The 69,164-nt window shown below is 45.0% G+C and overlaps 3 protein-coding genes and 2 long non-coding RNA genes across 9 annotated transcripts in view; 3 read left to right on the top strand and 2 right to left on the bottom strand.

Annotated features, from left to right (window-relative positions):
* The window catches only part of LOC146423781 (branched-chain alpha-ketoacid dehydrogenase kinase-like), a 29,825-nt gene extending 22,055 nt beyond the window's left edge, over positions 1 to 7,770 (bottom strand). Inside the window, exons 1-3 of the mRNA XM_085044485.1 lie at positions 7,687 to 7,770; positions 3,322 to 3,519; positions 44 to 112 (exon numbers count right to left, since the gene is read on the bottom strand). Of these exons, the coding sequence (XP_084900611.1) occupies positions 44 to 112; positions 3,322 to 3,516 (264 nt within the window). The 5' untranslated portion in view covers positions 3,517 to 3,519; positions 7,687 to 7,770. The remainder of the gene's footprint in view (positions 1 to 43; positions 113 to 3,321; positions 3,520 to 7,686) is intronic.
* Positions 7,771 to 8,960: 1,190 nt separating this feature from the next.
* On the bottom strand, positions 8,961 to 15,263 carry NOP10 (NOP10 ribonucleoprotein). 4 transcript variants are annotated; one of them, XM_085044539.1, is made up of 3 exons: positions 15,011 to 15,263; positions 9,978 to 10,148; positions 8,961 to 9,006 (listed from the first exon to the last, which is right to left on the bottom strand). In XM_085044539.1, exons 1-2 carry the CDS (start codon positions 15,107 to 15,109, stop codon positions 10,008 to 10,010), a joined length of 240 nt encoding a protein of 79 aa, XP_084900665.1. In that variant the 5' UTR covers positions 15,110 to 15,263; the 3' UTR covers positions 8,961 to 9,006; positions 9,978 to 10,007. The 4 variants fall into 4 exon arrangements, with proteins under 4 accessions (XP_084900665.1, XP_084900663.1, XP_084900664.1 ...); XM_085044537.1 differs by lacking the exon at positions 8,961 to 9,006 and adding an exon at positions 9,207 to 9,698; XM_085044538.1 differs by lacking the exon at positions 8,961 to 9,006 and adding an exon at positions 9,207 to 9,531.
* A 9,302-nt stretch (positions 15,264 to 24,565) lies between these two features.
* On the top strand, positions 24,566 to 67,131 carry LOC146423777 (sarcoplasmic/endoplasmic reticulum calcium ATPase 1). Its single transcript, XM_085044541.1, has 22 exons — positions 24,566 to 24,730; positions 26,544 to 26,561; positions 27,976 to 28,058; positions 31,181 to 31,285; positions 32,171 to 32,309; positions 33,726 to 33,806; positions 35,436 to 35,521; positions 36,961 to 37,258; positions 40,167 to 40,333; positions 42,049 to 42,137; positions 45,769 to 45,871; positions 47,563 to 47,694; positions 49,809 to 49,934; positions 51,745 to 51,963; positions 54,144 to 54,479; positions 58,321 to 58,541; positions 60,408 to 60,610; positions 61,395 to 61,480; positions 62,254 to 62,387; positions 63,377 to 63,494; positions 64,972 to 65,089; positions 67,062 to 67,131. Exons 1-22 carry the CDS (start codon positions 24,613 to 24,615, stop codon positions 67,064 to 67,066), a joined length of 2,985 nt encoding a protein of 994 aa, XP_084900667.1. The 5' UTR covers positions 24,566 to 24,612; the 3' UTR covers positions 67,067 to 67,131.
* Positions 55,388 to 57,452, top strand: LOC146423779 (uncharacterized). 2 transcript variants are annotated; one of them, XR_014847307.1, is made up of 3 exons: positions 55,388 to 56,036; positions 56,160 to 56,614; positions 56,771 to 57,452. It is a non-coding gene; the product is annotated as an uncharacterized LOC146423779 (long non-coding RNA). The 2 variants fall into 2 exon arrangements; XR_014847308.1 differs by lacking the exon at positions 55,388 to 56,036 and adding an exon at positions 56,050 to 56,127.
* Positions 59,060 to 60,385, top strand: LOC146423778 (uncharacterized). Its single transcript, XR_014847315.1, has 4 exons — positions 59,060 to 59,149; positions 59,326 to 59,457; positions 59,533 to 59,790; positions 60,262 to 60,385. It is a non-coding gene; the product is annotated as an uncharacterized LOC146423778 (long non-coding RNA).
* Positions 67,132 to 69,164: the final 2,033 nt, after the last annotated feature.

Raw genomic sequence — 69,164 nt, 5'->3', positions numbered from 1 at the left:
CCTCCAAAATTCCCCAAAATCCCCCCAAAATTTGGATTCTCACCAGGATGTGACTCCCGTCCTGCGACCTCCCCGAGTACAGCATGGTGGTTGGGGTGAGACGAACCGAGGGCTGGAATTGGGGAAAAAACGGGAATTTTGGGGATTTTCCCAAATTTTGGGAAGTTTGGGATTCTCAGGATTTTGGGATTCACTCAAAATTTGGGGATTTTCCGCAGAATTTTGGGATTTTCCCACATTAAAAGCTGCAAAATCCCAAAATTTTGTAGATTTCCCTACAGAATTTTGGGATTTTTCCGAAATTTTGAGATTTTTCCCAAATTTTGGGATCATTTCGGGAAGTTTGGGATTTCCAGGATTTGGGGATTCACTCAAAATTTGGGGAATTTCCGCAGATTTTTGGGATTTTCCCACATTAAAAGCTCCGAAATCCTCAAATTTTGTGGATTTTCACCCAAAATTTTGGGTTTTCCGGGAGATTTTGGGATTTTTCCCAAATTTTGGGAAGTTTGGGATTCCCAGGATTTGGGGATTTCACAGGGATTTGGGGAATTTCCACAGAATTTTGGGATTTTCCCACATTAAAAGCTGCAAAATCCCCAAATTTTGTGGATTTTCACCCAGAATTTTGGGTTTTTTCGGAAATTTTGGGATAATTTCTGGGATTTTGGGATCATTTTGGGAAGTTTGGGATTCCCAGGATTTTGGGATTCACTCAAAATTTGGGGATTTTCCGCAGAATTTTGGGATTTTCCCACATTAAAAGCTCCAAAATCCCTGAATTTTGTGGATTTTCACCCAGAATTTTGGGATTTTTCTGAAATTTTGGGATAATTTCTGGGATTTTGGGATCATTTGGGGAAGTTTGGGATTCCCAGGATTTTGGGATTCACTCAGAATTTTGGGATTTTCCCACATTAAAAACTCTAAAATCCCCAAATTTTGTGGATTTTCCTAAAGAATTTTGGATTTTCCTAAAGAATTTTGGGATTTTTCTGGGATTTTGGGATCAATTTGGGAAGTTTGGGATTCCCAGGATTTTGGGATTCACTCAAAATTTGGGGAATTTCCGCAGAATTTTGGGATTTTCCCACATTAAAAGCTCCGAAATCCTCAAATTTTGTGGATTTTCACCCAAATTTTTGGGGTTTCCGGGAGATTTTGGGATTTTTCCCAAATTTTGGGAAGTTTGGGATTCCCAGGATTTGGGGATTCACTCAAAATTTGGGGAATTTCCGCAGAATTTTGGGATTTTCCCACATTAAAAGCTGCAAAATCCCCGAATTTTGTGGATTTTCACCCAGAATTTTGGGTTTTCCTGGAGATTTTGGGATTTTTCCCAAATTTTGGGAAGTTTGGGATTCTCAGGATTTGGGGATTCACTCAAAATTTGGGGATTTTCCGCAGAATTTTGGGATTTTCCCACATTAAAAGCTGCAAAATCCCAAAATTTTGTAGATTTCCCTACAGAATTTTGGGATTTTTCCGAAATTTTGAGATTTTTCCCAAATTTTGGGATCATTTCGGGAAGTTTGGGATTTCCAGGATTTGGGGATTCACTCAAAATTTGGGGAATTTCCGCAGATTTTTGGGATTTTCCCACATTAAAAGCTCCGAAATCCTCGAATTTTGTGGATTTTCCCCCAGAATTTTGGGTTTTCACTGAGATTTTGGGATTTTTCCCAAATTTTGGGATCATTTCGGGAAGTTTGGGATTCCCAGGATTTTGGGATTTCACAGGGATTTTGGGAATTTCCACAGAATTTTGGGATTTTCCCACATTAAAAGCTCCAAAATCCTCAAATTTTGTGGATTTTCACCCAGAATTTTGGGTTTTCATTGAGATTTTGGGATTTTTCCCGAATTTTGGGATCATTTCGGGAAGTTTGGGATTCCCAGGATTTTGGGGATTTCACAGGGATTTTGGGATTTTCTCAGGATTTTGGGATTTTCCGCAGAATTTTGGGATTTTCCCACATTAAAAGCTGCAAAATCCTCACATTTTGGGAATTTCCCTACAGAATTTTGGGATTTTTCCAAAATTTTGGGATAATTTCTGGAAGTTTGGGATTCCCAGGATTTGGGGATTCACTCAAAATTTTGGGAATTTCCCCAGAATTTTGGGATTTTCCCACATTAAAAGCTGCAAAATCCCCAAATTTTGTGGATTTTCACCCAGAATTTTGGGATTTTTCTGGGATTTTGGGAAGTTTGGGATTCCCAGGATTTTGGGAATTTCCACAGAATTTTGGGAATTCCCACATTAAAAGCTCCAAAATCCCCAAATCTCATGGATTTCTCCCAGAATTTCGCGATTCCCTCCAGAATTTTCCAGAATTTTCTGGAATTCTCCAGAATTTTTGGGAATTTTCTGGAATTTTCTGGAACTTTCCAGCTCCCCAACTTCTCAACCAGGTGGAATTCACTCCAATAACAAAGGGAAATCCCCAAATTTCACAGATTTTCCCCAGAATTTCGTCGATTTCGCCCAGAATTTCGTGATTCCCGCCAGAATTTTCCGGAATTTTCTGGAATTTTCTGGAATTTTCCAGAATTCTCCGGAATTCTCCGAACTTTCCATCTCCCCACCTTCTCAACCAGGTGGGATTCACTCCAACAACAAAGGGAAATCCCCAAATTTTTGCCAATTTTGCCCAGAATTTCACTATTCCCTCCAGAATTTTCCAGAATTTTCCGGAATTTTCTGGAACTTTCCGGAACTTTCTGGAATTTGGCTGATTTCTCCCCAAATTTTTTGCCAATTTTGCCCAGAATTTCACCGATTTCTCCCAAAATTTCGCTATTCCCCCCAGAATTTTCCGGATTTTTCTGGAATTTTCCAGAATTTTCCGGGATTTTCCGGAATTTTCCGGAATTTTCCTGGATCCTCATGCGCAGAACAAGGTGAGATTGAACCCAACAGTAACACAAAATCCCCAAAATTTTGCCGATTTCTCCCAGAATTTCGTGATTCCCTCCAGAATTTTCCAGAATTTTCGGGAATTTTCTGGAACTTTCCAGCTCCCCACCTTCTCAACCACGTGGGATTCACTCCAATAACACAGGGAAATCCCAGAATTTTGCCAATTTCGCCCAGAATTTCACTATTTCCTCCAGAATTTTCCGGAATTTTCCGGAACTTTCCGGAACTTTCTGGAATTTGGCTGATTTCTCCCCAAATTTTTTGCCAATTTTGCCCAGAATTTCACCGATTTCTCCCAAAATTTCGCGATTTCCCCCCAGAATTTTCCAGAATTTTCCGGATTTTTCCAGAATTTTCCGGGATTTTCCGGAACTTTCCGGAATTTTCCATTTCCCCACCTTCTCGGCGGCGGCGTCGATGGCGGGCTGGTGGTAGAAGGAGGTGACAGCCTTGGATCTCTCCCTGGCCAGGTCGGGCGGCGTTTGGTCGGCGGCGGCGCGGGAGGGGGGATGGGAGGGGGGGAGGGGCGGGGGGAGGGGCGGGGCTGCCCCTCCCCCACCCCGCCGGGAGAGCGCCGCGAGGTGCCGCAGCATCGCCTGCAAAGGGGGAGGGGAGGGGTTAATGGGGATTAGCCAAAAAAATCCTAAAAAATATCCTAAAAAAATCCTAAAAAAATCCTAAAAAAATCCTAAAATCTATAGGGGATTGGCTGAGAAAAGCCCAAAATCTATAGGGAATTGCCTGGAAAAAAACCCAAAAAAATCCCAAAATCCACATGGAATGCCCTAAAAAAACCCCAAAAATGTAGAGGAAATTTTCCCCCAAAAAACCCAAATCTATAGGGAATTCACCCCTAAAAGACCCCAAAATCTATAGGGAATTCCCTGAAAAAAATTCCCAAAAAAATCCCAAAATCTATAGGGAATTCCCTAAAAAAAAACCCCAAAAAATCCCCAAAAATCTATAGGGGATTGGCTGAGAAAACCCAAAAATCTATAGGGAATTCCTTGAAAAAAACCCCAAAATCTATAGGGAATTCCCTACAAAAACCCCAAAAATACCCCAAAAATCGATAGGGAATTCACCCCTAAAAGACCCCAAAATCTACAGGGAATTCCCTAAAAAAACCCCAAAAATACCCCAAAAATCAATAGGGAATTTCCCCCAAAAAACTACAGGGAATTCCCTAAAAAAACCCAAAAAAATCCCAAAATCTATACGGAATTGCATAAGAAAACCCAAAATCTATAGGGAATTGCTGGGAAAAAAACCCAAAAAAATCCCCAAAAATCTATAGGGAATTGCCTGAAAAAAACCCCAAAATCTATAGGGAATTGCCTGAAAAAAACCCAAAAAAATCCTAAAAAAGTCTATAGGTGATTGGCTGAGGAAAGCCTGAAATATGTAGGGAATTGCCTGAAAAAAAACCCCAAAATCTATAGGGGATTGCCTGAAAAACCAAAAAAAAATCCCAAAATCTATAGGGGATTGGCTAAGAAAACCCCAAAATTTATAGGGAATTCCCTAAAAAAAACCCAAAAAATCCCAAAATCTATGGGGATTGGCTGAGGAAACTCCAAATCTATTGCCTAAAAAAACCCCAAAATTTATAGCGAATTCCTTGAAAAAAAACAAAAAAAACCCTCAAAATCTATAGAGAATTCCCTAAAAATACCCCAAAAAACACCCCAAAATGTATAGCGAATTGCCTGAAAAAAAACAAAAAAAAATCCCAACAATCTATAGGGAATTCCCTAAAAAAGTCCAAAACGTATAGGGAATTGCCTGAAAAAAACCAAAAAAATCCCCCAAAAATCTATAGGGGATTGGCTGAGAAAAGCCCGAAATCTATAGGGAATTCCCTAAAAAAACAAAAAAAAAAACCAAACCCAAAATCTATAGAGAATTCCCTAAAAAAACCCAAAACCACCCCAAAAATCTACAGGGAATTCCTTAAAAAAATCCCAAAATCTATAGGGAATTCCCTAAAAAAAAATGCCAAAAACACCCCAAAATCTATAGGGAATTGCCTGAAAAAAACCTTTTAAAAATCCCCCAAAAATCTATAGGGGATTGGCTAAGAAAAGCCCAAAATCTATAGGGAATTCCATCCTAAAACACCCCAAAATCTCCCCCAAAATCTATAGGGAATTCCCTAAAAAAACCCAAAAACATCCCAAAAATCTATAGGGAATTCTCTAAAAAAATCCCAAAATCTATAGGGAATTGCCTAAGAAAACCCCAAAATCTATAGGGAATTTCCCTAAAAAACCCCAAAATGTATGGGAATTCTCTGAAAAAGAAACCAAGAAAACCTCAAAATGTATAGAGAATTCCCTAAAAAAACCCAAAAAACACCCAAAATCTATAGGGAATTCCCCTAAAAAAACCCAAAATGTATGGGAATTCCCTAAAAAAAACCCTAACCCCCCCAAAAATCTATAGGGAATTCCCTAAAAAAAACCCCAAATCTATAAATAATTCACCCCAAAACCTCCCAAAAATTGCCCTCAATTTCTCCCCAAAAAACCAAAATTCAGAGCTCCAGAAATCCCTTTTTCCCTCAGATTTTCCCCAAAATAGAAACTCAGAAAATCCAGAATTCCCAAAAAAGGTGATTTTAGTGTCGAAAATTCCTTTTTTCCCCTCAGAATTTCCCGAAAATAGAAACTCAGGAGATCCAGGATGCAAAAAAATTGGATTTAAATATCCGGAATCTCATTTTCCCCTCAGAATTTCCAAAAAAAAGCTATTTTTCCCCTCAGATTTCCCCCCAAAAACCTCTCCGGAATCCTCTTTCCCTCAGAATTTCCCCAAAATAGAAACTCAGGAGATCCAAGATCCCAAAAAAAGGGAATTAAAGTGTCCAAAATCCCATTTTCCCCTCAGAATTTCTCCTAAATTACTCCAGAGCCTCTTTTTCACCTCAGAATTTCCAAAAAAACCACCTTTTTCCCTCAGTTTTCCCTCCAAAACTACTCCAGGATCATTTTTTTCCCTCAGAATTTCCTGAAAATAGAAACTCAGGAGATCCAGGATCCCAAAAAAACGGAATTAAAGTGTCCAAAAACTCTTTTTCCCCCTCAGAATTTCCAAAAAAAACCTCTTTTTCCCCTCAGTTTTCCCTCCAAAACAACTCCAGGATCATTTTTTCCCTCAGAATTTCCCAAAAATAGAAACTCAGAACGTCCAGGATGCAAAAAAATTGGATTTAAATATGCGGAACCTCATTTTTCCCTCAGAATTTCCCTAAAAACCTCATTTTTCCCTCAGTTTTCCCTCCAAAACAACTCCGGAATCTCTTTTTCCCTCAGAATTTCCTGAAAATAGAAACTCAGAAATCCATGATGCCAAAAAAAAGGGATTTAAGTGTCCAAAATCCCTTTTCCCCCTCAGAATTTCCCAAAAAAACTCCTTTTTCCCCTCAGTTTTCCCTCCAAAACAACTCCAGAATAATTTTTTTCTCTCAGAATTTCCCCAAAATAGAAACTCAGGAGAGTCAAGATCCCAAAAAATGGAATTTAAGGGTCCAGAAACTCATTTTTCCCCTCAGAATTTCCAAAAAACCTCCTTTTTCCCCTCAGTTTTCCCTCCAAATACCTCTCCGGAATCTCTTTTTTCCCCTCAGAATTTCCCAAAAATAGAAACCGACAAACTCCAAGACTCCCAAAAAACGCAATTTAACTGTTCAAAATCCCTTTTTCCTCTCAGATTTCCCTCCAAAACAGCTCTAGAACTCCTTTTTCCCCTCACAATTTCCTCAAAATCCTCTCCGGAACTGTTTTTTTCCCTCAGAATTTTCCCAAAATAGAAACCGACAAAGTCCAAGACTCCCAAAAAAGGTGATTTAAGTGTCCAAAATCCCTTTTCCCCTCAGAATTTCTCCTAAATTGCTCCAGAGCCTCTTTTTTCCCCTCAGAATCTCCTTAAAACCTCTCCGGAACTCTTTTTCCCCTCAGAATTTCACAAAAATAGAAACCGACAAAGTCCAAGATCCCCAAAAAGAGAATTTAAATGTCCGGAATCCCTTTTTCCCCTCAGATTTCCCTCCAAAACAGCTCTACAACTCCTTTTTCCCCTCAGAATTTCCTCAAAAACCTCTCCGGAACTCCTTTTCCCCTCAGAATTTCCCAAAAATAGAAACAAACAAAGTCCAAGATCTCCAAAAAAACGGAATTTAAGTGTCCGGAATCCATTTTCCCCTCAGATTTCCCTCCAAAACAGCTCTACAACTCCTTTTTCCCCTCAGAATTTCCTCCAAAACCTCTCCGGAACTCTTTTTCCCCTCAGAATTTCCCAAAAATAGAAACCGACAAAGTCCAAGTTCCCCAAAAAACGGAATTTAAGTGTCCGGAATCCTTTTTCCCCTCAGATTTCCCTCCAAAACAGCTCTAGAACTCCTTTTTCCCCTCAGAATTTCCCCAAAACAACTCCAGCACACTTTCTCCCCTCAGAATTTCCCAAAAATAGAAACCGACAAAGTCCAAGACTCCCAAAAACCGGAATTTAGGTGTCCAGAATCTCATTTTCCCCTCAGATTTTCCCCCAAAACAGCTCCAGAACTTATTTCTCCCCTCAGAATTTCCCCAAAAACCCCTTTTTTCCCCTCACGTTTCCCCTCCATTCCCACCTCTCCGCCCTCCCTTCTCCCCAAACACAACCCCGCCGTCCTCACTCCCCTTTCCCCCTCAATTTCCCCCAAAAAACCCTCCAAAAAACCCCTAAAATAACCCAAAAATAACCCCAAAAAACTCCTCTCTCACCACCCAGCGGCCCCGGGGCCTCCCCGACTCCTCCCCGGCCGGGTTTGCAATGGACTCTCCCTCTCCCGGCTCCCCCCGCGGCTCCTCTCGGTGGTACGATCCGGACGCACCGCGCAGGCGCGAAGCTCTGAGGGGAGATTGGCGGGAAAACGGCGCCCCCTGGCGGATGGGAGGTCTGGAGTGTGAGGGGAAAAATGGGAATTTTGGGGAAAAATGGGAATTCTGAGGGGAAAAATGGGAATTTTGGGCGGAAAAAATGGGAATTTTGGGGGAAAATGTGAGATTTGGAACCTCTAGGACCTTTTTTTGGGGGTCCTGGAGCCATTTTTGGGGTTGAAAATTGGGATTTTTGGGGCTAAAAATGAGGATTTTGAGGCCTAAAAATTGGGATTTTTGGGGTGAAAAATTGGGATTTTGGGGCCTGAAAATTGGGGAGTAAAAATTGGGGAGTTTGGGGTTGAAAATTTGGGGGTTTTGGGGCTAAAAATTGGGATTTTGGGAGAAAAATGGGGAAATTTGGGATTTTTTGACCTGAAAATTGGGGGGTAAAAATTGGGCAGTTTTTGGGCTAAAAATTGGGATTTTTGGGTTAAAAACTGGGATTTTGAGGAGATAAATTTTGGAATTTTGTGCTTAAAAATTGGGATTTTTGGGCTTGAAATTTGGGATTTTTGGCCTGAAAATGAGGAGATTTGGCCTGAAAAATTGGGATTTTTGGGGCTAAAAACATTGGGATTTTGGGGCTAAAAATTGGGATTTTGGAGCTAAAAAATGGGAGATTTTGGCCTGAAAAATTGGGATTTTTGAGATTGAAAATTGGGATTTTTGTGCCTAAAAATGAGGATTTTGGGACCTAAAAATTGGGATTTTGAGGAGATAAATTCTGGGATTTTGGGGTTGAAAATTGGGATTTTTGGGGCTAAAAATGGGGATTTTGGGACCTAAAAATTGGGATTTTGGGTTCAAAAAAGGGAAGTTTCATTTCAACTCATTAAAAACATTTTAATTTCTTCCAATTGAATTTTATTTCCAAATAATTTTATTTCCTTTCATTAAAATTTCCAGTTTTTAAATTTTTTCTTTTTTTTTCTTTTTCTTCTTTTTTCTCCTTTTTTCTCCTTTTTCTTCCTTTTCTTCTTTTTTCCTTTTTCTTCTTTTTCTTCTTCTCTTCATGGGATTCTTGAGGTTCTTTTTGGGATTTTTTCAGGAATTTTTGGGGTTTTTTCCAGGATTCTTTTTGGGTCTTTTTGGGATTTGTTTTGCTTCTTCTTGAATTTTCTCAAATCACCAAAAATTCCAAAAATTTCTTCATCATTCTGAGTTTTTTTTAGGATTTTTTGGGTCTTTTTTTGGGTCTTTTTAGGATTTTTTGGGTCCTTTTTTGGATTTTTTTGGGATTTTTTTTTCTTCTGAAGTTTCTCAAATCAGCAAAAATTCCAAAAATTTCAGCATTTTTTTAGGATTTTTTTTGGTCTTTTTTTTTTGGGTCTTTTTTGGCTTCTTTTTTGCTTCTTCTTGAATTTTCTCAAATCACCAAAAATTCCAAAATTCTCTTCATCATTCCAAGGATTTTTTAGGATTTTTTGGGTCTTTTTTTGGGTCTTTTTAGGATATTTTTTTCTTCTCTTTTGCTTCTTTTCGAATTTTCTCAAACCACCAAAAATTCCAAAATTCTCTTCATCATTCCAAATATCTTTTAGGATTTTTTTTCTGATTTTTTGGGATTTTTTTTCACAACAAAATTCGACTTTTTTGGGTCTTTTTAGGATTTTTTGGTTCTTTTTTTCTTCTTTTCCAATTTTCTCAAACCACCAAAAATTCCAAAATTCTCTTCATCATTCCAAAGTTTTTTTTTAGGATTTTTTTGGGTCTTTTTAGGATTTTTTTTAGATTTTTTTTCACAACAAAACTCGACTTTTTTGGGTCTTTTTAGCATTTTTTTGGGTTTTTTTTCCTTTTTTCGAATTTTCTCAAATCACCAAAAATTCCAAAATTCTCTTCATCATTCCAAGGTTTTTTTAGGATTTTTTGGGTCTTTTTAGGATTTTTTTTGGCTTTTTTTTTCTTCTTTTCCAATTTTCTCAAACCACCAAAAATTCCAAAATTCTCTTCATCATCCCAAATATTTTTTTAGGATTTTTTTGGGATTTTTTTCCCAATTTTCTCACAACAAAACTCGACTTTTTTGGGTCTTTTTAGCATTTTTTTTGGGTCTTTTTTGCTTCTTCTTGAATTTTCTCAAACCACCAAAAATTCCAAAATTCTCTTCATCATTCCAAATATTTTTTTAGGATTTTTTTTGGATTTTTTTCCCAATTTTCTCACAACAAAACTCGACTTTTTTGGGTCAACAAAACCCCAAATCTCCTCTTGAGAGCCAAACGATGTCTGGAGAATTTATCATCCGGAGAGAAGCGAGCTGGGTGAGCTGAGCGGGTGGGGATTCCCTCTGGGGACACTTTCTGGGGGAAAAAATACAAAAAATTTAAATTATTTCCATCAAATTCCCCAAATTTTAAAAAAAATTCTCATTATTTGCACCAAAATTCCCATTATTTCCATTGAACTCCAAAAAAAATCACATTATTTCCACCAAAATTCTAATTATTTCCATCAAAATTCTCATTATTTCCATCAAAATTCCCCAAATTTCCCAGAATTCCCTTTAGTTTCCCCAAAAATTCTCATTATTTCCCCCAAAAAATCACTTTATTTCCACCAAAATTCTCATTATTTCCACCAAAATTCCAAAAAAATTCATTTTATTTCCACCAAAAATTCCCACATTTCAAAAAAAATTCCCATTATTTCCCCAAAATTCCCTAAAATTCCCATTATTTCACCCAAAATTTCCCCCAAATTTAAAAAGAAAATTCCCTTTATTTCACCCAAAATTCCCTAAAATTCCCTTTATTTTCCCCATAATTCTCATTATTTCCACCAAAAATTCCCCTTTTTCCCCAAAATTCCCTTTATTTCCCCAAAAATTCCCTTTTTTTCCCAAAGTTCCCTTTATTTCCACAAAAATTCCCCAAATTTCCACCAAAACTCTCATTATTTCCCAAAAATTCCATTTATTTCTCCCAAAATTTCCTTTTATTTGCACCAAAATTCCCCAAAAATTCCCCTTTTTTCCCCAAAATTCTCATTATTTCCACCAAAAATTCCCCTTTTTTCCCAAAATTTCGCCCAAAATTCCATTTTTTCCCAAAAATTCTCATCATTTTCCCCAAAATTCCAAAAAAAATCCCATTATTTCCACCAAAATTCTCATTATTTCCTCAAAAAACTACAATAATTCACATTATTTCCCAAAAATTCTCATTATTTCCACCAAAATTCTCATTCTTTTCCCCCAAAATTCGAAAAAATTCACATTATTTCCCCAAAATTCCCCTTTTTTCCCAAAAATTCTCCTTTTTCACCCAAAAATTCCCATTTTTTCCCCAAAATTCCCCAAAAACCCCCTGAGCTGGGTGAGCTGAGCGGGTTGGGATCCCTTCTGGGGACACTTTCTGGGGAAAAAATATAAAATTTTAGCCCAAAATTTCATGTGGAATTTGATTTGGGAAATTTGAAACCCAAAAACATGCAGAAAAAGCTAAAATTCCCTTTATTTCCCCCCAAAAAATCACTTTTTTGCCCCAAAATTCTCATTATTTCGACCAAAATTCTCATTATTTCCACCAAAATTCTCATTATTTTGACCAAAATTCTCATTATTTTCATCAAAATTCTCATTATTTCCATCAAAATTCCCCAAATTTCCCAGAATTCCCTTTAGTTTCCCCAAAAATTCTCATTATTTCCCCCAAAAAATCACTTTATTTCCACCAAAATTCTCATTATTTCCACCAAAATTCCAAAAAAATTCATTTTATTTCCACCAAAAATTCCCACATTTCAAAAAAAATTCCCATTATTTCCCCAAAATTCCCTAAAATTCCCATTATTTTCCCCATAATTCTCATTATTTCCACCAAAAATTCCCCTTTTTCCCAAAAATTCTCATTATTTCCACCAAAATTCCCTTTTTTTTCCCAAAGTTCCCTTTATTTCCACAAAAATTCCCCAAATTTCCAGCAAAATTCTCATTATTTCCCAAAAGTTCCATTTATTTGTCCCAAATTTTCCTTTATTTGCACCAAAATTCAAAAAAAATTCCCCTTTTTTCCCCAAAATTCCCACTATTTCCACCAAAAATTCCCCTTTTTTCCCAAAATTTCGCCCAAAATTCCATTTTTTCCCAAAAATTCTCATTATTTTCCCCAAAATTCCAAAAAAATCCCATTATTTCCACCAAAATTCTCATTATTTCCTCAAAAAACTACAATAATTCACATTATTTCCCAAAAATTCTCATTATTTCCACCAAAATTCTCATTCTTTTCCCCCAAAATTCGAAAAAATTCACATTATTTCCCCAAAATTCCCCAAAATTCCCCAAAATTCCCAAAAATTCTCCTTTTTCACCCAAAAATTCCCATTTTTCCCCAAAAATTCCCCGAAAACCCCCAGAGCTGGGTGAGCTGAGCGGGTGGGAATTCCCTCTGGGGACACTTTCTGGGGAAAAAATATAAAATTTTAGCCCAAAATTTAAATTTGGGATTTGATTTGGGAAATTTGCCATCGAGAAATGTACAAAAAAAGCTAAAATTCCCCAAAATTCCTATTATTTTCCCCCAAAATTGCAAAAAAATTCCCCTTTTTTCCCCAAAATTCCTATTATTTTCCACCGAAATTCCCCAAAATTGAACAAAAAATTCACATTATTTCCCCCAAAATTTCCCCAAAACTCCTTTTTTCCCCCCAATTTCCGTTTATTGGCACCAAAATTCCCTTTATTTCCCCAAAATCCCCCAATTTTCCCCCAAATTTCCCCAAAGTTCCCAATTTTTCCCACAAAAATCCCCCAAAATCCCTCAAATTTCCCCAAAAATGCCCAAATTCACCCCAAAATCCCCAAATTTCACCAAAAAAATCCCCAAAATTCCAAAAAAAATCCCCAATTTTTCCCTCAACATCCCCAAAGCTCACAAAAAATCCCCAAAATCACCCGAAAAATCACCCAAAAAATCCCCAAATTTCCCCAAAATTCCCTAAATCCCCAATTTTCCCCAAATTCCCTAAATCCCCAAATTCTCCCCAAATTCCCCCAAATTCCCCCAAAATCCCCAAATTTTATCCCAAATTCTCCCAAAATCCCCAAATTTTTCCAAATTTTTCCCAAAATGTCCCAAATTTCCCCAAATCCCCAAATTTCCCCAAATTTCCCCAAATTTCCCCAAATTTCCCCAAATTCTCCAAATTTCCCCAAATTTCCCCAAATCCCCCAAAATCCCCCAATTTTCCCAAATTTTCCCCAAAATCCCCAAATTTCCCCAAATCCCCAAAAATTCCCCAAAATCCCTAAATTCCAAAAATCTCCAAAATCCCCCAAAATTCACCCAAAATCCCCCAAAATACCAAATTTCCCCTCCTAAAATTGCCCAATTTTTTCCCCAAAATCCCCAAATTCCCCCAAAATCCCAAAATTCCCAAAATTCCCCCCAAAATCCCCAATTTTCAAAAAAATCTCAAAAAATCCCCAAAATCTCCCAATTCCCCAAATTTCTAAAAATCCCAATTTTCCCCAAAATCACCAATTTTCCCACTTTTTTCCCCAAATTTCCCCAAAATCCCTCCACCCACCTAAAATTCCCCAAATTCCCCAAATTCCCACAATTTTTTTGAATTCCCAAAAAAACCCAAAATTCTCCCAAATTTCCCCAAAATCCCCAAATTTTCTCCCCAAAACCCCAAATTCCCCAAAAACCCAAAATTCCCCAAAAATCCCCAAATTTCCCCATAAATCCCCAAAATTCCCCAATTTTCCCTCAAAAAACCCCAAAATTCAAAAAAAATCCCCAAAAAATTCCCAAAAATCCCCAAAAATCCGCAAAATTCCCAAATTTTTTCCTCAAATTTCCCCCAAATCCCCAAATTTTCCCTCAAAATCCCTAAAATTCACCAAAAAATCCCCAAAATTCACCGAAAAATCCCCAAAATTCACAATAAAATCACCAAAATTCCCCAAAAATCCCCCAAATTCCCCCAAATTCCCCAAAATTCACCAAAATCCCCCAAATTCCCCAATTTTTCCCTGAAAAATCCCTAAAATTCACAATTTTTTCCCTCAAAAATCCCCAAAATTCACCGAAAAATCCCCAAAATCCCAAAAAAATCCCCAAAAATCCACAAAATTCTCAAATTTTTCCTTCAAATTTCCCCCAAATTTCCCCCAAACTCCCCAAATTTCCCAAAATCCACGAATTTTTCCCTCAAAACCCCCAAATTTTCCCGAAAAATCCCCAAAATTCACAATAAAATCACCAAAATTCCCCCAAAAATCCCCAAATTCACAAAAAACCCCAAAATCCCCCAAAATCCCCCAAATTCCCCAATTTTTCCCCCAAAATTCCCAAAATTCCCCAATTTTTCCCTGAAAATCCCCAAAATTCACAATTTTTTCCCTCAAAAATCCCCAAAATTCACCGAAAAATCCCCAAAAATCCCCAAAATTCCCCCAAAAATCTCCAAATTCCCTCAAAATCCCCTAATTCCCCAAATCCCCCAAAAATCCTCCAATTCCCAAAACTCCCAAAAGTCCCCAATTTTCCCTCAAAATCCCCAAAATTCACCAAAAATCCCAAACCCAAAATCCCCCAAATTCCCAAATTTTTTCCTCAAATCCCCCTAATTTCCCCCAAACTCCCCAAATTTCCCAAAATCCCCAATTTTTCCCTCAAAATCCCTAAAATTCACCGAAAAATCCCCAAAATTCACAATAAAATCACCCAAATTCCCCAAAAATCCCCCAAATTCCCCAATTTTTCCCTGAAAATCCCCAAAATTCACAATTTTTTCCCTCAAAAATCCCCAAAATTCACCGAAAAATCCAAAAAAAATCCCCAAAATTCACCCGAAAAATCCTCAAAATTCGCAAAAAAATCACCAAAAAATCCCCAAATTTCCCCCAAATCTCCCCAAATTCACCTCAAAATCCCCCAAAATTCCCCAAATTTCCCCAAAAACTCCCAAAATCCCCCAATTTTTCCCTGAAAATCCCCAAAATTCACAATTTTTTCCCTCAAAAATCCCCAAATTCACCCGAAAAATCCCAATTTTTCCCACAAAAATCCCCAAAATTCGCAAAAAAATCCCAAAAAATCCCCAAAAAATCCCCAAAAATCCCCAAAATTCCCCCAAACTCCCCAAAATTCCCCCAAACTCCCCAAAATCCCCCAAAAATCCCCAAAAATCCCCAAATTTCCCCAAATTTCACCTTTAGTGTATAAATTCTCTCTCCGCGCTCGTTCTCGTAGCACTGCAGGAACATGGCGGCGCCCACTGAGCACGTGACCGGAAACCGCCTCGCTTTCATACCCCCCGGAAGGAAGTGGGCGTGGTTTGGAGCGGAAACAGCCGCGGGGGATGATGGGAGTTGTAGTACAGGAAGAGATGGCGGTGTAAAGCGGAAGTGGGCGGGGTTTGGGCAGGAAGTGAGCGCGGGGGGTGATGGGAAATGTAGTTCCGGGTGGGAGGGGAGAGGGGAGAGAAGGATTGGGGAAAAAATGGGAATTTTGGGGTTAAAAAAGGGGAATTTTTGGGGAAAAAAGGAGATTTTAAAAAAAATTTTGGGGTGCAAAAAGGGAAATTTCGGGTAAAAATTGGAAATTTCGGGTAAAAAATGGGAAATTTTGGGGGAAAAAATGGGAATTTTGGGGAATTTTGGGGAAAAAAAAGGAGATTTTTTAAATTTTTGGGGTGGAAAAGGGAAATTTGGGGTAAAAATGGGAATTTTTGGGGAAAAAATGGGGATTTGGGGGAAAATTTGGGGTGAAAATGTGAAATTTTGGGGTCAAAATTGGGAATTTTTGGGGTAAAAAAGAGAAATTAGGGAGAAAAAATGGGAAATTTTGGGGTGAAATTGGGAATTTTGGGTGAAAAAAGGGAATTTTTAGGGTAAAAAAAGGATTTTTTGGGGTAAAATTGGAAATTTCGGGTAAAAAATGGGAAATTTGGGTGAAAAAATGGGAATTTTTGGGAATTTTGGGGAAAAAAAGGAGATTTTTTTTTAATTTGGGGTGGAAAAGGGAAATTTGGGGTAAAAATTGAGTATTTTGGGGTAAAAAATGGGAAATTTTGGGTAAAAAATGGGAATTTTGGGGTGAAAATGTGAAATTTTGGGGTCAAAATTGGGAATTTTTAGGGTAAAAAAGAGAAATTAGGGAGGAAAAATGGGAAATTTTGGGGTAAAAAAAGGAAATTTTTGGGTAAAAAAAGGGAATTTTGGGGTGAAAAATGGGAATTTTTTGGGGGAAAAAGGGAATTTGGGGGTAAAAAATGTGAAATTTTGGGGTAAAAAATGGAATTTTTTGGGGTAAAATTGGAAATTTTTGGGGAAAAATGGGAATTTTTGGGGAAAAAAGGGAATTTTTGAGGAATTTTGGGGTGAAAAAGATAAATTTTGGGGAAAAAATGGGAAGTTTTGGTGGGAAAAATGGGAATTTTTCCCCAATTTTCCCCAATTTTTCCCCAATTTTTCCCCAATTTTCCCCCAATTTTCCCCCAATTTTCCCCAATTTTTTCCCAATTTTTTTTCCAATTTTCCCCAATTTTTCCCCAATTTTTCCCCAATTTTTCCCCAATTTTTCCCCAATTTTTCCCCATTTTTTTTCCAATTTTCCCCAATTTTTTTTCCAATTTTTCCCCATTTTTTTCCAATTTTTACCAAATTTTTCCCCAATTTTTTTCCAATTTTTCCTCCAATTTTTCCCCAATTTTTTTGCCAATTTTTCCCCAATTTTTCCCCATTTTTCCCCAATTTTTCCCCATTTTTCCCCAATTTTTCCCCAATTTCTCCCCAATTTTTTCCCCATTTTTTTCCCAATTTTTCCCCAATTTTCCCCAATTTTTCTCCAATTTTTCCCCAATTTTTTTCCAATTTTTTCCAATTTTCCCCCAATTTTTCCCCAATTTTTCCCAATTTTTCCCCAATTTTTCCCCAATTTTTCCCCAATTTTCCCCAATTTTTTTCCAATTTTTCCCCAATTTTTCCCCAATTTTCCCCAATTTTCCCCCAATTTTTCCCCAATTTTTTCCCAATTTTTCCCAATTTTTCCCCAATTTTTTTCCAATTTTTCCCCCAATTTTTCCCCAATTTTTCCCCAATTTTCCCCCAATTTTTCCCCAATTTTTCCACAAATTTTCCCCAATTTTTTCCAATTTTTCCCCAATTTTTTTCAATTTTTCCCCAATTTTTCCCCATTTTTCAATTTTTCTCCAATTTTTTTTCCAATTTTTTTCGCCAATTTTTTTTCCAATTTTTTTCCAATTTTTCCCCAATTTTTCCCCAATTTTTCCCCAATTTTTCCCCAATTTTTCCCCCATTTTTTTTAATTTTTCCCCATTTTTTTTCCAATTTTTCCCCAATTTTTCCCCATTTTTTTCCCAAATTTTTCCCCATTTTTTCCCAATTTTTCCCCATTTTTTCCCCAATTTTTCCCCAATTTTTCCCCAATTTTTCCCAATTTTCCCCAATTTTCCCCAATTTTTCCCAATTTTTCCCCAATTTTTCCCCAATTTTCCCCCAATTTTCCCCCAATTTTCCGCCAATTTTTCGCCCATTTTTTGCCAATTTTTCCCCAATTTTTCCCCAATTTTCTTCAATTTTTCCCCAATTTTTCCCACAATTTTTTCTCCAATTTTTCCCCAATTTTTCCCCATTTTTCTCCCATTTTTTCCCATTTTTTCCCCAATTTTTCCCCAATTTTTCCAATTTTTTCCCCAAATTTTCCCCCAATTTTTCCCCAATTTTCCCCCAATTTTCCCCCAATTTTCCCCCAATTTTTCCCCAATTTTCCCCCAATTTTCCCCCAATTTTCCCCCAATTTTCCCCCAATTTTCCCCCAATTTTCCCCCAATTTTTCCCCAATTTTTCCCCAATTTTTTTTCCAATTTTTCGGCAAATTTTCGATCATTTTTGGAGAATTTTTGGAGAATTTTTCGAGAATTTTTGGAGAATTTTTCGAGAATTTTTCGAGACTTTTTCCCCGATTTTTCCCCAATTTTCCCCCAATTTTTCCCCAATTTTTCGCCCAATTTTTAAATTTTTCGCCCATTTTTTTTCCAATTTTTCCCCAATTTTTCGCCCATTTTTTTAAATTTTTCGCCCATTTTTTTCCAATTTTCCGCCATTTTTTCCCCAATTTTTCCCCAATTTTTCCCCAATTTTTCCCTCCCCTCCCCTGCCCCTCCCCCCTCCCCTCCCCCACCCTCTCGCGCCACCTGCCGGGGGTGGGGGAGGGGCGAATTCCCAAAAAAAAAAATCTCCTCCCAAATCCCAAATTTGGGGTTGGCAGCTGCCGCCCCCTCCCCACCCCCTCCTCCCCCATCCTGAGAGTTTCTATTTTTAGCTTTTCGCTTCCCTTCGGAGCCTTTTTGGGAAAAAGCTAAAATAGCTCCGGCACCGCCCTCCCCCACCCCCGAAAAATGACCCCAAAGTGACCCCAAGGTTCCCAGCCCCCTCCCCAGCCGGAAATTGGGGGAAAATTGGGGAAAAATTGGGGAAAATTGGGGAAAAATTTGGGGAAGAATTGGAGGAAAATTGGAGAAAAATTGGGGAAAAATTGGGGGAAATTGGGGGAAAATTGGGGAAAAATTGGAGGAAAATTGGAGGAAATTTGGAGAAAATTAGCCCCAAATTAGCCAAAAATTAGAGCAAAATTATCCCAAAATTAATCAAAAATTGGAGGAAAATTAGAGCAAAATTGGAGAAAAATTGGAGAAAAATTGGAGGAAATTTGGAGCAAAATTAGCCCAAAATTGGAGGAAAATTAGGGAAAAATTGGAGGAAAATTGGGGGAAAATTGGGGGAAATTTGGAGGAAAAATTGGGGAAAATTGGGGAAAAATTAGCCCAAAATTGGAGGAAAATTAGGGAAAAATTGGGGGAAAATTTGGAAGAAAATTGGGGAAAAATTGGAGGAAAATTAGAGAAAAAATTAGAGAAAAAATTAGAGAAATAATTAGCCCAAAATAGGAGGAAAATTGGAGGAAAATTGGAGAAAAATTGGAGAAAAATTAGCCCAAAATTGGAGGAAAATTAGGGGAAAATTGGAGGAAAATTGGGGAAAATTTGGAGGAAAATTGGAGGAAAATTGGGGAAAATTAGGGAAAATTTGGAGAAAAATTGGAGGAAAATTGGGGGAAAAATGGGGAAAAATTGGAGGAAAATTGGAGGAAAAATTGGGGAAAAATTGGAGGAAAATTATAGCAAAATTGGAGCAAAATTATAGCAAAATTTTAACAAAATTAGAGGAAGATTGGAGTAAAATTAGAGCAAAATTATAGTAAAATTGGAGAAAAATTAGAGAAAAATTGGCCCAAAATTGGAGAAAAATTGGAGTAAAATTTGGAGCAAAATTGGAGGAAAATTAACCCAAAATTAATTCAAAATTAGAGAAAAATTAGGGAAAAATTGGAGGAAAATTGGAGCAAAATTGGAGGAAAATTATAGGAAAATTGGAGAAAATTGGAGGAAAATTGGAGGAAAATTGGAGAAAAATTAGCCCAAAATTAGACCAAAATTAGACCAAAATTATGGGAAAATTATAGTAAAAATGGAGGAAAATTGGAGGAAAATTGCAGAGAAATTGGAGAAAAATTGGAGGAAATTGGAGTAAAATTAGAGTAAAATTAGCCAAAAATTAGAGGAAAATTATAGGAAAATTATAGGAAAATTACAGGAAAATTATGGGAAAATTAGAGGAAAATTGGAGCAAAATTAGAGTAAAATTAGAGCAAAATTAGAGTAATAATTTAGTAAAATTGGAGCAAATTTAGAGGAAAATTGGAGAAAAATTGGAGGAAAATTATAGGAAAATTAGAGAAAAATTATAGTAAAATTGGAGGAAAATTGGAGGAAAATTGGAGAAAAATTGTCCCAAATTAGAACAAAATTAGAGAAAAAATTAGAGAAAAAATTGTCCCAAAATTGGCCCAAAATTAGAGCAAAATTATAGCAAAATTATAGTAAAATTGGAGAAAAATTATAGGAAAATTATAGGAAAATTGGAGGAAAATTGGAGGAAAATTAGAGGAAAATTTGAGGAAAATTGGAGTAAAATTGTCCCAAAATTACCCCAAAATTGCACCAAAATTATAGCAAAATTACCCCAAAATTATACCAAAATTATCCCAAAATTGGACCAAAATTACATCAAAATTACACCAAAATTGGACCAAAATTGCCCCAAAATTGCCCCAAAATTATGGCAAAAATAGACCAAAATTAGCCCAAAATTGCCCCAAAAGCTTCACAAAATGACCCCAAAATCCTCCCAAATCACCCCAAAGTTGCTCCCAAAAAATTTCCCCAAAATCTCCCCAAAATTACCCCAAAATTGCCCCAAAATTGCCCCAAAATTTTCCCCAAAATCCCCCAAAATTCTCCCAAAATTCCCAAAAAAATCCTTCTCCAAATTCCCCCCAAATTATCCCAAAATCCCCCAAAATTCTCCCCAAAAATCCTCCAAAATCTCCCAAAATCCCCCAAAATTACCCCAAAAATCGCCCAAAATTTCCCCTAAAATCTTCCAAAAATCCCCAAAATTCTCCAAGATTCCCCAAAATCTCCCCAAAAATCCCCCAAAAAATCCCCAAAAATTCCCCAAAATCCCCAAATTCTCCCAAAATCCCCCAAAATCCCCCAAAAATCTCCCAAAAATTACCCCAAAAGTTCCCCAAATTTCCCCCAAAATCCAAAAAAAAATCCCCCAAAATTCTCCCAAAATCTCCCCAAAAATCTCCCAAAATTACCCCAAATTTCCCCCAAAATCCCCCAAAAAATCCCCAAAATATCCCCAAAAATCTCGGCTGGCTCTCCGCCCCTCCCCCCTCTCCGCCCCTCCCCCCTCTCCGGTTTCCGCCCCTCCCCCACCCCCCAAAACCCGCCCCTCCCCCACCCCAAAAAAACCCCCAGGGTGGGGGAGGGGCGACCTGGCGGTGAGGACGTGACCTTTGACCTCCTGGGGGGGGGGAGGGGATTTCGGGGATTTTTGGGGTCGTTTGGGGACATTTTGGGGACATTTTGGGGACATTTGGGGACATTTTGGGTACTTTTAGGGGCATTTTTGGGGATTTTTTGGACATTTTTGGGGATTTTTTGGGGATTTTGAGAAATTTTTGGGACAATTTGGGGACATTTTGGGACATTTTGGGACATTTTTAGGCCAATTTAGGGACTTTTTTGGACATTTTTGGGACATTTGGGGAATTTTTTCGGCATTTTGGGACATTTTGGGGACTTTTAGGGGCAATTTTGGGTCATTTTTGGGGATTTTTTGGACATTTAGGGATAATTTGGGGACATTTTGGGACAATTTTGGGACTTTTTGGGACATTTTAGGACAATTTAGGACAATTTGGGGACATTTAGGGACATTTTGGGACATTTGGGGACATTTTGGGGGATTTTTTTGACATTTTGGGGAATTTTTGGGACATTTTGGGATCTTTTGGGGGATTTTTTTGACATTTTGGGGAATTTTTTGGACATTTCGGGGACTTTTTGGGACATTTTTGGGAAATTTTGGGACATTTTGGGTCACTTTTAGGATTATTTGGGGACATTTAGGGACATTTTTGGGACATTTGGGGCATTTTTTTGACATTTTGGGACATTTTGGGGACTTTTAGGGGCAATTTTGGGACTTTTTTGGGGATTTTTTGGACATTTTTGGGGATTTTTTTGGGATTTTGAGAAATTTTTGGGACAATTTGGGGACATTTTGGGACATTTTTGGGGCATTTAGGGACTTTTTGGGACAATTTGGAGACATTTTGGGCATTTTGGGGACATTTTGGGGTATTTTTTGGACATTTTTGGGGATTTTTTGGACATTTTGGGGATTTTTTGGACATTTTGGGGAATTTTTTGGACATTTAGGGACATTTTGGGACATTTTTGAGGTCATCTAGGGACATTTTGGGACCTTTTGGGTCATTTCGGGACATTTGAGGACATTTTTTGGGGCATTTGGGGTCATTTTTAGGACGATTCGGGGAATTTTTTTTGACATTTCGCGACTTTTTTGGGTCATTTTGGGACATTTAGGGACAAATCGAGTCATTTTTAGGACAATTTGGGGACATTTTTGACCCATTTTTGGTGTCATTTTGTCCTAATTTGGGATCATTTTGGGGTCAGAATTTGAGGTCATTTAGGGTCATTTTTGGGATCATATTTGACATTTTTTGGGGTCATTTTTGGACCATTTTTGGGGCCATTTTTCGACCCATTTTTTCCCCATTTTCGATGGAATTTTGCCCATTTTTTGCCCATTTTTTGCCCATTTTTTGCCATTTTTTGCCATTTTTTGCCCATTTTCAGCCCATTTTTTGCCCATTTTTTGCCCATTTTTTTCCCCATTTTCGATGGAATTTTTGGGTCATTTGTTGCCCATTTTTCCCCCATTTTTCCCCCATTTTTCCCCCATTTTTTCCCCATTTTTCCCCATTTTTTTTCTCCATTTTCCCCCATTTTTTGGGGGGAATTTTTCCTCATTTTTTGCATCATTTTTCCCCATTTTTCCCCATTTTTTTTCTCTATTTTTTGCCCATTTTTTGCATCATTTTCCCCCCATTTTTTCCCCATTTTTGGTGTCATTTTTGGCCCATTTTTTCCTCATTTTTTACCCATTTTTTCCCCATTTTTTACCCAATTTTTTGGAAATTTTCCCCCATTTTTTCCCCATTTTTAAAATCATTTTTTGGGGTCTTTTTTTCCCCATTTTTGGTGTCATTTTTAGGTCATTTTTGGCCCATTTTTCCCCATTTTTTCCCCATTTTTCCCCCATTTTTCCCCATTTTTTCCCCATTTTTCCCCCATTTTTTCCCCATTTTTAAAATCATTTTTCCCCATTTTTTCCCCATTTTTTCCCCATTTTCGATGGAATTTTGGGGTCATTTTTTGCCCATTTTTGGGTCATTTTTGGACCCAATTTTCCCCCATTTTTTCCCCATTTTTTCCCCATTTTTAACCCATTTTTAGGTCATTTTTTCCCCATTTTTTGCATCATTTTTTGCCCATTTTTGGGTCATTTTTTCCCATTTTTTAGGGTCATTTTTCCCCATTTTTTCCCCATTTTTTCCCCATTTTTTCCCCATTTTGGTGTCAATTTTTCCCCATTTTTGGGGTCATTTTTGGGTCATTTTTTCCCCATTTTTTACCCATTTTTTACCCATTTTTTTCCCCATTTTCGATGGAACTTTGACCCATTTTCGGCCAATTTTTTCCCCATTTTTTCCCCATTTTCCATGGAATTTTTGGGTCATTTTTTGCCCATTTTTGGGTCATTTTTGGGTCATTTTTCCCCATTTTTTCCCCATTTTTTCCCCATTTTTTCTTCATTTTTTTCCCCATTTTTTCCCCATTTTTTCCCCATTTTTGGACCATTTTTCCCCATTTTCCCCCATTTTCCCCATTTTCCCCTTCCCCCTCCCCCACCCTCCCCTCCCCCACCCAGGGAGGTTATTTCGGTCAGGGCTGGGTGGGGGAGGGGCGCCAGGGGACACCAGCGGGTGACAAATGACACCGGGGGGTGGGTGGGGGAGGAGGGGCGGAGGTGGGGGAGGGCAGGAGGGGTGGGAGGGGCAGAGGGTGGGGGAGGGGCAGGAGAGGGTGGGGGAGGGGCGCCACCCCCCCTTTTTAACCCCCCGCGCGGGGCTTCCCCTCCCCAAACCCCAGGGGCGGCCGCGGGGGGCGCTTGGGGGGAGGTGTCAGGATTTTTTTTTTGGGGGGTTCCCCCCCGTGGGGAGGAAAATTTTGGGGGCTCCCGGGAGCTTTTCTGGGGGTTTTGGGGGTTTTTGGGATTTTTTTGGGTTTTTTTTCTGATTTTTTTCTGATTTTTTTGTGATTTTTTGGTGATTTTTTTCTGATTTTTTTCTGATTTTTTGTGATTTTTTTCCCCATTTTTTTCCCATTTTTTTCTCCTTTTTTTCTCCTTTTTTTCCCATTTTTTCCCATTTTTTCCCACTTTCCAATTTTTTCTCTTTTTTTCTGATTTTCTTTTCCTGATTTTTCTGATTTTTTTCTCTTTTTTTTCCTGATTTTCTGATTTTTTCCAATTTTTTTTTTTCCCATTTTTTTCTCATTTTTTCCCCATTTTCCCCATTTTTTCCCCATTTTTTCCCCATTTTTTTCTCTTTTTTTAATCTTTTTTTTCCTCATTTTTCCCCCATTTTTCCCATTTTTTTCCCAATTTTTTTCTCATTTTTTCCCATTTTTTTCCCCACTTTTTCCCCACTTTTTCCTGATTTTTTCCTGATTTTTTCCTGATTTTTTCCTGATTTTTTCCTGATTTTTTCCTCATTTTTTCCCCATTTTTTCCTGATTTTTTTCTGATTTTTTTCAATTTTTTTCTGGGGTTTTTGGGGTTTTTTTAGGGTCCCGGGACCGTTTTTAGGGTTTTTTCCTGGTCCCGGGACCGATTTTTGGGGGAATTTTTGGGGAATGGAGATTTTATGGGTTTGGAAATTTTGGGATTTTTTGGATTTAGATTTTTGGATTTTTGGGGAATTTTTTGAGCGATTTTTAGGTGATTTTTTGGGGGATTTTTAGGGATTTTTGGGGAGATTTTTTAGGCTATTTTAGGTGATTTTTGGGTGATTTTTGGGGGTAATTTCTTTAGGACTTTCAGAGGTTTTTTTGGGTTTATTTTTTTTCAATTTTTTTTCCATTTTTTCCCTTTTTTTTTTCCATTTTTTTCCCCCCTTTTTTTCCATTTTTTTCCTCTTTTTTTCCTCTTTTTTTCCGGATTTTTTCCGCAATTTTTTTTTAAATTTTTTTTTGGGATTTTTGGGATTTTTTTTGGGGACAAAAAGCATGGAAAACGCTCACGCCAAGAGCGCCGAGGAGTGTTTGGCGTTTTTTGGGGTCTCGGAGGGAGTTGGGTTGAGTCCCGAGCAGGTCAAGAGGAGCCTCGAGAAATATGGACCCAATGGTGAGGAGTTTTGGGGAAAATTTGGGATTTTTTGGGGGAAAAATGGGGATTATTGGGGAAAAAATGGGGATTTTTGGGGGATTTTGGGATTTTGGGGAAAAATTGGGGATTTTGGAGGGATTTTGGGGAAGATTTGGGATTTTTGGGGAGAATTCCCAATGGGATTTGGGGAAATTTGGGATTTTAGGGAGAAATTCCCAATGGGATTTGGGGAAATTTGGGATTTTAGGGAGAAATTCCCAATGGGATTTGGGGAAATTTGGGATTTTAGGGAGAATCTTCCAGGGATTTGGGATTTTTGGGATTGAATTCCCAATGGGATTTGGGGGATTTTTGGGATCCCAGGCTGGAATTTTGGGATTTTGGGATCTCCCATGAAGAATTGGGATTTTTGGGAAATTTGGGATTTTTGGGGAGATTTCCTGATGGGATTTTGGGAAATTTGGGGTTTTTGGGAATTTTGGGGGATTTGGGAAATTTTGGGGGATTTTGGGAGAAATTTTGGGAGGAATTTTGGGGGAAATTTTGGGATTTTTGGGAATTTGGGGAAGATTTGAAGGTTTTGGGGGAAATTTGGGATTTTTGGGGGAAAATTTGGGATTTTTTGGGAATTTGGGGAAGATTTGAAGGGATTTTGGGGAAGTTTTGGGATTTTGGAGAATTTGGGGGATTTTTGGGGGAAAATTTGGGATTATTGGGGGAAAATTAGGATTTGGGTGAATTTTGGGGATTTTTGGGGGATTTAGGGAAAAATGGGGATTTTGGGGATTTGGGGAAGAATTTTGGGATTTTTGGGGGATTTTGGGGGAAATTTGGGAGAATTTGGGGGATTTTGGGGAAATTTGGGAAGATTTGGAGGATTTTGGGGGATTTAGGGAGAAATTTGTAGGAATTTGGGGGAAATTTTGGGAATTTTAGGGAATTTTGGGGGAATTCGGGGCAAAATTTGGGATTTTAGGGGAATTTGGGGGGAAATTTTGGGGAAATTTGGGGATTTTGGAGGACAAATTTGGGAATTTGGGGGAAATATTTGGGGATTTTGGGGAAATTTTGGGGATTTTGGGAGAATTTGGGGGAATTTGGGAACTTTGGGGGAAATTTGGGGATTTTAGGGGGAAATTTGGGTGAATTTTGGGGATTTTAGGGGGAAAAATTTGGGCAAATTTGGTAATTTTGGGGAAATTTGGGAGAAATTTTGGAGAAATTTGGGAATTTTGGAGGAGATTTGGGAATTTGGGGGAAATTTTGGGAGAAATTTAGGGAAAATTTGGGGATTTTGGGAGGAAATTTAGGGGGATTTTGGGGAAATTTGGGATTTTTGGGGATTTTGAGACGTTTGGGGAATTTGGGGAAGATTTGTGGGGATTTGGGATTTTGGAATTTGGGGAAAAATTTGGGGATTTTGGGGATTTGGGGATTTTTGAAGGTTTTGGGGAAAATTTGGGGATTTTGGGGAAAAAATTGGGGATTTGAGGGATTTTGGGGAAATTTTGGGATTTTGGAAGGTTGGGGGATTTGGGGGAATATTTGGGGATTTTAGGGGGAATTTGGGGGATTTTGGGGATTTGGGGGAATTTTGGGGTATTTTGAGAAATTTTGGGAGATTTTGGAAATTTTGGGGAGATTTTGGAGGAATTTTGGGTAATTTGGGGGGATTTTTGGGGGAAATTTTGGGATTTTTTGGAGAAATTTGGGTAATTTTTGGGGTTTTTTGGAAGATTTTGGGGAATTTTGGGGATTTTTGGGGATTTTTGGGGATTTTTTGGGGGAAATTTTGAGGATTTTTCTAACAAATCTCCTTTTCTCCCCCCAGAGCTTCCAGCAGAGGAAGGTGAGTGAAAAATGTCCCCAAATGTCCCCAAAATGTCCCCAAAATGTCCCAAAAAAGTCCCAAAAATATCCCAAAATATCCCAAAAATGACCCCAAATATCAAAAATGTCCCAAAATAGCCAAAAAATGACCCAAAATAACAAAAAAATGTCCCAAAATGCCCCAAAAATGACCCAAAATGTCCCCAAATGTCCCAAAAATGACCCAAAGTAACCAAAAATTACCCAAAATGCCCCAAAAATGTCCTAAAAAGTCCCCAAATGTCCCCAAATTGTCCTAAAAAGTAAAAAAAAACCCCAAAAAAGCCCAAAAAAATAAAAAAAAGTAAAAAAAAAATTCCCCAAATTTTAGAAAAATCCCCAAATGTCCCCAAAATGTCCCCAAAATGTCCCCAAATTGTCAAAAAAACTCAAAAAATCCAAAAAATCCCCAAATGTCCCCAAATGTCCCCAACTTGTCCCAAAATGTCCCCAAATGTCCCCAAATTGTCCTAAAAACTCAAAAAAACCCCAAAAAAGTCCCAAAAATGCAAAAAAATTCCAAAAAAATTCCAAAAAAATTCCAAAAAAAATCCTTTTTTTGTTGTGTTGTTTGTTGTTTGTTTGTCCTAAAAACTCCAAAAAATTCCAAAAAAATTCCAAAAAAATTCCAAAAAAATTCCGAAAAAATCCCTAAATTTTACAAAAAATCCCCAAATTGTCCCCAAATGTCCCCAAATTGTCCTAAAAATTTTAAGAAAACCAAAAAAATGCCCAAAAAATGCCAAAATTACCCCAAAAATACAAAAAAATACAAAAAAAATTTCCAAAAAATTAAAAAAAATTCCAAAAAATTCTCTAAATTTTACAAAAAGTCCCCAAATGTCCCCAAATGTCCCCAAATGTCCCCAAATGTCCTAAAAATTCCAAAAAAACACAAAAATGCCCCAAAAATGCCAAAAATACCCCAAAAATACTCAAAAATTAAAAAAAAAATCCAAAAAAATTCCCAAAAAAATTTTTAAAATTCCCCAAATTTTACAAAAAATCCCCAAATGTCCCCAAACTGTCCCCAAAATGTCCCCAAATGTCCCTAAATGTCCCCAAATTGTCAAAAAAACTCCAAAAATCCCAAAAAAATCCCCCAAAAATCCCAAAAAAATCCCAAAAAAATGCCAAAAAAAATTTTAAAAATTCCCCAAATTTTACAAAAATCCCCAAATGTCCCCAAACTGTCCCCAAAATGTCCCCAAATTGTCCTAAAAACTCCAAAAATCCCCCAAAAATCCCCAAAAAATTCCAAAAAAAATCCCAAAATTCCAAAAAAAATTCCAAAAAAATTCCCAAAAAATCCCCAAATTTTACAAAAAATCCCAAATGTCCCCAAAATGTCCCCAAAATGTCCCTAAATGTCCCCAACTTGTCCCCAACGCCAGGCAAGTCCATCTGGGAGTTGGTTGTGGAGCAATTCGAGGATCTGTTGGTGCGAATTCTGCTCTTGGCTGCCTGCATCTCCTTCGTGAGTAAAAAGTGTCCCCAAGTGTCCCCAAATGTCACCAAATGTCACCGAATGTCACCTGGGGGGGTGGGGAGGAATTGGGATTTTTTGGGAATTTTTTGGGAATTTTTGGGATTTTTTAAGATTTTTTTTGGATTTTTTTTGAATTTTTGTTTTTGTTTTGGGGTTTGGGGTGGTTGTTGTGTTGTTGGGGGTTGGGGTGGGTTTTTGGGGTTTTGGGTTTTGGTTTTTGGGTTTTGAATTTTTTTTTTATTTTGGGGATTTTGGGTTGTGGTGTTGTTGTGGTGTTGGGGGTTGGGGGTTGGGTTTTGGGTTTTTTTTTTGGGTTTTGTTTTTGTTTTTGTTTTTTGTTTTTTTGAATTTTTGGGGGAATTTTTTGGGATTTTTGGGGATTTGGGGAGGTGAGAATTGTCCCCAAGTGTCCCCAAATGTCACCAAATGTCACCGAATGTCACCTGGGGGGGTTGGGGAGGAATTGGGATTTTTTGGGATTTTGGGATTTTTGGGGATTTTTTTGGGGATTTTGGGATTTTTTGGGGGATTTTTTTTTTTTGGAATTTGGGGATTTTTTGATTTTTGGGGATTTTTGGGATTTTTGGGGGGATTTTGGGGTTTTTTTGGGGATTTTTTGGGGATTTGGGTTTTTTGGATTTTGGGATTTGTGATTTTTTGGGGATTTTTTGGATTTTATGGTTTTTTTGGGATTTTTGGATTTTTGGATTTTTTGGGATTTTTTCTGAATTTTTTTAATTTTGGGGGAATTTTTTTTATTTCTGGGATTTTCCGATTGGATTTTTTGGGATTTTTTGGGATTTGATGTTGGATTTTTGGGATTTTGGGGAATTTTTGGGGATTTTTTTGGAATTTTTTTGAATTTTTTGGATTTTTTTATTTTGGGGTTTTGGTTGTTTTTTGGGTGTGTGATGTTGGGGGTTTTGGGGAGAAGTGGGATTTTTTGGGAATTTTTTTGGGATTTTGGGGATTTTTGGGATTTTTAAATTTTTTTAAATTTTTTTTTATTTTTAGGAATTTTTTGGATTTTTTGAATTTTTAGGATTTTTTAGAGTTTTTTGGGATTTTTGGGGGATTTTTGAATTTTTTGGGATTTTGGGGCTTTTTGGTTTTTGGGATTTTTGGGGATTTTTGGATTTTTAGGATATTTTTGAATTTTTTGAATTTTTTTTTTGGGATTTTAGGAGTGTGTGTGTTGTAATTTCACCGAATGTTGGGGGGGTTGGGGAGGTTGGGATTTTTTGGGAACTTTTGGGATTTTTTTGGGATTTTTTAAAAAAATTTTTTTGGTTTTTTTGATTTTTTTATTTTTTGTGAATTTCTTTGATTTTTTTTTAATTTTTAGGGGATTTTGGGGAATTTTTTGGGGATTTTTGGGGTTTTTTTGGGGATTTTTTGGGGATTTTTTTGGTTTTTTGGGGTTTTGGGATTTTGGGATTTTTGGGGATTTTTGGGGATTTTGGGATTTTTGATTTTTAGGGATTTTGGAGTTTTAAGTTTTTGAGTGTTTGGGGAATTTTTTGGGAATTTTTTTGGAATTTTTTGGGAAATTTTGGGGATTTTGGGGATTTTGGGGATTTTTGGGATTTTTGGATTTTTTGGGATTTTAGGGAGAATTTTGGTCGATTTTGGTCAAATTTTTTGGGATTTTTTTGGGGATTTTAAGGTGAATTTTGGTCAAATTTTATGGGATTTTTTTGGGATTTTTTTGGGATTTGGGGGTTTGGGGACACCGAGGCCACCTTGTCACCTTTGTCCCCAATTGTCCCCAACTGTCCCCAAGATCACAGGAAAGTATTTAGTGATGATTTTGGGTAAATTTGGTGAATTTGGGTGAATTTTGGTCAAATTTTTTGGGATTTTTTTGGGATTTTTTCGGGAATTTTTGGGATTTTGGGGTTTGGGGACACCGAGACCACCTTGTCACCGATGTCCCCAACTGTCCCCAGTTGTCCCCAAGGTCACAAGAAGCTATTTAGTGATGATTTTGGGTGATTTTGAGCGAATTTGGTGAATTTCGGTCAAATTTTGGTCAAATTTTTTGGGATTTTTTTTGGGTTTTTTGGGGATTTTGGGGTTTGGGGACACCGAGGCCAGCTTGTCACCTTTGTCCCCAATTGTCCCCAATTGTCCCCAATTGTCCCCAAGGCCACAGGAAAGTATTTAGTGATGATTTTGGGTGATTTAGAGCGAATTTGGTGAATTTTGGTCAAATTTCGGTCAAATTTTTTGGGATTTTTTCGGGAATTTTTTTGGATTTCGGGGTTTGGGGACACCGAGGCCACCTTGTCACCTTTGTCCCCAATTGTCCCCAACTGTCCCCAAGATCCCAGGAAGCTGTTTGTTGATGATTTTGGGTAAATTTGGTGAATTTTGATGGATTTTGGGTGAATTTTGGTCAAATTTTTTGGGATTTTTTTTGGGATTTTTTTGGAATTTTTTCGGGAATTTTTTGGGATTTCGGGGTTTGGGGACACCGAGGCCACCTTGTCACCTTTGTCCCCAACTGTCCCCAAGGTCACAGGAAGCTGTTTGTTGATGATTTTGGGTAAATTTGGTGAATTTTGATGGATTTTGGTCAAATTTCGGTCAAATTTTTGGGGATTTTTTTGGGGTTTTTTTGGGATTTTGGGGTTTGGGGACACCGAGGCCACCTTGTCACCTTTGTCCCCAACTGTCCCCAAGATCCCAGGAAGCTATTTGTTGACGATTTTGGGTGATTTTGAGCGAATTTGGTGAATTTTGGTCAATTTTGGTCATATTTTTTGGGATTTTTTTGGGGTTTTTTTGGGGATTTCGGGGTTTGGGGACACCGAGGCCACCTTGTCACCTTTGTCCCCAATTGTCCCCAACTGTCCTCAAGGTCACAGGAAGCTATTTAGTGATGATTTTGGGTGATTTTGAGCGAATTTGGGCAAATTTGGTGAATTTTGGTCAAATTTTTTGGGATTTTTTTGGGGTTTTTTTTGGATTTCGGGGTTTGGGGACACCGAGGCCACCTTGTCACCTTTGTCCCCTTTGGGATTTTTGGGGTTTTGGGAATTTTTGGGGATTTCGGGGTTTGGGGACACCAAGGCCACCTTGTCACCTTTGTCCCCGATGTCCCCAAGGTGCTGGCGTGGTTCGAGGAGGGCGAAGAGACCATCACAGCCTTCGTGGAACCTTTCGTCATCCTCCTCATCCTCATCGCCAACGCCGTGGTGGGAGTGTGGCAGGTGGGCTTGGGGACATTTTGGGGACATTTTGGGACATTTGGGGACATTTTGGGGACTTTGGGGACATTGGGGACATTTGGGGACTTTGGGGACATTTGGGAAATTTGGGATATTTGGGGACATTGGGGACATTTAGGGACTTTGGGGATTTTGGGGATATTTGGGGACTTTTGGGACTTTGGGGACATCGCTGTCCCCAATGTCCCCAATGTCCTCAACGTCCTTAATGTCCTCAATGTTGCCCAAAGTGTCCCCAAATGTCCCTAAATCCCCTTAATGTCCCCAACGTCCCCAATGTCCCCAATAACCCAAATGTCCTCCTCAATGTCCCCAATGTCCCCAAATCCCCTTAATGTCCCCAATGTCCCCAAAGTCCCCATTCACCCCAAAGTCCCCAATGTCCCCAATAACCCAAATGTCCCCAAATTCCCCATTGACCTCAATGTCCCCAATGTCCTCAAGGTCCCCAAATATCCCAACTGTCCCCAATGTCCCCATTGTCCCCAATGTCCCCATTGTCCCCATTCACCCTAAATGTTCCCAAATCCCCAAATGTCCCCAAAGTCCCCAAATGTCCCCAACATCCCCAAAATCCCAAAACATCCCAAATCCTCCCAATGTCCCCAATGTCCCCAAAAATGCCCAATTCCCCCAATGTCCCCTTAAAGTCCCCAACATCCCCAATGTCCCCAATGACCCAAAGTGTCCCCAACATCCCCAACAATGTCCCCAATGTCCCCAATGTCCCCGATGTCCTCATTCATCCCAATGTCCTCATCCCCAAATGTCCCCAATCCCCCAATGTCCCCAACATCCCCAATGTCCCCAAATCCCCCTGATATCCCCATTGTCCCCAATGTCCCCAATGTCCCCAACTGTCCCCAGGAGCGCAACGCCGAGAACGCCATCGAGGCTCTGAAGGAATACGAACCGGAGATGGGCAAAGTGTACCGAGCTGACCGCAAGGCCGTCCAGCGCATCAAGGCCAGGGACCTGGTGCCCGGGGACATCGCCGAGGTGGCAGGTGACATTGGGGACATTGAGGTCATTGAGGTCATTGGGGACATTGAGGACATTGGGGACATTGAGGTCATTGAGGTCATTGAGGTCATTGAGGTCATTGAGGACATTGGGGTCATTGGGGACATTGAGGACATTGGGGACATTGGGGACATTGGGGTCATTGAGGTCATTGGGGACATTGAGGTCATTGAGGTCATTGGGGACATTGGGGATATTGAGGTCATTGAGGTCATTGGGGACATTGAGGTCATTGGGGTCATTGAGGACATTGGGGACATTGGGGACATTGAGGTCATTGGGGACATTGGGGACATTGGGGACATTGAGGTCATTGGGGTCATTGGGGACATTGGGGACATTGGGGACATCGCCGAGCTGACCGCAAGGCCGTCCAGCGCATCAAGGCCAGGGACCTGGTGCCCGGGGACATCGCCGAGGTGGTAGGTGACATTGGGGACATTGAGGTCATTGAGGTCGATGAGGACATTGGGGACATTTGAATTATTGGGGACTTTGAGGACATTTGGGGACATTGAGGACATTTGAGGACATTGAGGTCATTGAGGTCATTGGGGACATTGAGGACATTGAGGGGACATTGGGGTCATTGAGGTCAATTGGGGACATTTGAACTATTGGGGACTTTGAGGGGATTTGGGGACATTGGGGACACTGGGGACATTTGGGGACATTGAGGTCATTGAGGTCATTGAGGACATTGGGGACATTGGGGACATTGGGGACATTGAGGTCATTGGGGATGTTGAGGTCATTGGGGACATTGGGGACATTGGGGACATTTGGGGACATTGAGGTCACTGAGGTCATTGGGGACATTGGGGACATTGGGGACACATTTGGGGACATTGGGGACATTTGAATTATTGGGGACTTTGAGGGGATTTGGGGTCATTGAGGTCATTGAGGTCATTGGGGACATTGGGGACATTGGGGACATTAAGGACACATTGGGGACATTGGGGACATTGAGGTCAATGAGGTCATTGAGGTCACTGGGGACATTTGGGGACATTGAGGACATTGAGGACATTTGGGGACATGGAGGTCATTGAGGTCATTGAGGTCATTGAGGTCATTGAGGTCATTGAGGACATTGAGGACATTTGGGGACATTTGAGGTCATTGAGGTCACTGGGGACATTTGGGGACATTTGGGACATTTGAATTATTGGAGACATTGGGGACATTTGAGGACATTAAGGCCACATTGGGGACATTTGGGGACACATTTGGGGCCACATTTAGGGACATTTGGGGACATTAGGGACATTTGGGGACATTTGGGGACATTTGGGGACATTGGGGGACATTTGGGGACATTAGGGGACATCTGGGGACATTTGGGGACACCGAGTCCCCCCCGTGTCCCCGCGGTGACCCCCCGGCGTGTCCCCAGTGGGTGACAAAGTTCCAGCCGACATCCGGATCATCTCCATCAAATCCACCACGCTGCGCGTCGACCAGTCCATCCTCACCGGTCAGCACTGGTGTATACTGGTTTACACTGGGAGGGACTGGGAGGGACTGGGAATGGACTGGGAGGGATTGGGAATGAACTGGGAGGGACTGGGAGGGACTGGGATGGGATTGGGAGGGAGTTTGGGGTTACTGGTTTGGACTGGTTTGGACTGGTTTGGACTGGTTTGGACTGGGATGGAACTGGTTTGTACTGGGAGGGACTGGGATGGACTGGGAGGGAACTGGGAGGGGATTGGGATGGAACTGGGAGCGAACTGGTTTATACTGGGATGGACTGGGATGGACTGGGATGGACTGGGAGGAACTGGGAATGAACTGGGAGGGAATTTGGGGTTACTGGTTTGGACTGGTTTGTACTGGTTTATACTGGTTTGTACTGGTTTATACTGGGAGGGAACTGGGAGGGACTGGGAGGGACTGGGATGGAACTGGTTTATACTGGTTTGTACTGGGAGGGACTGGGAGGGGATTGGGAGGGAACTGGGAGGGACTGGGAGGGACTGGGATGGAGTTTGGGGTTACTGGTTTAATGGGGGGATGGGGGGATGGGGGGATTGGGAGGATGGTTTATACTGGGATGGACTGGGAGGGAACTGGGATGGACTGGGATGGACTGGTTTGTACTGGGAGGGACTGGGAGGGACTGGGAATGAACTGGTTTGGACTGGTTTATACTGGTTTGGACTGGGAGGGAACTGGGAGGGGATTTGGGGTTACTGGTTTGGACTGGTTTATACTGGGAGGGACTGGGAGGGAATGGGGGGTGTGTGACTGGGATGGACTGGGAGGGACTGGTTTATACTGGGAGGGACTGGGAGGGAGTTTGGGGTTACTGGTTTGGACTGGTTTGGACTGGTTTGGACTGGGAGGGGATTGGGGTTACTGGTTTATACTGGTATGGACTGGGAGGAACTGGGATGGACTGGGAGGGATTGGGAGGGACTGGGAGGGGATTGGGAGGGAGTTTGGGGTTACTGGTTTGGACTGGGATAAACTGGGAGGGACTGGGAGGGAACTGGTTTATACTGGGATGGACTGGTTTGGACTGGTTTGGACTGGTATACTGGATTTGTACTGGTTTGTACTGGTCCAAACTGGGAAGAACTGGTATTAACTGGGATGGATGGGAGTGGCATAGGGGTTACTGGTTTTAACTGGTTTCTACTGGTTTCTACTGGTTTCTACTGGTCTATACTGGTTTGTACTGGTTTCTACTGGTCCAAACTGGTCCAAACTGGGAATTCCAGTGGGGGCTGGGGAGGAGATCCTCATATCCCAAACTGGTTTTTACTGGTTTTTACTGGTTTTTGCTGGTTTTTACTGGTTTATACTGGTCTATACTGGTTTATACTGGTCTATACTGGTTTATACTGGTTTATACTGGTCTATACTGGTTTATACTGGTCCAAACTGGTTTGTACTGGTCCATACTGGTCCAAACTGGTCCAAACTGGGAATTTCAGTGTTGGCTGGGAAGGAGATCCTCATATCCCAAACTGGTTTTTACTGGTTTTTACTGGTTTTTACTGGTTTTTACTGGTTTATACTGGTTTTTACTGGTCCATACTGGTTTATACTGGTCCAAACCGGTCCAAACTGGTCCCAACCGGTCCGTGCTGGTTCCCAGGCGAGTCGGTGTCGGTCATCAAGCACACTGACCCCGTTCCTGACCCCAGAGCTGTCAACCAGGACAAGAAGAACATGTTGTTCTCGGTGAGGTCACCTCGGGGTCACCTTGGGGTCACTTTGGGGACATTTGGGGACATTTTGGGACATCTTGGGGTCATTTTGGGTCACTTTGGGGTCATTTGGGGAAGTTTTGGGGTCATTTTGGGTCACTTTGGGGTCATTTGGGGTCATTTTGGGGACACTTTGGGACATTTTGGGACATTTTGGGTAATTTGGGGTCATTTTGGGGTCATTTGGGGTCACCTTGGGGTCACTTTGGGGTCATCTTGGGTCATTTTGGGGAAGTTTTGGGGTCATTTGGGGTCATTTTGGGACATTTTGGGGACACTTTGGGGTCATTTGGGGTCATTTGGGGTCATTTGGGGTCATTTGGGGTCATCTTGGGTCACCTTGGGGTCACTTTGGGGTCATTTTGGGTCACTTTGGGTCATCTTGGGGTCATTTGGGGTCACTTTGGGTCACTTTGGGGTCATTTGGGGACATTTGGGGTCATTTGGGGTCATTTGGGGTCATTTGGGGTCATCTTGGGTCACTTTGACTTTTGGGGTCAAAACTCCATTTTTTGGGTTTTATTTTTGGAGGTAAAACCCAAAAATTTTGGGTATTTTTTGGGGGATTTTTTGGGGACTTTTTGGAGATTTCTTGGGAAATTTTTTTTTATTTTTGGGGGATTTTTTTGGGATTTTTTGGGGGATTTTTTTTTTATTTTTAGGATTTTGGGACTTGGGGAATTTTTTTTGACTTTTAGGATTTTGGGATTTTTTTTTAATTTTTTTTTTTAATTTTTTGGGCGATTTTTGGTGATTTTTGTGATTTTGGATTTTTTTGGAATTTTTTTATTTTGTAGATTTTTTGGGGGATTTTTTGGGGATTTTTGGGGATTTTTGGGGATTTTTTGGGGATTTTTTGGGGGGATTTTTTTGGATTTTGGGGATTTTTTTGGGGGATTTTTTGGGGATTTTTTGGGGATTTTGGGGGTTTTTGGGGATTTTGGGGGAATTTTGGGGATTTTTTGGGGGATTTTTTGGGGATTTTTTGGGGGATTTTTGGGATTTTTTTGGGATTTTTTGGGTTTTTTTGGGTATTTTGGGGGGAATTTGAGGGCCATGGAATGGAAATTTGGGATTTTTTGGGGTTTTTTGGGGTTTTTGGGATTTTTTGGGGATTTTTTTGGATTTTTTGGGTGTTTTGGGGATTTTTTGGGGAATTTTTGAGATTTTTTGGGGATTTTTTGGGATTTTGGGGATTTTTCGGGGATTTTTGGGATTTTTTAGAATTTTTAAAATTATTTTTTGGGGATTTTTTGATTATTTGGGGGAATTTTTTTTTTAATTTTGGGGGATTTTAAAATTTTTTTTATTATTTTTTGGGGGATTTTTTGGGGGGGATTTCTTTTAAATTTTTTTATTTTTTGGGCAATTTTTTGGGTTTTTTTCCCCCAAAACCATTATTCCTCCCCCAAGGGCACCAACATCGGCGCCGGCAAGGCCGTCGGCATCGTGGTCGCCACCGGCGTCAACACCGAGATCGGCAAGATCCGCGACGAGATGGCGGCCACCGAGCAGGACAAGACTCCTCTCCAACAAAAACTGGACGAGTTCGGCGAGCAGCTCTCCAAGGTCATCTCCCTCATCTGCGTCGCCGTCTGGGCCATCAACATCGGCCACTTCAACGACCCCGTCCACGGCGGCTCCTGGATCCGCGGCGCCATCTACTACTTCAAGATCGCCGTGGCGCTGGCCGTGGCCGCCATCCCGGAAGGTGGGCGGCGGGGGGAGGTTGGTGGTCGTTCGTGGTGGGTTTTGGGGGGGTTTTTGGGGTGGTTTGGGGAGGGTTTGGGGTCATCTGTGGGGTTCTGGGGAACATTCGTGGTTATTTGTGGACCATTCGTGGTCATTTATGGGGTTCTGGAGAACATTCGTGGTCATTTGTGGACCATTCTTGGTTGTTTATGAGGTTCTGGAGATCATTTATGGTCATTTATGGACCATCTATGGTCATTTATGGACCATTTATGGTCAGTTATGGGGTTTTGGAGACCATTTGTGGTCATTTTTTGGGTTCTGGAGACCATCTGTGGTCATCTATGGACCATTTGTGGTCATTTATGGGGTTCTGGAGGTCATTAGTGGCCATTTATGGTCATTGATGGAGTTCTGGAGAACATTCATGGTCATCTATGGACCATTCGTGGTCATCTATGGGGTTCTGGAGATCATTTATGGTCATTTATGGACCATTTGTGGTCATTTATGGGGTTTTTGGGACCATCAGTTGTCATTTATGGGGTTCTGGAGATAATTTATGGTCATTTATGGTCATTTATGGGGTTCTGGAGACCATTTATGGTCAGTTATGGACCAGTCGTGGTCTTTAATGGGGTTCTGAGGACCATTTGTGGTCATTCATGGGGTTCTGGAGACCATTCGTGGTTATTTATGGGGTTTTGGGGACCATCTGTGGTCATCTATGGACCATCTGTGGTCACCTATGGACCATCCATGGTCATTTATGAGGTTCTGAGGACCAGTCGTGGTCATTTATGGACCATTTGTGGTCATTTATGGGGTTCTGGAGACCATTTATGGTCATCTATGGACCATTTGTGGTCATTTATGGGGTTCTGGAGACCATTCGTGGTCATTTATGGACCATTTATGGTCATTTATGGGGTTCTGGAGATCATTCATGGTCATTTATGGACCATCTGTGGTCACCTATGGACCATTTGTGGTCATTTATGGGGTTCTGGAGACCATCAGTGGTCATTTGTGGGGTTCTGGAGAACATTCATGGTCATCTATGGACCATTTGTGGTCATTTATGGGGTTCTGGAGATCATTTATGGTCATTTATGGACCACTCGTGATCATTTATGGACCATTTATGGTCAATTATGGACATTTTTGTGGTCATTTATGGGGTTCTGGAGACCATTTGTGGTTATTTATGGACCATCAGTGGTCATTTATGGGGTTTTTGGGACCATCAGTTGTCATTTATGGGGTTCTGGAGATCATTTGTGGTCATTTATGGGGTTCTGGAGAACATTCATGGTCATTCATGGGCTTTTGAAGACCATTCATGGTCATCTATGGACCATTCTTGGTCATCTATAGACCATCTGTGGTCATTTATGGAGTTCTGGAGAACATTCGTGGTCATTTATGGACCTTCAGTGGTCATTTATGAGGTTCTGGAGATCATTCGTGATCATCTATTGACCATTCATGGTCATTTATGGGGTTTTGAGGACCATTTGTGGTCATTTATGGACCTTCAGTGGTCGTTTATGGGGTTCTGGAGACCATCAGTTGTCATTTATGGGGTTCTGGAGATCATTTATGGTCATTTATGGACCATGAATGGTAATTTATGGGGTTCTGGAGACCATTTGTGGTCATTTATGGACCATCAGTGGTCATTTATGGGGTTTTTGGGGAACATTTGTGGTCATTTATGGACCATTTATGGTAATTTATGGGGTTCTGTGGACCATCTGTGGTCATTTATGAACCATTTGTGGTCATTCATGGATCAAAACCCCCAAAATGACCACTGAAGGTCCATAAATGACCATAAATGGTCTACAAACGACCACAGGAAGTCCATAAATGACCACAGAAGGTCCATAAATGACCAGAAGTGGTCCATAAATGACCATGAATGGTCTATAAATGACCATGAGTGGTCCACAAATGACCACAAAACATCTCCAAAACCCCAGAAATGTCCACCAAAAGTCCATAAATGACCATGAATGGTCCATAAATTACCACAGAAGGTCCACAAATGACCACAAAACATCTCCAAAACCCCCAAAATGACCATCAATGGTCCATAAATGACCACTAAAGTTCTCCAAACCCAAAAAATTACCACAGAAGGTCCATAAACGACCACCAAAGGTCCATAAATGACCACAAATGGTCTCCAAACCCAAAAAATGACCACAGAAGGTCCATAAACGACCACAGAAGGTCCACAAATGACCACAAAACATCTCCAAAATCCCCAAAATGTCCACAAATGACCACAAATGGTCCATAAATGACCACAGAAGGTCCACAAATGACCATAAATGGTCCATAAACGACCACCAACGGTCCAGAGATGACCACCAAAGTTCTCCAAACCCCAAAAAATGACCATGAATGGTCCGCAAATGACCACCAAAGTTCTCCAAACCCAAAAAATGACCACCAAAGGTCCATAAACGACCACAAATGGTCGACAAATGACCACTAAAGTTCTCCAAACCCAAAAAATGACCACTGAAGGTCCATAAATGACCACAGAAGGTCCATAAATGACCATGAATGGTCCACAAATGACCACAAAACATCTCCAAAACCACCAAAATGTCCATAAATGACCACAAATGGTCCACAAACGACCACCAATGGTCCACAAATGACCACAAAACATCTCCAAACCCCCCAAAATGACCACAGAAGGTCCATAAATGACCACAAAACATCTCCAAAACCCCAGAAATGTCCACCAAAAGTCCATAAATGACCATGAATGGTCTCTAAAACCCCAAAAATAACCACAAAAGGTCCACAAATGACCACAAAACATCTCCAAAACCCCCAAAAACGACCACCAACGGTCCAGAGATGACCACCCAGGCCACCAGCTGACCACCCCACCGCCGTCCCCCCAGGTCTCCCGGCGGTCATCACCACCTGCCTGGCGCTGGGCACTCGCCGGATGGCCAAGAAGAACGCGATCGTCCGCAGCCTGCCCTCGGTGGAGACCTTGGGCTGCACGTCGGTCATCTGCTCGGACAAGACCGGGACGCTGACCACCAACCAGATGTCCGTCTGCAAGGTGGGGATTGGTCAGGGGTGGAAGGTTCTGGAATTTTTTGGAGGGAAGGAGGAGTTTGGATGAGAAATTTGAAATTTTTTGGGGAAAAATTTGGAAATTTGTCGTGAGGAACTCGAAAAATTTTCTGAAGGAAATCCAAAAATTTTCATGAGAAACTCGAAATTTCTGAAGGAAAATGAAAAATTTCCACGAGAAATTGTAAAATGTCCCCAAATGTCCCAAAAATGTCCTGAAAAGTCAAAAAAATGACCTAAAATGTCCCAAAAATGTCCCCAAATGTCCCCAACTGTCCCCAAATGTCCCAAAAATGTCCCAAAAAGTCCCAAAAATGTCCCAAAAATGTCCCCAAATGTCCCAAAAATATTCGGAAATGTCCCAAAAATGTCTCTAAATGTCCCCAAAATGTCCCCAAATGTCCCTAAATGTCCTGAGAAGTCAAAAAATGTCCCAAAATGTCCCAAAAATATTTGGAAATGTCCCAAAAATGCCCCAAAAATGTCCCCAAATATCCCAAAAATGTCCCAAAAAATCCCAAAAAATTGTAGAAATGTCTCTAAATGTCCCCAAAATGTCCCCAAATGTCCCCAAAATGTCCCAAAAATGTCCCAAAAATGTCCCAAAAAGTCCCAAAAATGTCCCCAAATGTCCCAAAAATGTCCCAAAAAGTCCCAAAAAATTGTAAAAATGTCTCTAAATGTCCCCAAATGTCCCTAAATGTCCCAAAAATGTCCAGAAATTTCCTTAAATGTCCCAAAATGTCCCAAAAAATCCCAAAAATGTCCCAAAAAAATCTCAAAAAATCCCAAAATATCTCAAAATGTCCCCAAAATGTCCCCAACTGTCCCAAAAATGTCCCTAAAATGTCCCAAAAAGTCCCAAAAAATCCCAAAATATCTCAAAATGTCCTGAAATATCCTGAAAAGTCCCAAAAATATCCTGAAATGTCCCAAAAATGTCCCAAAAAATCCCAAAAATGTCCCCAAATGTCCCAAAAAATCCCAAAAAATTGTAAAAATGTCTCTAAATGTCCCTAAAATGTCCCTAAAATGTCCCAAAAATGTCCCAAAAAATCCCAAAAAATTGTAGAAATGTCCCAGAAATATCTCAAAATGTCCCCAACTGTCCCCAAAATGTCCCAAAAAATCCCAAAAATATAAGGAAATGTCCCCAAATGTCCCTAAATGTCCCCAAAATGTCCCCAAATGTCCTGAGAAGTCAAAAAATGTCCCAAAATGTCCCAAAAATATTTGGAAATGTCCCAAAAATGCCCCAAAAATGTCCCCAAATGTCCCAAAAATGTCCCAAAAAAATCCCAAAAAATTGTAGAAATGTCTCAAAATGTCCCCAAAGTGTCCCTAAATGTCCCTAAATGTCCCCAAACTGTCCCAAAAATGTCCCCAAATGTCCCTAAATGTCCCAAAAATGTCCCAAAAAATCCAAAAAATGTCCCAAAAAATCCCAAAAATGTCCCAAAAATGTCCCAAAAAATCCCAAAAAATTGTAGAAATGTCTCTAAATGTCCCCAAAATGTCCCCAAAATGTCCCTAAATGTCCCAAAAAGTCCCAAAAATGTCCCCAAATGTCCCAAAAATGTCCCAAAAAGTCCCAAAAATGTCCCTAAATGTCCCAAAAATGTCCCAAAAAAAATCTCAAAAAATCCCAAAATATCTCAAAATGTCCCAAACTGTCCCAAACTGTCCCCAAACTGTCCCCAGATGTTCATCATGGACAAGGTGGAAGGTGACGTTTGCTCTCTGAACGAATTCTCCATCACCGGATCCACCTACGCGCCCGAGGGGGACGTGTGAGTCACCTAGTGTCACCTGAGTGTCACCTGAGTGTCACCAAGTGTCACCTAATGTCACCTAAGTGTCACCTAGTGTCACCTAAATGGCATTAAATGGCATTAAATGTCGTCTAAAGTCCAAAAAATGTCACTAAATGTCACCTAAATGGCATTAAATGGCATCTAAATGGCCCAAAATGGCACTAAATGTCACCAAAATGGCTTCAAAGTGTCCTCAAAGTGTCCCCAGGTGTCACCTAATGTCACCAAATGACACTAAATGTCACCTAAATGTCCCAAAAAATGTCATTAAATGTCACCTAAATGGCATTAAATGGCATTAAATGGCATCTAAATGGCCCAAAATGGCATTAAATGTCACCAAAGTGTCCCCAAGTGTCACCAAGTGTCACCTAAATGTCATTAAATGTCATCTAAAGTCCAAAAAATGTCATTAAATGTCCCAAAAATGTCATTAAATGTCATCTAAATGGCATTAAAATGTCGCTAAATGTCCCCAAAATGGCTTCAAAGTGTCCCCAAAGTGTCACCAAGTGTCACCAAGTGTCACCTAGTGTCACCTAAATGGCATTAAATGGCATCTAAAGTCCCAAAAATGGCATTAAATGTCCCAAAAATGGCACTAAATGTCATTTAAATGGCACTAAATGTCACCAAAGTGTCACCTAATGTCACCTAATGTCACCTAAGTGTCACCTAGTGTCACCTAATGTCACCTAGTGTCACCTAGTGTCACCTAAATGGCATTAAATGGCATCTAAAGTCCCAAAAATGGCATTAAATGTCATCTAAATGTCATTAAATGTACCCAAACGTCCCAAAAATGTCACTAAGTGTCATTAAATGTCACCTAAATGGCATTAAATGTCACCTAAATGTCACCAAATGTCACTAAATGTCATCTAAAGTCCCAAAAATGGCATTAAATGTCCCCAAAATGGCACTAAATGTTATCTAAATGGCATTAAATGTCACTAAATGTCCCCAAATGTCCCCAAAGTGTCACCTAATGTCACTAAGTGTCAACAAAATGTCACTAAATGTCACCTAAATGTCACCTAAATGGCATTAAATGTCATCTAATGTCCCAAAAATGTCACTAAATGTCATCTAAATGGCATTAAATGTCCCTAAATGTCACCAAATGTCACCTCGTGTCACTAAAATGTCATTAAATGTTATCTAAATGTCATTAAATGTCATCTAAATGGCCCAAAATGGCATTAAATGTCACTAAATGTCACCTAAATGGCATCTAATGTCACCAAAATGTCACCAAAGTGTCCCCAAGTGTCACCTAGTGTCATCTAAATGGCATTAAATGTCATCTAAAGTCCAAAAAATGTCATTAAATGTCCCAAAAATGTCATTAAATGTCCCAAAAATGTCATTAAATGTCATCTAAATGGCATTAAAATGTCGCTAAATGTCCCCAAAATGGCTTCAAAGTGTCCCCAAAGTGTCACCTAATGTCACTAAATGTCATCTAATGTCCAAAAAATGGCATTAAATGTCATCTAATGTCCCAAAAATGTCACCAACTGTCACCTAAATGGCATTAAATGTCACCTAAATGTGCTCTAAATGTCATTAAATGTCAAAAAATATTCCCAAAATGTCACCTAAATGTCACTAAATGTCACTAAAATGTCACTAAATGTCACCTGAATGGCATTAAATGTCATCTGAATGTCATTAAATGTCATCTAATGTCCCAAAAATGTCACCAACTGTCACCTAAATGTCACCAAGTGTCACCTAAATGGCATCTAAATGGCATTAAATGGCATCTAAAGTCCCAAAAATGTCACTAAATGTCATCTAAATGGCATTAAATGTCACCTAAATGTCACCTAAATGTCACCTGAATGTCACTAAAATGTCACTAAATGTCACCTAAATGGCATCTAATGTCACTAAGTGTCACCAAAATGACATTAAATGTCACCTAAATGTCTCTAAGTGTCACCGAAATGTCATTAAACGTCACCTAAATGGCATTAAGTGTTCCCCAAAATGTCACCAAATGTCACTAAATGGCATTAAATGTCCCGAAAATGGCACTAAAATGTCACCTAAATGTCACTAAATGTCACTAAGTGTCATCACGTGTCACCTAATGTCCCAAGGATGTCACCAAATGTCACCTAAATGTCATTAAATGTCATCTAAATGTTGCTAAATGTCCCCAAATCCCCTTAATGTCCCCAATGTCCCCACTGACCTCAATATCCCCCAATGTCCCCAATGTCCCCAATGTCCCCAAATCCCCTAAATATTCCCAATGTCCCCAACATCCTCCAGTGTCCCCAATAAGCCAAATGTCCCTAAATCCCCCACTGTCCCCAATATCCCCAATGATGTCCCCAATGTCCCCAACGTCCCCAAATCCCCAATGTCCCCAATGTCCCCAATGTCCCCAATGTCCCCAATCCTCTCAATGTCCCCAATGTCCCCAATCCTCTCAATGTCCCCAATGTCCCCCAAATCCCAAAATATCCCAAAATATCCCAAATCCTCCCAATGTCCCCAAGAACCCAAATGTCCCCAACATCCCCAATGTCCCCAATGTCCCCATTGACCTCAATGTCCCCAGTGTCCCCAACATCCCTAATGTCCCTAAATCCCCAAAACGTCCCCAACACTCCCAATGTCCCCAATGTCCTCCAGTGTCCCCAATAAGCCAAATGTCCCCAATCCCCCCAATGTCCCCAAAATGTCCTCAACATCCCCAACCTCCCCAATGTCCCCACTGTCCCCAATGTCCCCAATGTCCCCAATGTCCCCAATCCCCCCAATGTCCCCAATGATGTCCCCAATGTCCCCAAAGTGTCTTCAATGTCCCCAACGTCCCCAACATCCCCAATTCCCTCAATGTCCCCAATGTCCCCAACATCCTCCAGTGTCCCCAATGTCCCCATTGACCTCAATGACCTCATTGACCTCACTGTCCCCAATGTCCCCAATGTCCCCTGCTGTCCCCAATGTCCCCAATGTCCCCATTGACCTCAATGTCCTCAATGTCCCCAACGTCCCCAATGTCCCCTGCTGTCCCCAGCGTCCCCAATGTCCCCAAATTCCCAATGTCCCCAGTCCCCTCAATGTCCCCACTGTCCCCACTGTCCCCAACATCCCCACTGTCCCCACTGTCCCCAATCCCCCCAATGTCCCCAATGTCCCCTGCTGTCCCCAATGTCCCCAATGTCCCCAATGTCCCCAATGTCCCCAACATCCCCACTGTCCCCAACATCCCCACTGTCCCCACTGTCCCCACTGTCCCCAATGTCCCCAACATCCCCACTGTCCCCAGTCCCCAATGTCCACATCACTGTCCACTGTCCCCACTGTCCAGTCCCCAACATCCCACTGTCCCCAACGTCCCCACTGTCCCCAAAATCCCCAATGTCCCCACTGTCCCCAATGTCCCCAACATCCCCACTGTCCCCAATGTCCCCACTGTCCCCAACATCCCCACTGTCCCCACTGTCCCCACTGTCCCCAATGTCCCCAACATCCCCAATGTCCCCAATGTCCCCAACGTCCCCATTGACCTCAATGTCCCCAACATCCCCACTGTCCCCACTGTCCCCAATGTCCCCAATGTCCCCGCTGTCCCCACTGTCCCCAGGCTGAAGCAGGACCGGCCGGTCAAGGCTGGTCAGTTCGATGGTTTGGTGGAATTGGCGACAATCTGCGCTCTGTGCAACGACTCCTCGCTGGACTACAACGAGGTGACAGAGATGTCCCCAAGTGTCCCCAAGTGTCACCAAGTGTCACCAATGTGTCACCAATGTCATCATTGACCTCAATGTCCTCAATGTCACCAGTGTCACCAGTGTCACCAAGTGTCCCTAATATCATCATTGACCTCAATGTCCCCAGTGTCACCAGTGTCACCAATGTGTCACCAATGTCATCAATGTCACCAGTGTCACCAATGTCCTCATTGACCTCAATGTCACCAATGTCACCAATGTCCCTAAGTGTCACCAATGTCCCCAATGTCCACAAATGTCCTCAATGTCCTCATTGACCTCAATGGCTCCAGTGTCACCAGTGTCATCAATGTCACCAGTGTCCCCAGTGTCACCAAGTGTCCCTAATGTCCTCATTGACCTCAATGTCACCAAATCCCCAATGTCCTCAATGTCACCGATGTCATCAATGTCACCAGTGTCCCCAGTGTCCCCAGTGTCCCCAGTGTCCCCAGTGTCACCAGTGTCCCCTGTGTCACCGATGTCACCAGTGTCACCAATGTCATCAATGTCACCAATGTCCCCCAATTGCCCCAAATGTCCCTAATGTCTGCAATGTCCCCAATGTCCCCAATGTCACCATTGAACTCAAATCCCCAATGTCCCCAATGTCCCCAAATGTTCCCAATATCCCCAGTGTCCACAATGTCCCCAATGTCCCCAATGTCCCTAATGTCCTCAATGTCCCCCGAATGTCACCAATGTCCCCAGAGTCCCCAGTTTCCCAGTGTCCCCAATGTCACCAATGTCCTCAATGTCCCCAAAGTCCCTAATGTCCCTAAGGTCCCCAATGTCCCCCAATCTCCCCAATGTCCCTAAATGTCCCCAAATGTCCCCATTCACCCCAAAATGTCCCCAACATCCCCAAATCCCCAAATGTCCTTAATATCCCCAAATCCCCAAATGTCCCCAATGTCCCCAATGTCCCCAACATCCCCAATGTCCCCAAATCCCAAATTTCCCTAATGTCCCCAATGTCCCCAAAGTCCCCAAATGTCCTCAATGTCCCCAAATGTCTCCAAATGTTCCCAACATCCCCAACATCCCCTAATGTCACCAATGTCCCCAAATCCCCAATGTCCCTAACATCCCTAATATCCCTAATATCCCTAATGTCCCTAATGTCCCCAAATGTCCCCATTCACCCCAAATGTCCCCAACATCCCCAACATCTCTAATGTCCCCAACGTCCCCAATGTCCCCAAATGTCCCCAAATCCCCAATGTCCCCAATATCCCCAATGTCCCCAATATCCCCAATGTCCCTAATGTCCTCAATGTCCTCAATGTCCCCCGAATGTCACCAATGTCCCCATTGACCTCAATATCCCCAACGTCCCCAAGTGTCCCCAATGTCCTCAAATGTCCCCAAATCCCCAATGTCCCCAATGTCCCCAAATGTCCTCAATGTCCTCAATGTCCTCAATGTCCCCAATGTCCCCAATGTCCCCAACATCCCCAATGTCCCCAAAGTCCCCAAATGTCCCCAAATCCCCTTAATGTCCCCAATGTCCCCAACATCCCCAAAGTCCCCAAATGTCCTCAACATCCCAAATGTCCCCATTCACCCCAAATGTCCCCAAATCCCCAATGTCCCCAAATCCCCAAATGTCCCCAACATCCCCAACGTCCCCTCGGTGACCTCTGGATGTCCCCAATGTCCCCAAGGCCAAGGGGGTGTACGAGAAGGTGGGCGAGGCCACCGAGACGGCTCTGACCACGCTGGTGGAGAAGATGAACGTCTTCAACACCGACGTGAGGAACCTGTCCAAGGTGGAGAGGGCCAACGCCTGCAACGCCGTGAGTGTCACCGCGTGTCACCTGGGGGGTCACATGGGTCACCTGGGGGGTCATATCTGTCCTTGGTTGTCCCCATTGTCCCCATGTCCTGGTGTCCCACCATGAGTCCAGAACCTCCAGAACTTCTCCAAGGTGTCACTTGGAGAACCTCCTGGGTCACCTGCTGGGTCATCAGTGTCACCTGATGGGTCACCTGGGTCATAGCTGTCATTGGTGTCACCTGGGGAACCTCCTGGGTCACCTTCTGGGTCACCTGGGTCACCTGCTGGGTCATCTGGAGAACCTCCTTGGTCACCTGGAGAAATCTCCTGGGTCACCTGGGTCACCTTCTGGGTCACCTGGGTCACCTGGAGAACCTCCTGGGTCACCTGGAGAACCTCCTGGGTCACCTTCTGGGTCACCTGGGTCACCTGGAGAACATCTTGTCTTACGTTGTCCCCATTGTCCCCATTGTCCCCAATGTCCTGGTGTCCCACCATTGTCCAAGGTGTCACCTAGGTCACCTCCTGGGTCACCTGGAGAACCTCCTGTCCTTGGTTGTCCCCATTGTCCCCATTGTCCCCAATGTCCTGGTGTCCCACCATGAGTCCAGAACCTGTCCAAGGTGGAGAGGGCCAACGCCTGCAACGCCGTGAGTGTCACCTGGGGGGTCATTGGTGTCACCTGAGGGGTCAGCTGGGTCATAGATGTCACCTCTGTCACCTGCTGGGTCATATCTGTCATTGGTGTCACCGGATTGGTCATATCCTGTCATTGGTGTCACCTGGAGAACCTCCTGGGTCACCTTCTGGGTCACCTGGAGAACCTCCTGGGTCACCTTCTGGGTCACCTGGAGAACCTCCTGGGTCATCTCCAGTCATTGGTGTCACCTGGGGAACCTCCTGGGTCACCTTCTGGGTCATCCTGTCCCCATTGTCCCCATTGTCCCCAATGTCCTGGTGTTGGTGTGTGGTGGGGGGGTGGGTGGTGTCACCGGTGTCACCTGGGGGGTCACCTGGGTCATAGATGTCACCTGCTGGGTCATAGATGTCACTGGACGGGTCATATCTGGTCATTGGTGTCACCTGTTGGGTCATCTCCTGTCATTGGTGTCACCTGGAGAACCTCCTGGAGAACCTCCTGGGTTATCTCCTGTCATTGGTGTCACCTGGAGAACCTCCTGGGTCATCAATGTCACCTTCTGGGTCACCTGGGTCATCTGCTGGGTCACCTGGGTCACCTGCTGGGTCACCTGGGTCACCTTCTGGGTCATCTGGGTCACCTGGGTCATAGATGTCACCTTCTGGTCACTGGTGTCACCAGATGGGTCATATCTGTCATTGGTGTCACCTGGGGAACCTCCTGGGTCATCAATGTCACCTCCTGGGTCACCTGCTGGGTCACCTGGGTCACATCTGTCACCTCCTGGGTCACCTGGAGAACCTCCTGGGTCACCTGGAGAACCTCCTGGGTCACCTGGAGAACCTCCTGTCCTTGGTTGTCCCCATTGTCCCAATGTCCTGGTGTCCAGGACTTGTCCAAGGTGTCACCTGGGTCACCTCCTGGGTCATCAATGTCACCTCCTGGGTCACCTGGGTCACCTGGAGAACCTCCTGGGTCACCTGGAGAACTTTGTCCCCATTGTCTCCAACGTCCTGGTGTCCCACCATTGTCCAAGGTGTCACCTGGGTCACCTTCTGGGTCACTTGGGTCACCTGGAGAACCTCCTGGGTCACCTGGGTCACCTGCTGGGTCACCTGGGTCACCTGGAGAACCTCCTGGGTCATATCCGGTCATTGGTGTCACCTGGAGAACCTCCTGGGTCACCAATGTCACCTCCTGGGTCACCTGCTGGGTCACCTGGAGAACCTGGAGAACCTCCTGGGTCATCAATGTCACCTTCTGGGTCACTTGGGTCACCTGCTGGGTCACCTGGGTCACCTTCTGGGTCACCTGCTGGGTCACCTGGAGAACCTCCTGGGTCACCTGGGCCACCTGTCCCACCCATGTCCCCAATGTCCTCGTTCACTCCAAATGTCCCCATTGACCTCAATGTCCCCAACATCCCCGATGTCCCCAAATGTCCCCGATGTCCCCGATGTCCCACCTGTCCCACCTGTCCCACCTGTCGGCAGGTGATCAAGCAGCTGATGAAGAAGGAGTTCACGCTGGAGTTCTCCCGCGACAGGAAGTCCATGTCTGTCTTCTGCTCGCCGGCCAAGGCGTCCCGCGCCGCCGTGGGCAACAAGATGTTCGTCAAGGTGGGTGGCGCTGTCACCTGGGTGTCACCTGGGTCACCTGGGTGTCACCTGGGGGTCACCTGGGTCACCTGGGTGTCACCTGGGTCACCTGAAGACCCCAAACCCATGTCCCACCACCCCAAATCCTTGTCCCACCACCCCACCATGATGTCCCTGATGGTCACCACCACCCCGTGATGAAGTCCCTCAACCCCGTGATGTCCCCAAGTGCCACCACCCCCTGATGAAGTCCCACCACCCCAAATCCATGTCCCACCACCCCATGATGATGTCCCACCACCCCAAATCCACATCCCACCACACCCTGATGATGTCCCACCACCCCACCATGATGTCCCCAAGTGCCACCACCCCCTGGTGACCCCGATGTCCCCCCAGGGCGCCCTGGAAGGCGTCATCAACCACCACAACTCCTTCCCACCACCCTCTGACGAAGTCCCACCACCCAAAACCGATGTCCCACCACCCCAAATCCATGTCCCACCACCCCAAATCCACATCCCACCACCCCACCATGAAGTCCCACCACCCCACCATGATGTCCCCAAGTGCCACCACCACCCCAAATCCACGTCCCACCACCAGATGATGAAGTCCCACCACCCCATATTGATGTCCCACCACCCTCTGATGAAGTTCCACCATCCCATCATGATGTCCCCAAATGCCACCACCCCCTGGTGACCCCCATGTCCCCCCAGGGCGCCCCGGAAGGCGTCATTGACCACCACAACTCCATCCCACCACCCCAAATCCACGTCCCACCACCCCATAATGATGTCCCACCACCCCCGATGAAGTCCCACCACCCCAAATCCATGTCCCACCACCCCACGATGATGTCCCACCACCCTATGATGAAGTCCCACCACCCCATCATGATGTCCCCAAGTGCCACCACCCCATCATGATGTCCCACCACCCCATGATGACATCCCACCACCCCAAATCCATGTCCCATGACCCCATGATGATGTCCCATCACCCCATGATGATGTCCCCAAGTGCCACCACCCCAAATCCATGTCCCACCACCAGATGATGAAGTCCCACCACCAGATGATGAAGTCCCACCACCCAAAACCGATGTCCCACCACCCCAAATCCATGTCCCACCACCAGATGATGAAGTCCCACCACCCCAAATCCATGTCCCACCACCCTCTGATGAAGTCCCACCACCCCACCATGATGTCCCCAAGTGCTACCACCACCCCAAATCCATGTCCCATGACCAGATGATGAAGTCCCACCACCCCAAATCCATGTCCCACCACCCCATGATGATGTCCCACCACCTGATCACGATGTCCCCGAGTGTCCCCAAGTGCCACCACCCCGAATCCACATCCCACCATCCCACGATGATGTCCCCAAGTGCCACCACCCGCTGATGATGTCCCACCACCCAAAATCCATGTCCCACCACCCTCTGATGAAGTCCCACAACCCTATCATGATGTCCCCAAGTGCCACCACCACTCCATATTGACATCCCACCACCCCAAATCCACGTCCCACCACCCTCTGATGATATCTCCAAGTGCCACCACCCCACCATGATGTCCCACCACCCCAAATCCTTGTCCCACCACCCCATATTGACATCCCACCACCCCACCATGATGTCCCACCACCCTCTGATGAAGTCCCACCACCCCAAATCCACGTCCCACCACCCCATCATGATGTCCCACCACCAGATGACGAAGTCCCACCACCCCAAATCCACATCCCACCACCCCATCACGATGTCCCCGAGTGTCCCCAAGTGCCACCACCCCCTGGTGACCTCTCAACGTCCCCCCAGGGCGCCCCGGAAGGCGTCATCGACCGCTGCAACTACGTCCGCGTGGGGACCACGCGGGTTCCTCTGACGCCGGCGGTGAAGGAGAAGATCCAGGCGGTGATCAGGGAGTGGGGGACAGGGAGGGACACCCTGCGCTGCCTGGCGCTGGCCACCCGCGACACGCCGCCCAAGAAGGAGGAGATGGCCCTGGAGGACTCCTCCAAGTTCGCCGAGTACGAGGTGGGTGGTGGTGGACCTGGTGGGACTTCAGTTTGGGGTGGTGGGACTTCATTTTGGAGAAGTTTGGGGTCTTCAGAAAGGGATGAAGTAGAGGTTTTGGGTGGTGGGACATCGATTTTGGGTGGTTTGACCTGGTTTTGGGTGGTGGGACATCATTTTGGAGAAGTTTGGGGTCTTCAAAAATGGATCAAATTGAGTTTTTGGGTGGTGGGACATCGATTTGGAGAAGTTTGAGGTCTTCAGAAAGGGATAAAGTTGAGTTTTTGGGTGGTGGGACATCGGTTTGGGGTGGTGGGATGTGGATTTGGGGTGGTGGGACGTGGATTTTGGGTGGTGGGACATTGATTTTGGGTGGTGGGACATGGATTTGGGGTGGTGGGACATTGATTTGGGTGGTGGGACATGGATTTTGGGTGGTGGGACATCGATTTTGGGGTGGTGGGACATGGATTTTGGGTGGTGGAACTTCATTTTGGGTGGTGGGACATAATTTTGGAGAAGTTTGGGGTCTTCAAAAAGGGATAAAGTTGGGTTTTTGGGTGGTGGGACATCAGTTTGGGTGGTGGGACATCATTTTGGAGAAGTTTGAGGTCTTCAAAAATGGACAAAATTGAGTTTTGGGTGGTGGGACATCAGTTTGGGTGGTGGGACCTTGTTTTGGAGAAGTTTGGGGTCTTCAAAAAGGGACAAAATTGGGTTTTTGGGTGGTGGGACATCATTTTGGGTGGTGGTCACCTGGTGGGACATTCATTTGGGGTGGTGGGATCTCATTTTGGGTGGTGGGACTTCATTTTGGAGAAGTTTGGGGTCTTCAGAAAGGGATGAAGTTGAGTTTTTGGGTGGTGGGACTTCATTTTGGGTGGTGGGACTTCATTTTGGAGAAGTTTGGGGTCTTCAGAAATGGATAAAGTTGAGTTTTTGGGTAGTGGGACATCGAATTGGGTGGTGAGACATCAATTTTGGGGTGGTGGGATCTCATTTTGGGTGGTGGGACATCGATTTTGGGTGGTTTGACCTGATTTTGGGTGGTTTGAGGTCTTCAGAAAGGGACAAAATTGAGGTTTTGGGTGGTGGGACATCGATTTGGAGAAGTTTGGGGTCTTCAAAAAGGGATGAAGTTGAGTTTTTGGGTGGTGGGACATCGATTTTGGGTGGTGGGACTTCATTTTGGAGAAGTTTGGGGCCTTCAAAAGTGGATAAAGTTGGGTTTTTGGGTGGTGGGACATCATTTTGGGTGGTGGGACTTCATTTTGGAGAAGTTTGAGGTCTTCAAAAATGGACAAAATTGAGTTTTGGGTGGTGGGATCTCATTTTTGGGTGGTGGGGCATGGATTTGGGGTGGTGGGACATCATTTTGGGGTGGTGGGACATGGATTTTGGGTGGTCTGGGGTCTTCAGAAAGGAAAAAAGTTGGGTTTTTGGGTGGAGGAACTTCTAGAAGTTCCTCCTCCACCACAACCCCGAAACTCCCATTTCTCCACCTCCCCAACCCCAAATTCTCAATCATCTCCATCATCTCCACCATCTCCACCTCCATCTCCTCCAACATCTCCTCCTCCATCTCCTCCATCTCCATCTCCTCCATCTCCACCATCTCCACCATCTCCACCTCCATCTCCACCTCCATCTCCACCTCCATCCCCATCTCCACCATCTCCACCTCCATCTCCACCATCTCCTCCATCTCCATCACCATTCCCACCTCCTCCACCTCCATCTCCACCATCTCCACCATCTCCCCCACCATCTCCACCTCCATCTCCACCTCCATCTCCATCTCCACCATCTCCCCCACCATCTCCACCATCTCCACCTCCATCTCCTCCATCTCCATCTCCTCCATCTCCACCATCTCCACCATCTCCACCATCTCCACCTCCATCTCCACCATCTCCCCCACCATCTCCACCTTCTCCTCCATCTCCACCATCTCCACCATCTCCACCTCCATCTCCTCCATCTCCACCATCTCCACCTCCATCTCCTCCATCTCCACCTCCATCTCCTCCATCTCCTCCATCTCCATCTCCTCCACCATCTCCACCATCTCCACCTCCATCTCCTCCATCTCCACCATCTCCTCCATCTCCACCATCTCCTCCACCATCTCCACCTCCATCTCCTCCATCTCCTCCACCACCTCCTCAACCTCCACCACCATCTCCACCCCACCTCCACAGACCGACCTGACCTTCGTGGGCTGCGTGGGCATGCTGGACCCGCCCCGCAAGGAGGTCATGGGCTCCATCCGCCTCTGCCGCGACGCCGGCATCCGCGTCATCATGATCACCGGGGACAACAAGGGGACGGCCATCGCCATCTGCCGCCGCATCGGCATCTTCGGCGAGGACGAGGAGGTCACCGGCAAGGCCTACACCGGCCGCGAGTTCGACGACCTGCCGCTGGCCGAGCAGCGGGAAGCTTGCCGGCGGGCGTGCTGCTTCGCCCGGGTGGAGCCCACCCACAAGTCCAAGATCGTGGAGTTCCTGCAGTCCTACGACGAGATCACCGCCATGGTGAGGAGAACGTGGTGGGTGGTGGGTGGTGGTGGAGGTGGTTTTGGAGGTCCACCATGGGTTGATGAGGTTCTGGAGGTCAGGAGTTCTTGGTTGATGAAGTTTTGGAGGTCCACCATGGGTTGATGAGGTTTTGGAGGTCAAAAGTTATTGATCGATGAGATTTTGGAGGTCCACCATCAATTGATGAGGTTCTGGAGGTCAGAGGTTGTTGGTTGACGTGGTTTTGGAGGTCCACCATGGGTTGATGAGGTTCTGGAGGTCAGAGGTTGTTGGTTGATGAAGTTTTGGAGGTCCACCATTGATTGATGAAGTTTTGGAGGTCCACCAGTGATTTATGAGGTTTTGGAGGTCAAAAGTTATTGATTGACGTAGGTTTTGGAGGTCCACCATCAATTGATGAGGTTCTGGAGGTCAGAAGTTGTTGGTTGACGTGGTTTTGGAGGTCCACCATGGGTTGATGAAGTTTTGGAGGTCCATCATGGATCTATGGTGGTTTTGGGGTCAGGAGTTGTTGGTTGATGAAGTTTTGGAGGTCCACCATGGATTGATGGGGGTTTGGAGGTCCACCAGTGATTGATGAGGTTTTGGAGGTCAGGAGTAGTTGGTTGATGTGGTTTTGGATGTCCACCATCCATTGATGAGGTTCTGGAGGTCCAAAGCTATCGGTGGATGAGGTTCTGGAGGTCGCGAGTTCGACGACCTGCCGCTGGCCGAGCAGCGGGAAGCTTGCCGGCGGGCGTGCTGCTTCGCCCGGGTGGAGCCCACCCACAAGTCCAAGATCGTGGAGTTCCTGCAGTCCTACGACGAGATCACCGCCATGGTGAGGAGAACGGGGTGGGTGGAGGGTGGGTTTGGAGGTCCATCATGGATTTATGGGGATTTTAGGGCAAGAAGTTCTTGGTGGACGTGGTTTTGGAGTTCCATCATGGATTTATGATGTTCTGGAGGTCAAAAGTTGTTGATTGACGTGGTTTTGGAGGTCCACCATGGATTTATGAGGTTCTGGAGGTCAGAGGTTGTTGATTGACGTGGTTTTGGAGGTCCACCATGGGTTGATGAGGTTCTGGAGGTCAAAGGTTGTTGGTTGATGTGGTTTTGGAGGTCCACCATCAATTGATGAGGTTCTGGAGGTCAGAGGTTGTTGATTGACGTGGTTTTGGAGGTCCACCATGGATTTATGGGGGTTTTGGGGCAAGAAGTTCTCGGTGGACGTGGTTTTGGAGGTCTACCATCGATTGACGTGGTTTTGGAGGTCCACCAGCGATTTATGATGTTCTGGAGGTCAAAAGTTATTGATTGACATGGTTTTGGAGGTCCACCATGGGTTGATGAGGTTCTGGAGGTCAGAAGTTGTTGGTTGATGTGGTTTTGGAGGTCCACCATGGATTGATGAAGTTTTGGAGGTTCATCATGGATCTATGGTGGTTTTGGGGTCAGGAGTTGTTGGTTGATGTGGTTTTGGAGGTCCACCATCGATTGATGTGGTTTTGGAGGTCCACCAGCGATTTATGATGTTCTGGAGGTAAAAAGTTGTTGATTGACGTGGTTTTGGAGGTCCACCATGGATTTATTTAGGTTTTGGAGGTCAGGAGTTGTTGGTTGATGTGGTTTTGGAGGTCCACCATGGGTTGATGAGGTTTTGGAGGTCAGGAGTTGTTGGTTGATGAAGTTTTGGAGGTCCACCATCGATTGATGAAGTTTTGGAGGTCCACCATGGATTTATGAGGTGGTGAAGGTCAAAAGTTGCTGGTTGACGTGGTTTTGGAGGTCCACCATGGGTTGATGAGGTTCTGGAGGTCAGAGGTTGTTGGTTGATGTGGTTTTGGAGGTCCACCATGGATTGATGAAGTTTTGGAGGTCCATCATGGATCTATGGGGGTTTTGGGGTCAGGAGTTGTTGGTTGATGTGGTTTTGGAGGTCCACCATGGGTCGATGAGGTTTTGGAGGTCCACCAGTGATTGATGAGGTTTCTGAGGTTCCACCACCAACCCAACCTGGTTTCTGATGGTTCCACCATGAACTAAATGAGGTTCTTGAGGTCCCACCATGAACCCAACGTGGGTTTTGGAGTTCCACCAAGAACCCAACGTAGTTTTTGGAGTTCCACCAAGAACCCAAAGAGGTTCTTGAGGTTCCATCAAGAACCCAACGTGGTTTTTGGAGTTCCACCACCAACCCAACGAGGTTCTTGAGGTCCCACCATGAACCAAATGTGGTCCTTGAGGTTCCATTACCAACCCAATGTGGTTTTTGGAGGTTCCACCATAAACCCAACGAGGTTCTTGAGGTCCCACCATGAATCAAACATGGTTCTTGAGGTTCCACCAAGAACCCAATGAGGTTCTTGAGGTCCCACCACCAACCCAATGTAGATTTTGAGGTCCCACCACCAACCCAAGGTGGTTTTTGGAGTTCCACCACCAACCCAATGAGCTTCTTGAGGTCCCACCACCAACCCAACATGGTTTTTGAGGTTCCACCACCAACTCAACCTGGTTTCTGATGGTCCCACCATGAACCCAATGAGGTTTTTGAGGTTCCACCACCAACCCAACGAGGTTCTTGAGGTTCCACCACCAACCCGATGTAGATTCTGAGGTCCCACCAAGAACCCAACGTGGTTTTTGGAGTTCCACCACCAACCCAATGAGGTTCTTGAGGTCCCACCACCAACCCAACGTGGTTTTTGGAGTTCCACCATGAACCCAATGAGGTTCTTGAGGTCCCACCACGAACTAAACAAGGTTCTTGAGGTTCCACCATGAACCCAATGTAGATTCTGAGGTTCCACCATGAACCCAACGAGGTTCTTGAGGTCCCACCAAGAACCCAACGTGGTTTTTGGAGTTCCACCAAGAACCCAACGTGGTTTTTGGAGTTCCACCACCAACCCAACGAGGTTCTTGAGGTCCCACCATGAACCAAATGTGGTTCTTGAGGTTCCACCACCAACCCAACGAGGTTCTGGAGGTTCCCGACGTGGTTTTTGGAGTTCCACCACCAACCCAATGGTTTCTGATGGTCCCACCATGAACCCAACGTAGTTTTTGGAGTTCCACCACCAACCCAACGAGGTTCTTGAGGTCCCACCAAGAACCCAACGTAGTTTTTGGAGTTCCACCACCAACCCAATGAGGTTCTTGAGGTCCTACCAAGAACCCAACGAGGTTTTTGAGGTTCCACCACGAACCCAATGTAGATTTTGAGGTTCCACCAAGAACTGAATGTAGATTTTGAGGTTCCACCACCAACCCAATGAGGTTCCGGAGGTTCCCGACGTGCTTTTTGAAGTCCCACCACCAACCCAACGAGGTTCTTGAGGTCCCACCAAGAACCCAACGTAGTTTGTGGAGTTCCACCACCAACCCAAAGAGGTTCTTGAGGTCCCACCATGCATCAAACATGGTTCTTGAGGTTCCACCACCAACCCAACGAGGTTCTGGAGGTTCCCGACGTGGTTTTTGGAGTTCCACCACCAACCCGATGGTTTCTGATGGTCCCACCAAGAACCAAACGTGGTTCTTGAGGTTCCACCACCAACCCAACGAGGTTCTTGAGGTCCCACCAAGAACCCAACGTGGTTTTTGGAGTTCCACCAAGAACCCTATGAGGTTCTTGAGGTCCCACCACGAACTAAACAAGGTTCTTGAGGTTCCACCATGAACCCAATGTAGATTCTGAGGTTCCACCATGAACCCAACGAGTTTCTTGAGGTCCCACCAAGAACCCAACGTAGTTTGTGGAGTTCCACCACCAACCCAACGAGGTTCTTGAGGTCCCACCAACAACCCAACGTGGATTTCGAGGTCCCAACCTCCTCCCCATCTCCTCCCCCAGACCGGCGACGGCGTCAACGACGCCCCGGCCCTGAAGAAAGCCGAGATCGGCATCGCCATGGGCTCGGGGACCGCGGTGGCCAAGACGGCCTCGGAGATGGTCCTGGCCGACGACAACTTCTCCACCATCGTGGCCGCGGTGGAGGAGGGCAGAGCCATCTACAACAACATGAAGCAGTTCATCCGATACCTCATCTCCTCCAACGTGGGAGAGGTCGTCTGGTGAGACACCAGTTTGGGACCAGTTTGGGGTGGTCTCTGGACCAGTTTGGACCAGTTTGGACCAGTTTGGGGTGGATTTTGGGTGGATTTTGGGTGGTTTTTGGTGGTTTTTGGGGTGAGTTGGTTGTGGCTCCTCACTGGTTTTTGTGTTTGCTGCCCGATCCCAGTCCGTCCCAGTTCCTCCCAGTTCAATCCCAGTCCATTCCCAGTCCATCCCAGTCCGTCCCAGTTCCTCCCAGTTTGTCCCAGTTCCATCCCAGTTTGTCCCAGTTTGTCCCAGTTCCATCCCAGTCCATCCCAGTCCATCCCAGTTCCTCCCAGTTCCATCCCAGTCCATCCCAGTCCATCCCAGTTCCTCCCAGTTCCTCCCAGTTCCTCCCAGTTCCTCCCAGTTCCATCCCAGTTCCATCCCAGTCCATTCCCAGTTCCTCCCAGTTCCTCCCAGTCACTCCCAGTCCATCCCAGTCCGTCCCAGTTCCTCCCAGTTTGTCCCAGTCGATCCCAATCTCATTCCAGTCCATCCCAGTGTCCATCCCAGTTCCTCCCAGTCTGTCCCAGTTCCCTCCCAGTCACTCCCAGTTTATCCCAGTTCCTCCCAGTTCCTCCCAGTCACTCTCAGTCCATCCCAGTCTGTCCCAGTTTCCTCCCAGTTCAATCCCAGTCCATCCCAGTTGCTCCCAGTTTGTCCCAGTTCCTCACAGTTTCTCCCAGTCCCATCTCAATCTCCTCCCAATCCATCCCAGTCCATCCCAGTTCCTCCCAGTTCAATCCCAGTTTGTCCCAGTTCCATCCTGAGTCCATCCCAGTCCGTCCCAGTCCATCCCAGTCCATCCCAGTTCCTCCCAGTCCATCCCAGTTCCTCCCAGTTCCTCCCAGTTTGTCCCAGTCCATCCTGACTCCATCCCAGTCCATCCCAGTTCCATCCTAATCTCCTCCCAATCCCCTCCCAGTCCATCCCAGTCCTTCCCAGTCCGTCCTGGGTCCGTCCCAGTGTCCATCCCAGTTCCTCCCAGTTTGTCCCAGTTCAATCCCAGTCCATCCCAGTTCCTCCCAGTTCCTCCCAGTCACTCCCAGTCCCTCCCAGTCCATCCCAGTCCCATTAAATCCCATTGAATTCCATCCCAGTCCATCCCAGTGTCCTCCCAGTTCCATCTCAGTCCATCCCAGTTGATCCCAGTCCCTCCCAGTCCATCCTGAGTCCATCCCAGTTTATCCCAGTTGATCCCAATCTCCTCCCAGTTCCATCCCAGTCACTCCCAATCCATTCCCAGTTCCTCCTGAGTCCATCCCAGTTCCTCCCAGTCCACCCCAATCTCCTCCCAGTCCATCCCACTGTCCATCCCAGTCCATTCCCAGTCCATCCCAGTCCATCCCAGTTTCTCCCAGTCCATCCCAATTTCCTCCCAATCTCCTCCAAGTCCCTCCCAGTGTCCATCCCAGTTCCATCCCAGTCCCATAAAATCCTCCTAAATTCCATCCCAGTCCCTCCCAGTTCCTCCCAGTTTATCCCAGTTCCATCCCAGTCCCATCCCCGTCACTCCCAGTTCCTCCCAGTCCATTCCAATCTCCTCCCAGTCCATCCCAGTCCATCCCAGTCCCATAAAATCCTCCTAAATTCCATCCCAGTTCCTCCCAGTTGCTCCCAATCTCCTCCCAGTCCCTCCCAGTTCCTCCCAGTTTATCCCAGTTCCATCCCAATTTCCTCCCAATCTCCTCCCAGTCCCTCCCAGTCCATTCCCAGTCCATCCCAGTCCATTCCAGTTCCTCCCAGTCCATCCCAGTCCCATCAAATCCTCCTAAATCCCATCCCAGTCCCTCCCAGTTCCTCCCAGTTTATCCCAGTTCCACCCCATTCCCCCCCACCAGCATCTTCCTCACGGCCGCCCTGGGGCTCCCCGAGGCTCTCATCCCCGTCCAGCTCCTCTGGGTCAACCTGGTCACCGACGGACTGCCGGCCACCGCCCTGGGCTTCAACCCGCCCGACCTGGACATCATGGACAAGCCGCCCAGGAGCCCCAAGGAGCCTCTGATCAGCGGCTGGCTCTTCTTCAGATACCTGGCCATCGGTGGTGAGGAGCTGGGGGGTCGTCAAAGGTCTTCTGGGGTGGGTTTTGGGGTGGTTTTGGGAGGTGTTGTGGTGTCTGGGGGTCATTTGGGGTCGGTTTGGGTCATCTGGAGGTCAGTTGGGGTCATCTGGAGGTCTGCAGGGTGGTGGTTCCTTGAGGAACATCGGGAGAACTTCAAGGAAACACCTGGAGAACCTCAAAGAACCATTAGGGAAACCTCGAGGGTCATCCAGGGGTCATCTTGGGTCATCCAGAGGTCACCTTGGGTCATCCAGGGACCTCCAGGGGTAATTTTGGGACCTCCAGGTGTCATCCTGGGGTCGTTTTTGGGGTGGTTTTGGGAGGTGTTGTGGTGTCTGGGGGTTGGTTTGGGTCAGCTTGGGTCATCCGGAGGTCAGTTGGGGTCATCTGGAGGTCTCCAGGGTGGTGGTTTCTTGAGGAACCTTGGAGAAACATCTGGAGAACCTCCAGGAAACACCTGGAGAAGTTCAAAAACCACCAGGAGACCCCAAAAAACCACCTGAAGATCCCAAAAAAACCACCTGGAGACCCCAAAAAACCACCTGGTGACCTCCATGGAGAAGGTTCCTCCAGGAACCTCATGGGGTCACCTGGAGAACCTCCAGGAAAACACCTGAAAGTCCCAAAAATCCACCTGGAGATCCAAAAAAACCACCAGGAGACCCCATAAAACCACCTGGAGACCCCAAAAAACCACCTGGAGATCCCCCTGGTGATGTCCCCAGGTGTCCCCAGGTGTCCCCAACCCCTCTCTCTGTCCCCCCAGGTTATGTCGGAGCTGCCACGGTGGGAGCTGCTGCCTGGTGGTTCCTCTTCGCCGAGGATGGACCTAGCGTGACCTACCACCAGCTGGTGAGTGTCCCCAGGTGTCCCCAAGTGTCCCCAAGGTGTCCCCAGGTGTCCCCAGGTGTCCTCATGGTGTTTTCAAGCTGTGACATCTCAAAAAACCACCTGGAGACACCAAAAAACCACCTAGAGATCCCAAAAAACCCCTCAGAGATCTCCATGGAGAAGGTTCCTCCAAGAACCTCATGGGGCCACCTGGAGAACCTCCAGGAGACACCTGGAGATCTCCAAAAAACCACCTGGAGACCCCAAAAACCACCTGGAGGTTCCATAAAACCACCTGGAGATCCCCAAAAACCACCTGGTGACCCCCATGGAGAAGGTTCCTCCAAGAACCTAGTGGGGTCATCAAGAGAACCTCCAGGAGACACCTGGAGATCTCCAAAAAACCACCTAGAGACCCCAAAAAACCACCTGCAGATCCCAAAAAACCACCTGGTGACCCCCATGGAGAAGGTTCCTCCAAGAACCTCGTGGGGTCACCAAGAGAACATCTAGGAGACACCTGGAGATCTCCAGAAAACCACCTGGAGACACCAAAAAACCACCTGGAGATCCCAAAAAAACCACCTGGTGACCCCCATGGAGAAGGTTCCTCCAAGAACCTCATGGGGCCACCAGGAGAACCTCCAGGAGACACCTTAAGACCCCAAAAAAACCACCTGGAGGTTCCATAAAACCACCTAGAGACACCAAAAAACCACCTGGAGATCCCAAAAAAACCACCAGGTGGCCCCAGGTGGCCCCAGGTGACCCAGGTGTCCCCCTGTCCCCTCCAGACCCACTTCATGCAGTGCTCGGAGCACAACGTGGAGTTCGAGGGACTCGACTGCGAGATCTTCGAGTCGCCGGTGCCGATGACGATGGCGCTGTCGGTGTTGGTGACCATCGAGATGTGCAACGCCCTCAACAGGTGGGGGACTTTGTCATTGTCACCTTCGTTGTCACCTTTGTCATTGTCTGGTCATGGTCATCGTGGTCATTGTGGTCATTGTGTGGTCATGGTTATGGTCATTGTGGTCATTGTCATGGTCATTGTGGTCATCGTGGTCATCATGGTCATGGTCATGGTGACCATGGAGATGTCCAACGCCCTCAACAGGTGAGGGACATTGTCATTGTCACCTTCGTTGTCACCTTTGTCATTGTCTGGTCATGGTCATCATGGTCATTGTGGTCATTGGTGTGGTCATCATGGTCCTGGTCATCATGCTCATCATGGTCATTGTGTGGTCATGGTGACCATCGAGATGTCCAACGCCCTCAGCAGGTGAGGGACTTTGTCATTGTCACCTTCATTGTCACCTTTGTCATTGTCTGGTCATGGTCATCGTGGTCATTGTGGTCATTGTGTGGTCATGGTTATGGTCATTGTGGTCATTGTCATGGTCATTGTGGTCATCGTGGTCATCATGGTCATGGTCATGGTGACCATGGAGATGTCCAATGCCCTCAACAGGTGAGGGACTTTGTCATTGTCACCTTCATTGTCACCTTTGTCATTGTGGTCATCATCATTGTCCTCTCATCCTGTGGTGACCCCAATGTCCCTAATGTCCCCAAATGTCCCAAATGTCCCCAATGTCCCCAATGTCCCCAGTGTCCCCAATGTCCCCAATGTCCCCAAATCCCCAAGGTCCCCAATGTCTCCAATGTCCCCAAATGTCCCCAATGTCCCCAATGTCCCCATTGACCTCAATGTCCCCAAATCTCCCCAACATCCCCAATGTCCCCAATGTCCCCATGACTCCACAGTGACCCCAAATGTCCCCAGTGTCCCCAACACCCCCAGTGTCCCCAACACCCCCAATGTCCCCAAATGTCCCCATTGACCTCAATGTCCCCAATGTCCCCAATGTCCCCCTGACCCCGCGGTGACCTTGATGTCCCCGATGTCCCCAGCCTGTCGGAGAACCAGTCCCTGGCCAGGATGCCACCATGGGTGAACATCTGGCTGGTCGGGTCCATCTGTCTGTCCATGTCCCTCCACTTCGTCATCCTCTACATCGACCCTCTGCCTGTAAGGGACACCTGGGGACAGCGGGGGGGGCCTTGGGGACATCGGCGTGGTGGGTATTGGGGGTGGTGGCCGTGGGGACATTGGGTTGGTGGCCATTGAGGTGGTGGTCATTGATGTGGTGGCCATGGGGACATTGGGTTGGTGGCCTTGGGGACAGTGGGTTGGTGGCCATCGGGGTTGGTGGTCATTGGGTTGATAGCCATGGGGACATTGGGTTGGTGGCCATGGGGACAGTGGGTTGGTGGCCTTGGGGACATTGGGTTGGTGGTCTTAGGGGTTGGTGGTCATTGGAGTTGGTGGCCTTGGGGACATTGGGTTGGTGGCCTTGGGGACGTTAAATTGATGGTCATCAAGTTGGTGGTCATTGGGGTTGGTGGCCTTGGGGACATTGGGTTGGTGGCCTTGGGGACATTGGGGTGGTGGTCACTGAGGTGGTGGTCATTGGGGTTGATGGTCATAGGAGTTGGTGGCCATGGGGACATTGGCTTGGTGGCCTTGGGGACATTGGGTTGGTGGTCTTAGGGGTTGGTGGTCATCAGGGTGGTGACCTTGGGGACATCGGATTGGTGGTCACTGAGATGGTGGTCATTGAGTTGGTGGTCATTGGGGTTGGTGGTCATTGGGTTGATGGCCATGATGACATTGGGTTGATGGCCATGGGGACATTGGGTTGGTGGCCATTGAGGTGGTGGTCATTGGGGTTGGTGGCCATGGGGACATTGGGTTGGTGGTCACTGACTTGGTCGCCATGGGGACATCGAGTTGATGGTCATCAAGTTGATGGTCATTGGGTTGGTGGTCATTGGGGTAGTGGCCTTGGGGACATTGGGTTGGTGGTCATCGGGGTGAAGGTCATTGGGGTTGGTGGCCATGGGGACATCGAGTTGATGGTCATCAAGTTGGTGGTCATTGGGTTGGTGGTCATAGGAATTGATGGCCTTGGGGACATTGGGTTGGTGGTCATCAGGCTGAAGGTCATCAGGCTTGGTGGCCATGGGGACATCAAACCGATGGTCATCAAGTTGGTGGTCATTGGGTTGGTGGTCATAGGGGTTGGTGGCCTTGGGGACATTGGGTTGGTGGTCATCAGGCTGAAGGTCATCAGGGTAGGTCACCATGGGGACATGGAGTTGATGGTCATCAAGTCGGTGGTCATTCAGTTGGTGGTCACTGATGTGGTCACCATGGGGACATCGAGTTGATGGTCACCAAGTCGCTGGTCACCAGCTTTATCAACCACAAGGCCACTTTGGTGGCCACAACGGTCACTTCAGTAGCCACGACGAGGTCACCATGACCACCTCCTTGACCACAACTTTGGGTTGAGTGACCACTGAGCTCGATGACCACGGCTGGACTCTGGTGGCCTTGGTGTGGCTTTGATGGCCTCAGGGTCACTCTGGTGGCCCCGAGGTCACTCTGGTGGCCCCGAGGTGTCCCCAGGGAGGTCCCAGCAGTGTCCCCCTGGTGTCCCCAGATGATCTTCAAGCTGACCCCTCTGACGCTGACCCACTGGCTGATGGTCATCAAGATCTCCTTCCCGGTCATCCTGCTGGACGAAACCCTCAAGTTCATCGCCAGGAACTACCTGGAGGGTGAGGGGTGGGGTGGGGTGGGGTGGGACATCGGTGGTGTCCCCATGGTCACTGCTGGTCACTTCTGGTCACTTCTAGTCAGTCCTGAGCCCATGGTGGCTTCAGGGTCACCTGTGTGGTGACCTTCGTGGTCACCTTCGTGGTCATCTTGACCATCTGTGGTCTGTGGTCACCTTCATGGTCACCTTCATGGTCACCTCGACCATCTCCAGATGACATTGGTCATCTCCATGGTCACGTCCGTGGTCACCTCCATCCCCTCCCTGTCCCCTTGACCATCTCATGGTCACCTGCATGGTCACCTCCATGACCCATGGTCACCTCCACGGTCACCTTGTCCACCTCCTGGTCACCTCTGTCATCTCCTGGTCATCTCATGGTCACCTCCATGGTCACCTCCATGGCCCATGGTCACCTCTGTGGTCACCTTGACCATCTCATGGTCACCTTGACCATCTCCTGGTCACCTCCATGGTCACCTCCATGGTCACCTGGTCACCTCCATGGTCACCTTGACCATCTCCAGGTGACCTTGACTATCTCCTGGTCACCTCCATGGTCACTTCCATGGCCTATGGTCACCTCCGTGGTCACCTTGACCACCTCCAGGTGACCTTGACCATCTCCTGGTCACCTCTGTCACCTCCTGGTGACCTCCATGGTCACCTCCATGACCCATGGTCACCTCTGTGGTCACCTTGACCATCTCATGGTCACCTTGACCATCTCCTGGTCACCTCCATGGTCACCTCCATGAGCTCCCTGTCCCCTTGACCATCTCCCTGTCCCCTCCATGGTCACCTCCATGGTCACCTGGTCACCTCCATGGTCACCTCCATGACCTTTGGTCACCTCCGTGGTCATGTTGACCATCTCCAGGTCACCTTGACCATCTCCCTGTCCCCTTGACCATCTCCCTGTCACCTCCATGGTCACCTCCATGACCTTTGGTCACCTCTGTGGTCACTTTGACCACTTCCAGGTGACCTTGACCATCTCCTGGTCACCTCTGTCATCTCCTGGTCATCTCCTGGTCACTCCCATGGTCACCTCCATGACCCGTGGTCACCTCTGTGGTCACTTCGACCATCTCCCTGTCCCCTTGACCATCTCCCTGTCCCCTCCATGGTCACCTCCATGGTCACCTTGACCATCTCCAGGTGACCTTGACCATCTCCCTGTCCCCTTGACCATCTCCCTGTCACCTCCATGGTCACCCCCATGACCCATGGTCACCTCCGTGGTCACCTCGACCATCTCCCTGTCCCCTTGACCATCTCCTGGTCACCTCCATGGTCACCTCCGTGGTCACCTCGACCATCTGCAGATGACGTTGACTATCTCCTGGTCACCTCCATGGTCACCTTCATGGTCACCTCCATGACCTATGGTCACCTCCATGGTCACCTTGACCACCTGAAGGTGACCTTGACCATCTCCTGGTCCCCTCCATGGTCACCTCTCTGGTCCATGGTCACCTCCATGGTCACTTCCATCCCCTCCCTGTCCCCTCCCTGTCCCCTTGACCATCTCCTGGTCACCTCCATGGTCACCTCCATCCCCTCCCTGTCCCCTTGACCATCTCCCTGTCCCCTCCATGGTCACCTCCATGGTCACCTCCATGACCTTTGGTCACCTCCATGGTCACCTTGACCACCTCCAGGTGACCTTGACCATCTCCCTGTCCCCTTGACCATCTCCCTGTCACCTCCATGGTCACCTCCATGACCCATGGTCACCTCCGTGGTCATCTTGACCATCTCCAGGTGACCTTGACCATCTCCTGGTCACCTCCATGGTCACCTCCCTGTCCCCTTGACCATCTCCCTGTCACCTCCACGGTCACCTGGTCACCTCCATGGTCACCTCGATGGTCACCTCCATCCCCCAAAGTGTCCCCAAGGTGTCCCCAAGGTGTCCCCAACTGTCACCTCCCTCACCTCATCATCTCATCTCCATCTTCTCCCCCCAGCATGACCTGGCGCTGGTCCTGCCTCAGGTACATGGCTGTCATTGTCACCTCCCTGTCACCTCCCTGTCACCTCCCTGTCACCTCCCTGTCATTGTCACCTTATTGTCATTGTAACCTGTGTCATTGTCACCTCCCTGTCACCTCGGTGTCATTGTCACCTTATTGTCATTGTCACCTGTGTCATTGTCACCTCTGTGTCACCTCTCTGTCATTGTCACCTTATTGTCATTGTCACCTCTGTGTCAGTTTCACCTCAGTGTCATTGTCACCTCCCTGGCATTGTCACCTCTCTCTCATTGTCACCTCTCTGTCATTGTCACTTCAGTGTCACCTTATTGTCATTGTCACCTGTGTCACCTCAGTGTCACTGTCACCTCTGTGTCACCTCCCTGTCATTGTCACCTCCAGTATCACCTTATTGTCATTGTCACCTCCCTGTCATTGTCACCTCTCTCATTGTCACCTCCCTGTCATTGTCACCTCTCTGTCATTGTCACCTCATTGTCACCTCCCTGTCATTGTCACCTCATTGCCATTGTCACCTCTGTGTCAGCTCCCCATGTGTCATTGTCACCTCCCTGTCATTGTCACTTCATTGTCAGTGTCACCTCAGCATCATTGTCACCTGTGTCACCCCATTGTCACCTCTCTGTCACCTCATTATCATTGTCACCTCCTCTGTCATTGTCACCTCATTGTCACCTCATTGTCACTTCTCTGTCGCCTCATTGTCACCTCACTGACACTTCTCTCACCTCATTGTCACCTAATTATAATTGTCACCTCATTGTCATTGTCACCTCATTGTCACCTCATTATCATTGTCACCTCCTCTGTCATTGTCACCTCATCGTCACCTCCTGTATCACCTTATTGTCACGTCGTTGTCATTGTCACCTCCAGTGCCATTGTCACCTCACTGTCACCTCACTGTCACCCCATTGTCACCCCATTGCCACCTCATTGCCACCTCATTGTCACCTCTATGTCACCTCCCTGACACCTCACTGTCACCTTTATGTCACCCCATTGTCACCCCATTGTCACCTCTCTGTCACCTCATTATCATTGTCACTCAGTGTCATTGTCACCCAATTGTCACCTCTCTGTCACCTCCCTGCCACCCCCAATGGCCTTTGTCACCTCCTCTGTCATTGTCACCTCACTGTCACCTATTCTGTCACCCCATTGTCATTGTCACCCCATTGTCACTTCCTCTGTCACCTCATTGTCACCTCATTGTCACCTCATTGTCACCTCCTGTATCACCTTATTGTCACGTCGTTGTCATTGTCACCTCCAGTGCCATTGTCACCTCATTGTCACTTCCTCTGTCACCCTATTGTCACCTCATTGTCACCTCATTGTCATTGTCACCTCCTCTGTCATTGTCACCTCACTGTCACCTCATTGTCACCTCATTGTCATTGTCACCACATTGTCACCTCATTGTCACCCCATTGTCATTGTCACCTCAGTGTCATTGTCACCCCATTGTCACCTCATTGTCACCTCATTGTCACCTCAATGGCCTTTGTCACCTCAGTGTCATTGTCACCTCACTGTCACCTCATTGTCACCTCCTTGTCATTGTCACTCAGTGTCATTGTCACCTCATTGTCACCTATCTGTCACCTGATTGTCACCTCATTGTCACCTCATTGTCACTGTCACTCCCTCTGTCATTGTCACCCCATTGTCACCTCACTGACACCCCATTGTCACCTCATTGTCACTTCTCTGTCACCTTATTGTCACCTCATTGTCATTGTCACCTCCACTGTCATTGTCACCTCACTGTCACCCCATTGTCACTTCCTCTGTCACCTCATTGTCACCTAATTGTCACCTGAATGTCACCCCATTGTCACCTCATTGTCACTTTATTATCACCTGATTGTCACCTAATTGTCACCTCATTGTCACCCCACTGTCACCCAATTGTCACCCCACTGTCACCCAATTGTCACCCCACTGTCACCACATTGTCACCTCATCGTCACCTGAATGTCACCCCATTGTCACCTCATTGTCACCTCATTGTCACCTCATTGTCACTTTATTATCACCTGAATGTCACCTGAATGTCACCTGATTGTCACC

Source organism: Lichenostomus cassidix, unplaced genomic scaffold (assembly GCF_008360975.1).
Source record: "Lichenostomus cassidix isolate B80296 unplaced genomic scaffold, HeHo_3.0 HiC_scaffold_36, whole genome shotgun sequence".
Taxonomy (NCBI): Eukaryota; Metazoa; Chordata; class Aves; order Passeriformes; family Meliphagidae; genus Lichenostomus; species Lichenostomus cassidix.
This window is presented reverse-complemented; position numbering and strand designations above follow the sequence as displayed.

Excerpts from the sequence above, each read along its gene's own strand:
- NOP10 (XM_085044539.1), bottom strand. The coding sequence starts at position 15,109 with ATGAAAGCGAGGCGGTTTCCGGTCACGTGCTCAGTGGGCGCCGCCATG. Across the intron at positions 10,149-15,010 it reads AGAGAATTTATACACTAAAG|AAAGTGTCCCCAGAGGGAAT; the intron begins GTGAAATTTGGG and ends TTTTTCCCCCAG.
- LOC146423777 (XM_085044541.1), top strand. The coding sequence starts at position 24,613 with ATGGAAAACGCTCACGCCAAGAGCGCCGAGGAGTGTTTGGCGTTTTTT. Across the intron at positions 32,310-33,725 it reads GGACATCGCCGAGGTGGCAG|TGGGTGACAAAGTTCCAGCC; the intron begins GTGACATTGGGG and ends GCGTGTCCCCAG. Across the intron at positions 58,542-60,407 it reads AACGTGGGAGAGGTCGTCTG|CATCTTCCTCACGGCCGCCC; the intron begins GTGAGACACCAG and ends CCCCCCCACCAG.